At 40.4% G+C, this 72,089-nt stretch overlaps 1 protein-coding gene across 3 annotated transcripts; it reads right to left on the bottom strand.

The window, feature by feature from the left end:
* Positions 1-19,232: 19,232 nt before the first annotated feature.
* LOC131232468 (uncharacterized) lies at positions 19,233-69,635 on the bottom strand. 3 transcript variants are annotated; one of them, XM_058228710.1, is made up of 9 exons: positions 69,437-69,632; positions 68,720-68,775; positions 54,725-54,887; positions 47,025-47,113; positions 41,846-41,978; positions 39,782-39,874; positions 39,499-39,601; positions 33,046-33,351; positions 19,233-19,683 (listed from the first exon to the last, which is right to left on the bottom strand). In XM_058228710.1, the coding sequence occupies exons 1-9, from the start codon at positions 69,590-69,592 to the stop codon at positions 19,373-19,375; spliced, it is 1,410 nt and encodes a 469-aa protein (XP_058084693.1). In that variant the 5' UTR covers positions 69,593-69,632; the 3' UTR covers positions 19,233-19,372. The 3 variants fall into 3 exon arrangements, 2 of the variants coding, with proteins under 2 accessions (XP_058084693.1, XP_058084694.1); XR_009164859.1 differs by lacking the exon at positions 19,233-19,683 and adding an exon at positions 33,410-33,529 and having other exon boundaries at positions 33,286-33,351; positions 69,437-69,635; XM_058228711.1 differs by lacking the exon at positions 33,046-33,351 and having other exon boundaries at positions 69,437-69,633.
* Positions 69,636-72,089: the final 2,454 nt, after the last annotated feature.

The raw sequence follows: 72,089 nt of genomic DNA, 5'->3' as shown, positions 1-72,089 counted from the left end.
AAAATCTAATGAAATTTGGTAGGGATGAACTAGACTTGATGAAGAGCTACTAAAAAAATAATAAAAATAATATACTAATTAAAAGTTCCAGAAAGGAGCGTAGAACTACCCTAGGACCATATTCTATCATAATTAGGGCATAATTTAGTTAAGTACTAAACTAAATACTCAGTAAAATTAGCTTGAACCACTTTAAATATAAATCGCAAGACCCAAAATGAGTAGAACCGTTAATTCTATGTTACCTAGAAACATAGAATCAATCTCTAAACCCAGCTGCTCTCGGGAGCACTTTGAAACTCCGTATCAGACCTGAACCGCGCGTCGAAAGTCCGATAACGGCGAAACTATACGGTTATGACCGCCTCGATGGACTTGACTCCTATCTTGGAAATCAAGTCCTAATAGTAACCCAAAATGCACAACTAGAGCCCGGAGCAAAGTGTGTGAGAAACGCGAATATCTTTAGAAAACGAACTGAAACTTAAGTGAATTGAGTCGTTCACTTGCAGGCCAAATCTAAAGATTCTGACCGTCAGAATCTGACCCAATTACACCCTCGGATCAGGAAAAATTTCTAACACATGTCAATGCACTTGTGGCCCTGATCGAGTATCGGTGACCGTTGAACTGAAACAGTTCCGCCACGGTCGGTCCACAAATCTAATCGGGCCAAAAACTTAACTCGACCTAGATCCAATGCCAGAGAGCTTAAGTCCGACTGCACGTAGAAAAGAGGCCTCTAAATTAGCTCTGTTGGATCGAAACGGACGCATTTTGGCTATAACCTAAGTATACCATGGCCGTGGGGCCATTTGCATCAGTTCTGGGCCTATATAAAGCCCTTAAACCCACCTCTCTCTCTCCCATACGAATTTCTCCAAACCCTAGGAGAGAGAAGAGAGAAATAGAGAGAAAAGAGTGGAGATCGAAGGGAGATCCTTGGAGTTTGCTGCTGTCCTTCTATCCTGTTACTCCACACCTCGATTCACCCTCCCACATCGCTACATTGTCGATTTTAACTCCATTTTTGGATAAGAAATCCTAACCCTAAACTGATATAAATATTCAAATAGAGCAATAGGCGAAATAGCTAACCTATTTCATGAATCAGGTAGTCGTTGTGCCATAAACAAAGACTTAGCTTTTAAACTAAGTTCGATACGAGTCTATCGGCGAAAGGTGCGGACTATAAATGTTTAAATTATGGATTTCAAGGCTTTCAATGTCAGTAATGATTTATGACTGACTTGATTGCTATCTCATATGCTTAGATACGATGTTTCCCGTATATTACACATATATGTAAACTATGTTGATTTTAATGCATTCCAAGTGTTTGTTGAAATGTTTGAATGAGTATGGAATTATGATTTGTGTTTGCCATGATTTATATTTGAGGCTACATAATGGTTGTATGTATGGCAATTCCTATGTGGAAGGATTTGCTACGATATGTGTTTTAACTAATTTATTTCAAGTATGTAATATGTGTAGTCTAAGTGTTTGTTAAAATGCCTGAATGGGAAAATGCTTATTGAAATGTCTTTAATTAGGGTGTTGAGATATGATTCTCAATTCCCTTATCTATAGTTACAATTCCCTTTATATAACCTACCTTACTACTACGTGTTTTTATAGATGAATGTCTATGTATATTAACATGTACTCCAGGTGCTCGTTTAAATGCTTATATGAGATTTATTTTTGAATTTATTGCTACATACTGTTTTGACTAGCACATATGAATGCCTATTGTATTTGAAGTGTGATTGGGGCTACGATGTAGTCCAGGCAATCGGTAATGGTTTACGATGGGTGACTGAATTGATTTAGCCACAATGGATACGTTCGACGAATCCAAGTCGTATGTCGTTTGACGGCAGTGGTTAGGCCACGCGGAATGCTTACGCACTCCATGTCGATCAAGTCAACATACGCTCGTACCAGTTGAGCTCGTCAAGTAACTCGATTGACCCGATGTATGTTCACCATATATGGACGATACTGCTTGAATCTAAGGTACCAAACTCACCAGAGGAAAACTCCTTTAACCTTGGTACCTCGATCCGCTAAGACTCATGAGCCGGACATGATAGTATGGGACACCGTGGTCGAGCTGTTGGCCTACGCTGGGGTGACGAGCCTCCCCGTAGTGACCAGTGAGCAACCCAAACTCGTGAGCCAAATGCGGTGGTATGGGACACTGTATTCGAGCTGTCGGCCTACCCTTGCACAGCTTGGCTATGGTCCCCAGTTGGGTTGGTGACGAGCCTTCGAAAATAGACTGCCAGTTGGTAGGGTATGGGTGGTAGTGACCTCAAGTGTACTCTGAGACTACGTTGAGGCAACGAGTCTTTCCGTAGCAACTAGAGTACAAACTAGGCCTACACTGATCAAGTGACGAGCCCTTTGTAGTGACTTAGAACTACAACATCGTATGAGATTTGCTAGGACTGACGACCCTAGAATGGATCATTGTTTGGGAATTGATATAAGGGAGGTACCTTAGCTTCCCAATCATACTGTATGAAAAGGACTAATAAGAACTTGATAATCACACTCATGCACTGAATTACGTGTGTGTTTGGTGTAGCAGGTCAAGCATTGAAGAAATGTTTCATGCGCGATCGTGAGATGAAGTCGCTGAGGGAGCGCAGGCGAGGGCATGCATTATTATTTCATATCATTCTTGTATTAACAAGAGTACTTAGGACCTGATTGTTGTATTGCGTTATCATTACTGCTTGACTGAATTAATAACATGTTAACCTTTGCTTTATTATTCCATTGAGTTGATCACTCACTCCTATGTTACGGGACGGTGTTTTAAACATCCACCAGATCCTATTTTAGTTTCAGATGGATGAGGCAGAGTAGGACTTTTATGATGATGAGGAGGGTTTCTCCTATATACAGCTATCAGGCGGGTCTATGTAAACCATGTTCTGATCGACGGGGTTACAAGGATGCTGATTAGATGTCATTACAATTGTTGTTTTGTACTTTTGAAACACCATGTATATTCATTTTGTCCATTTTTGGAGTATATATATATATATATATATATATATATATATATATATATATATATATTTAACACAGCAGTCGACGCTGCTGCGTCAGAAGGCAGCCGGCGCTGCCTATATCTATCACAGTCTTCTGCTTGCGAAATTTAACTGTTTCTGGAGTATGATATGCTGATTTGGTATAATCTCATTCATGTTTAATGTACTAATATGGACAACATTCAATCATCATTATCTATGTTGCATAAGTGATGCGTTGGAACTCGGGAGCTAAGCTTTTGCTCGACCCTCGATTTTCAGGGTGTTACAAGATGGTATCAGAGCATGATTTGCATTAAACTGGACCTGGGTTATGGTAACACGATGCACAGTAACGCACTCTGATTTAGGAAGGGGGCGATGAAACTTAGAGACCATATTAGAATTCCAAGTTTCACCGACGGGCAAGACCGAATACAGTAATTTAGTCCATAACGTATCTTCAATCATGTGAATTGACCTAGGTCGTCTCTAGGCCATCATTTGACGGGTTTGAGTCGTTATTTGACGAATTCTAAACCTAAAACGGATCCAAATGGCGTGCGTATGGGTGCGTTGGACCACAAAAATGGACCCTATGAGCCTAAGGACTCAAACTAAGAAATTTAGAGTGGAGTAATGAGATAATTAGGACCTTGGGGATGAGGATTATATAAACCACAATGACCATCAAATGTTGGGACATTTAGAGTTTTGAACTTAGATTTGGTACTCCTAGATTTTGAAAGATCTGACAGTATAGGAAATCTAATAAATTAATAACGTGAATCCTAGAACCTCCTTAGCTGGTATGGTCAGATGTGAATTGCTTGAGCGCAATTACATTCAAGTTCAGGCAACTCAATTTCAATCAGTCAACTTTTGACCCTAAGCGATAAAAAATTTTCTTGTATTAGAAATAATATGACCTCATCTAGCGTATGAGCATAGACTTTGGATTACAATTATTGGATTACAGCTACTCTTAAGTGAAGACTAGACTACTGGTTATACTAAGGAATGTAAAAGACTAATTATGCTAAGGTAATTGAATGATAGACTTAGTTAGTTGGCTTGATTAGGTTGGAGTGAGACCTCATTCTTTCATTGAATCCCCTTGATACTTATATAGGCTTCTTTGGTAACTCTTAGGAAGCTTGTCTGACTTAGAAACTATTCACGCTCAGAGAAAACTTATATATCCCTCGAATTAAATGTTAGGTCAAATCAACACACCCCCTAGAATTGTCTTCTCAAGGACTTGTTACAATCGGGAACACGGAGTAGAGAAACTATATATATAAGCGAAGTATTCGCGGTTTGAATCGAATTCTCAATCCTGGTAGTTACCAATGAACTCAATGCTCTGATCAAGTAGAAGATCGGAATCAACGGGGATTAAGAACTGATACGATAAGTTTTCTGTCCTAGCTAGGCAGAAGGTCTGTGTATCCGGCTCAGACCCACTACACAACTTTCCTTCCTTGTTGGCTCGACCACTTACAACCAAAAGTTTATTATTCGTCTTTGAGAAGTATTAAGAATATATAGCCAATAGAGATTAGGTATCTTGCCACAAACTCATACCTGTCCCTGGAATCAACCACAACACCCATCATTTTAGCTCCTTTTTATAACCATAGGTACCAATGCCATAACACACATCATCGATAGAAAGAAGACCAATGTATTAGGATATCGTATCCCATTTCATGTCGAGGATAAGTTCTAAATTACACCTTGTTCTGACATACGGATCAGGACATAGATTCTTGAGCATTGAGAGTAGAAATAATTTTTAAGGGGGGTAGAACATTATGAGCCCAATCTAGTTAGGTCAGTTAATACAACCATTGGATCAAAGTGGCATAGCAAAAGCGTGGTTGGCCCCTACCCCACTAGCCCAGGATCGAAGAAAATTGATCCAGGTTATATGTAAGGTTAGGTCATTAAATAGGATCTGAATCTTCCTTAGAATGTCAATAATGAAGTCTTTAAAGGAAAACAATTAGGGTTAAAGTGTTAAACCAATTCATATTACAGAACAGGCCTAACAATGGGTACGAATTGAATTACAATAGCCAAGGTCAGTGTATCTACAACTGTGCTCATTGAATACAGACTTAATAGGAGCCTTAGCCAATTTTAGGGCGTAACAATTTTAAGGAGGGTAGACTAAAATGAGCCAGATTAGCATTGATAGTATACACCCTATCATGCATATAAACTTGAAGTCAATAAAATTTAGGCAAATGAAATAATAAAATCCTTACTTATTACCCTTAGCCAATTTCGGGGATAAAATTATTTTTAAGGGAGGTAGATTGTAACACCCCGGATTTTTGCCAACTTGGAGTTAGGCGTCTTTAGGCAATGGGTCGATCCTAACACCTTAATTACTTCTCAAAAACTCAATCCCAAAGTCTTAAATCCCCTTTCAACCCATTTCCTTCAAAATCTCTCATTTTCTTCAAAAATCTCACCTTTCACCACCTTATTCTTTAAATTTTTCTAAGTACTTTCATATTAAACTCAAATCTTAAAGTTTAGGTGATGAAGAACAATACTTAAACTAAAATTTACTATAAATAGTAATTAAATAAATAAAATGGGTTTTTGACCTTTAACATTTTGAAATCTCACGAAATACATAGGTTATTTGGATAGATCAGCTTCTCCTACTCCAAAATCATATATTACACGTTAAATAACTCATTCTGGTTTACAAAGGGGACCCAAAAATACATCAAACAGACTGGGAGGCAAACGATGCAAATCGGGGGGACCCGAGGTGGGCCCCACATGTTTCCGGCACCCCGGGGGGGAAAGTACCTCGCCCCACCAGCGACCCCTCGTCGGAAGGTCTAGAGACCGGCGAGGGCCTCGCCGGCCAGCGGGCTGCAGCGGGTCGGGTGGCCCGTTTTCTGCCTCATTTTCTACACTTTTCGTCCAACTTCGAAAAGTCATATCTCCCTCGTTATAACTCCGATTTAGGTGATTCAAAAGCCAGATTGAAGCTTGATGAGTCTAGTTTCATACTAAAATAAGTGAAAAATATAATAAAAGATTTAAGATAGTTAAATATATGTCATTGGGGCAACTATTTGAAAATTATTAATTTGGACAGCTGCTACTTCTGGAATTTTTAGAATTTTTCTACAATAGGAAATCTAATGAAATTTGGTAGGGATGAACTATAATTGATGAAGAACTACTAAAAAATAATAAAAATAATATACTAATTAAAAGTTTCAGAAAGGAGCGTAGAACTACCCTAGGACCATATTCTGTCATAATTATGGCATAATTTAGTTAAGTACTAAACTGAATACTCAGTAGAATTAGTTTGAACTACTTTAAATATGAACCGCAAGACCTAAAACGATTAGAACCGCTAATGCTATGTTACCTAGAAACTTAGAATCAATCTCTAAACCCAATTGCTCTCGGGAGCACTTTGAAACTCCGTATCAGACATGGACCACGCGTCGGAAGTCCAATGACGGCGAAACTATATGGTTATGACCGCCTTGATGGACTTGAATACCATCTCGAAAATTAAGTCCTAATAGTAACCAGAAATGCACAACTAGAGCCCGGAGCAAAGTGTGTGAGAAACGCGAATATCTTTAGCAAATGAATTAAAACTTAAGTGAATTGAGTTGTTTACTTTCAGGCCAAATCTAAGGATTCTGACTGTCGAAATCTGACCCAATTACACCCTCGGATTAGGAAAAAATTTCAACACATGTCAGTGCACTTGTGGCCCTAATCGAGTACCCGTGACCGTTAAACTGAAATGAGTTCACCACGGTTGGTCCACAAATCCGATCGGGCCGAAAACTTAACTCGACCTAGATCCAATGTCAGAGATCTTAAGTCCGACCGCACGCAGAAAAGGGGCCTCCAGATCAGCTCCGTTGGATCGAAACAGATGCATTTTGGCTATAACCTAAGTATACCATGGCCGTGGGGCCATTTGCATCAGTTCTGGGCCTATATAAAGCCCTTAAACCCACCTCTCTCTCTCTCTCCCATACGAATTTCTCCATACCCTAGGAGAGAGAAGAGAGAAATAGAGAGAGAAAAGAGTGGAGATCGAAGGGAGATCCTTGGAGTTTGCTGCCATCCTTCTATCCTGCTACTCCACGCCTCGATTCACCCTCCCACATCGCTACACCATCGATTTTAACTCCATTTTTGGGTACGAAATCCTAACCATAAACTGATATAGATATCCAAATAGAGCAATAGGTGAAATAGCTAACTTATTTCATGAATCAGGTAGCCGTTGTGCCGTAGACAAAGACTTAGCTTTTAAACTGAGTTCGATACAAGTCTATCGGCGAAAGGTGCGGACTATAAATGTTTAGGTTATGGTTTTTAAGGCTTTCAATGTCAGTAATGATTTATGACTGACTTGATTGCTATCTCATATACTTAGATACGATGTTTCCCGTATATTATACATATATGTAAACTATGTTGATTTTAATGCATTCCAAGTGTTTGTTGAAATGTTTGAATGAGTATGGAATTATGATTTATGTTTGCCATGATTTATGTTTAAGGCTACATGATGGTTGTAGTGTGGCAATTCCTATGTGGAAGGATTTGCTACGATATGTGTTTTAACTAATTTATTTCAAGTATGTAATATGTGTAGTCTAAGTGTTTGTTAAAATGCTTGTTGAAATGTCTTTAATTAGGGTGTTGAGATATGATTCTTAATTCCCTTATCTATAGTTTCAATTCCCTTCATATAACCTATCTTACTAGTACGTGTTTTATGGATGAATGTCTATGTATGTTAACATGTACTCCAGGTGCTCGTTTAAATGCTTATATGAGATTTATTTTTGAATTTGTTGCTACATACTGTTTTGACTAGCACATATGAATGCCTATTGTATTTGAAGTATGATTGGGGCTACGATGTAGTCCAGGCAATCGGTAATGGTTTATGATGGGTGCCTGAATTGATTTAGCCACGATGGATACGTTCGACGAATCCGAGTCGTACGTCGTTTAACGGCAGTGGTTAGGCCACGCGGAATGCTTACGCACTCCATATCGATCAAGTCAACGTACGCTCGTACCAGTTGAGCTCGTTAAGTAACCCGATTGACTCGATGTATGTTCACCATATATGGACACTACTGCTTGAATCTAAGGTACCAAACTCACCAGTGAAAAACTCCTTTAACCTTGGTACCTCGATCCGCTAAGACTCATGAGCTGGACATGGTGGTATGAGACACCATGGTCGAGCTGTCGGCCTATGCTGGGGTGACAAGCCTCCCCGTAGTGACCAGTGAGCAACTCAAACTCGTGAGCCGAATACGGTGGTATGGGACACTGCATTTGAGCTGTCAGCCTACCCTTGCGCAGCCTAGCTGTGGTCCCCAGTCGGGTTGGTGATGAGCCTTCGAAAATAGCTGCCAGTTGGTAGGGTGTGGGTGGTAGTGACCTCGAGTGTACTTTGAGACTGCGTTGAGGCAACGAGTCCTTCCGTAGCAACTAGAGTACAAACTAGGCCTACACTGATCAGGTGACGAACCCTTTGTAGTGACCTAGAACTGCAACATCGTATGAGATTTGCTAAGACTGACGACCCTAGAATCGATTATTGTTTGGGAATTGATATAAGGGAGGTGCCTTAGCTTCCCAATCCTACTGTATGAAAAGGACTAATAAGAACTTGGTAATCACGCTCATGCACCATATTACGTATGCGTTTGGCATAGCAGGTCAAGCACTGAGGAAGTGTTTCATGCGCAATCGTAAGATGAAGTCGCTGAGGGAGCGCAAGCGAGGGCATGCATCATTATTTCATATCATTCTTGCATTAACAAGAGTACTTATGACCTGATTGTTGTATTGCGTTATCATTACTGCTTGACTGAATTAATAACATGTTAACCTTTACTTTATTATTCCACTGAGTTGATCACTCACTCCCACGTTACGAGACGGTGTTTTAAACACCCACCAGTCCCTGTTTTAGTTTCAGATGATGGTGATGCGTATGAGGTGGGGCCGGGCTTTTATGATGATGAGGAGGGTTTCTCCTATATGCAGCTATTAGGCGGGTCTATGTAGACCATGTTCTGATCGACGGGGTTACAGGGATACTGATCAGATGCCATTACACTTATTTTTTTGTACTTTTGGAACACCATGTATATTCATTTTGTCCATTTTTGGAGTATACATGTATATATTTAACCTAGTAACATGTTCACACTCTGGAGACTTACGACAATTTATATATTTTATATATCTATCACAGTCTTCCGCTTGTGAAATTTAACTGTCTCTGGAGTATGATATGCTAATTTGGTATAATCTCATTCGTGTTTAATGCTAATATGGACAACATTCAATCATTATTATCTATGTTGCATAAGTGATGCATTGGAACTCGGGAGCTGAGCTTCTGCTCGACCTCCTATTTTTAGGGTGTTACATGGAGTTTTTGAAAAAATGAGAGAGAGATGAGAGAGAGAGAGAGGTGATGGGTGGAAAGGTGAGTGATGGGTCTAAGATGGGTGATGGGTGATGGATGTGTAATTAGTTGTAAGAGAGTGTTGACTTTGGGGAGGGTGGTTTTACTTGGGGATGGGATGGGTACTTGACATGATGGGATAATTGATGGGATATTTCTCTTGGGTTTTGCAACGCGCGGTGTTTTTTCTCGAACCGAACGTGGACCCACATCTCCTGGCTTGGGTATCGGCTCGGGGCGCGAGACGTGGCATCGGAACCGCGGCGACGACGCGGTCGCTAGGGTACAAGTCTCGGGTGAGTTGACTCTGGAATGCGGGATACGACTCAGGGTCCCGCGCAAACACCGATAACAAATCGCAGGTCGCCAGAATTCTACCGAGAGGACCGCGGAAGCTTATGAAACAGTACGAGCTAGGATACGGGCCTCACACCTAATCTTATTGAACTCTCTTCCATCATCTTACGAGAATATCGTAGACACTACGTGTCAAAGTAGGGAGACCATAGACGTCAAAACTGTCATCTTAGCCCTTCATGTGAAGCAGTTGAGAAAGAAGGATAAAGGCGAGGGTTCTTCTACGAATACATTGGTCACTAGGGGAAGGAATTCTGATCGGAAAGAGGGGAACTCACAATCGAGATAAAAGTCAAATGGTAAAGTCAAGATGAAGCATTGAAATTGTGGCATGACTGGATATATAAAGAAGGATTGTCGGAATACCAAAGCTCAGAAGGGAGATAGATCAGATAATACGCCAAAAAGGCTAACACAATAAAATCCAGTGAGGAAGTTGATGGTGGTGGAGTTCTGACCGCATTCAAATCTGAATATCTCAGCGACGGGTGGGTTTTGGATACAAGGACCTCATACCACATAGTTGTTCAACGAGATTGGTTCACCAATTACAACAAGTGTGATGGTGGACAGGTGTTTTGGGCAAATTCTATTGCATGTAAGGTTGTTGGTGTCTGATCAGTGTGCATTAAGATGTTTGATAGGGTAGAGCATATTCTAACGGATATGGGACACGTTCTTGATCTAAGGAAAAATCTGATATCTCTGGGTACAAGCGAGGTACTTGGATGTAAGTTCATTGGTTTTGATAGGGGTCCTAAAAGTTTCGGAGGGGGCATTCATTGTCATGAAAGCACAACGGAGCAGTAACCTTTATAAGTTGATCGAAAGTACTGTATCAAGTGAAGTTGCAGTATATGTAGTGGAGTCCAAGTTGGCATGTTTGTAGCATGCACGTCTGAGCCGCATGAGCGAGCGCGACATGAAGGCACTTTCTGACAGTATCCTTATTCCCATATTTAAAAGTGTTGATTTGAATGTATTTGAGCATTGCATATATGGTAAGCAATCACAGTTATCTTTTAAGTCGAGAAAACATATAAGTAAGGGTGTGATTGATTATGTGCATTCAGATGTATGGGGGATATCGCTTATGGTTTCTGGTGGAGGATCATCATTCTTTTTCACATTCATTGATGATTATTTTACAAAAGTGTGGGTTTATTTTTTAAAAAATAAATCCGATGTTTTCACCACCTTTAAGGTGTGGAAGGCAATTGTTGAAAAGAAGATAGGGTGAAAGTTGAAATGTTGAGAACAAATAATCGTGGCGAATTCACTTCTAAGGAATTCAATCAGTTTTGTAAAGATGAGGGGATAGTGAGGCACAATACGGTAAGGTACACCAGGACAATGATGTGATAGAACGAATGAATTAGACTCTTTTAGAGAGAACCTTAAGTATGTTAAGTAATGTTGCATTGGCCAATGAACTATGGGCTGAGGCCGTTAATAAGGCATGTTATCTAGTGAATCGGTCACTGTCTACGGCTATAGATTGTAAAATTGCAGAAGAAGTGTGGAGTGGTCATGATGTTGACTACTTAGAACTTCATATATTTGGTTGTGATGCTTACTCTCATATACCGTTATTTAAGAAAGATAAGCTAGACCAAAGGTTGAAAAAACTTACCTTTGTGAGCTATGATGATGGTGTAAAGGGATACAAGTTGGATGACCAGGTCACATGGAACATCATGATTAGCCGTGATGTTAAGTTTGATGAGGATTCATTGTTTCGTAAGGATGAACACGAGGAATAAAACAATTAGTGGTGATTGACTTTGAAATAGAAAAAGGTCAGACACAGGTAGAAGCCAAGCTGCAGGAGGATGCATAAGAGTAGATGGAGCAGTCACCTCTCAGAAGAAAGTTGCCGAGAGATTGTAGATTACCGGCTAGATACGGAGATAACTCGAATATTGCATTCACTCTCATTACGGATGAGGGGGATCTGTTTACCTTACAGGAAGTATTAGACGATACTGATAATGAGAAGTAGATGACGGTCATGCATGACGAGATGAATTTTTTGTACAAGAATGAGACATGGGAGCTGGTGGAGCTTCTATCTAGGTATAAAATGATCGGGTCTAAGTGGATATACAATAAGAAACATGATAGGTAAAAGGCAGGATTAGTTGTGAAAGGATATGCTCAGAAAGAATGTGTCGACTTCAGTGAGATATTCGCATTGGTTGTCAAGCAAGTATTTATCGGATTTGTGTTTGTGATTTCCAACATGGGGAGTTGGAAGAGCAAATTTACATGCAGTAACTAAAGGGGTTCAAAGTACATTAGTCAGAAAATAAGGTTTGCAAGTTAAGGATGTCGTTATATGACCTGAAACCATCACTTAAGTAGTGGTATAAAAGATTTGATACTTTCATTATGGGTCATCGATTTACCAGAAGTGAATATGATCATTGTGTTTATTTCAAGATACTGAATAATAGAGAATTCATTGTACCAATATTATATATTGATGACATTCTCATTGCCAGCCATAGGATGTTAGAGATTAATATATTAAAGACTTAGGGCCTGTTTGGTAACGCTGAAATTTTTTACTTAATGTGGAATTCAGAAAGCACCCGACGTTTAGTAACCAAATTTACTATGTAACCAAAGGGTTTCAAAGTACAGGAGTCAGAAAATAATGTTTGCAAGTTAAGGAGGTCATTGTACGACCTGAAACCATCGCCTAGGCAGTGATATAAAATATTTGATACTTTCATGATGGGTCAGCGATTTACCAGAAGTGAATATGATCATTGTGTTTATTTCAAGACACTGAATAATGGAGAATTCATTGTACTAATATTATATGTTGATGACATACTTATCGCCAGCCATAGGATGTTAGAGATTGATACATTAAAGACTTAGGGCCTGTTTGGTAACGCTGAAATTTTTACTTAACGCAGAATTCGAAAAGCACCCAGTGTTTAGTGTTGTTAGTTTTGCTGATTTTTTTTTTCAACAATGGAAGTCTGGCTTAATGGTGAATCCAGATTGGGCTCCATGGATTCTTAAAATAAATAAATAAATCCAAAATTGCCATGCGCTCTCCTTCGCGTAATACATAACCCAACTTTTAATGTGTGATACTTCTTTGGGCCCACTATGATTTATGTGTTAGATCCATACCACCCATCAACCTTTCTACATTATCCTAGAGCATGATCCCAAAAATATGAGATACATCTAAAGCTCAAGTCAACCACACTATAGAAAGTAGTAGGAATGGAGTGACTACCGTTAAAACCTTCTTATGGTCCATTATGAAGTTTATTTGCCATCTAACCTCTTCATAAGGTCACACAAACCTGGATGAAGGGAAAACACAAAAATCAGCTTGATCAGAGGCTTTTATGGCCCCAAGAAATTACTTATGATAGGCACCTAACTCCTACGATTTCTTGTAACGTGGCCCACTTAAGCCTTACATCTAGCTTGTTTTAGGTCTTATTCCCTAAAATGATGTGGAAAAATGAATTGACGGTGTGGATAAAACATATACATCAAGATACACCCCACAGAGTGCTTTGACAGGACCATCCATCTCTAGCCAGATCCGAGTGGGGTAGTACATGATCCCACCCCGGATTCGGGGGAGTGGATTATGTGAGACCCCGGGTACACCAAGGTGCTGACTATGGGCCCATTGTGATGTATGTGACAACATCCACACCGTACATCTGTATTGAAAGCTCATTTTAGGGCATGATTCAAAAAATGAAATAGTTCGAAATCCCATGGTACAAAATGAAATAGTTCGAAATCCCATATGTACCATGGTACACGGAACAGTGGTGATCCACGATTAAAAAACTTCTTGTAGGCCACAAAAGCCTTGAATCAAGATGATATTTGTGTGGTCTATTCACCTAGATGTTTGTGTCCTTATCAACAAGTTGGATAGCAAATAAACATTTTGATGGAATCCATGAATTTTTAATAGTGAGGATTAAATCATGACTGTTTCCTATGGTGTGGTCCGCATAAAATTTGCGCCAGGTTCATTTTTGGATAATGTCCAAAAATGAACTTTCAAAATGGCTGGATGGTATGGATTTAAGGTACACACATCATTGTGAGCCCCACAGTCAAGGGTCCCAGCCACGTTGGTGGATACGGGATGTCACCTAATCCGCTGTGAGTTTTTTCCTACTGTACGCCTCACCGTTAAGCCAGCAACCTTCCGACGCCCGTCGAAACTCACCGTGCCAAACTGCGCCCAGGTGTGCGGGTGACTTTCACCGGACCAAAATACCCCGCCATTTCTTCCTAAAGCAGATTGGATTGGCTGGTGTGCGAAGACGAGCGCTGACGCTCCTCGAACTCCGAGGTGTGCGAACGGTTCAAAAGAGGTCAAAACTCCGAGTTGTGCGAACGGTTCAAAAGAGGTCAAAGTTACATGGGCCCAACAGTTATGTATTTATTATATACACAACGTTCATCCATATTTCGAGATCATTTCAGAGCGTTATAAATAAATAAATAAATAAATAAATCATATCCAAAGATCAGCTAGACCACACCACAAATAGCAGCGTGAAAATTGATTTTCACCATTAAAAATTCCATAGGGCCCACGATAAAATTTACTTTCCATCCAATCTATTCGTAAGGTCACAAATACCTGGATGAAGAGGAAAAACAAATTTCATATTAATCCAAAATTTCTGTAACCCCTAAAAGGGTTTCAATGGTAGACGTTCAATTCCCCACTGCCTTTTTCGTCTCAAACCTTAATATGAGCTCACCAAATATATAAACGGTTTGGATATAACAAAGACCTCATATGGGACCCACAAAAGCAATGGGGATCCATCAGCAAAAAAAAAAAAAACTGCCAGATTGCCGCCATATAACAGTTTGGCAGTTTTTTTTTTTGCTAGTGTAATCCCCCACCACTTTTGTGGGTCCCATTATGAGGTATGTGTTATATTCAAATCGTCCATCTATTTGGCGAGCTCGTATTAAGGCTTAAGACAAAAAATAAGAGAGATTTAACTATCAAGTGGACCACACTGTAAAAGGCAGTGGGGGATTGAACGTCTACCATTGAAACCCTTTTAGGGGCCACAGAAGTTTTAAATCAATTCCCTTTAATTCGTGGTGAATTTACTTAACTTTGTGGTCAATTCCCTTCAATTTATGGTGAATTTACTTTACTTTGTGGTGAATTTAATTCAATTCATCTACTTCGCAGGTGAATTTAATTCAATTCATCTACTTCGCAGTGAATTTTCTTCACTTCGCGGTCAATTCCACTCACTTCGCGGTGAATTTCAATCACTTTGCCGTCAATTTCATTTACTTTGTGGTAAATTTCTTTCACTTTGCGGTCAATTTCATTCACTTCATGGTGAATTTCATTCACTTCGCGGTCAATTTCCTTCACTTCGCGGCCAATTTCATTTACTTTGTTCACTTCGCGGTCAATTTTCTTCTCTTCGCAGTCAATTCCATTCACTTTATGGTCAATTTCCTTCACTCTGTGGTGAATTTCCTTCACTTCGTGGCCAATTCCATTCACTTCGCAGTAAATTTCCTTCACTTCGCGGTCAATTCCGTTTACTTTGTGGTCAATTTCAATGGCTACAGTTATAATTCGTAGCTTATAACCATAGCCATAAGGAACCCCGGCTTTCAAAAATCACATTTTTGATAAAGCAAGGGCATTTTCAATGGCTACAGTTATAATCTGTAGCCATAGGGAACCGTAGCTTTCAAAAATCACATTTTTGATAAAGCAGGGGCATTTTGGTCCAGTTAATGTGCGTCCGTACAGTAGGGGAGTATTCTTGGAAACTAAGTATGGGAGGGCTTAGTAAGGTGCCTGGCTCATAAGTGAGTTGTACAGTAGGAAAAATCTCAATCCGGTGTAGGGGGTTTAGCGAAATGTTTGTGGCACACCACGCCACCTACCTTCGCCCTTAACGTGGGGCCCACCTTGATGCATATATTCTATATCCACTCTGTCCATCTATTTTTTCAAATTATTCTAGGGCATTATATAAAAAATGAAGCAAATCTAATTATCAAGTGGGCCATACAGTAGGAAATATTGGTGAGTGACCATTAATGGGCCAAGTAAGTTCCAGGCCACGTGAGATTTGGATCAGCCTCATTTTTGGAATCAATCCCTAAAATGATTTGGAAAAATGGATGGACGGTGTGGATAAAACACATACATTATGATGAGGGCCACACAATATTGTCCAATAGGTAGGGGCTACTGATGTCATTGGTATGCAATCCAGATTCACCGAGGTGAGTGAGACCCCTTACCATGAGGCCCACCGTGATGTATGTGACTACATTCATGTTGTCCATCCGTATTGAAAGCTCGTTCTTGGGCATGATCCAAAAAAATGAAGCAGATCCAAATCTCAGATGGACCATAATACAAAAAAAGTGGTAATTTGGCAAATAAACATTCTGCTAGATTCCATGAAGTTTTTAATGGTGGGGATTCAATCATTACTGTTTCACAAGGACAAATGTGTCAAATCAACATATTCCAAACATTTCAGACGTTAGTTAACAAACAATTTGTTTTAGATTTAATATTAGGTTTCCGACTTCAGATTTAGACTTTAGATTCAGATTTCATATTCAAACTTTGGACTTTAGTTTTAACAAACAAGCCCATAGAGTTATCAGGGACATTCAAGATAAAAGATCTGTGAGCTGCAAAGAAATATTTTAGCATACACATACAAAAGATAGAGAGAGGAACAAGCAGTTATCAAAACAGAATACTTTGAGAAGGTATTGGTTAAGTTCAGAATGGACAAAGCGAAACCGATTAGCACACCCCATGCTACTCACTTTAGGCTTTCTTCAGATCAATGTAGGATTACAGATGAAGAAAAGCAGGTTATGTTTCGTGTGTCTTACTCGAGCACAGTTAGCAGTTTGACATATATCATGGTCTCTACGATATCAATATTTCAGATGCAGTGGGTATTGTGAACATATATATGTCAAATTTCGGGAAGCAACATTAGGAGGCAGTGAAATAGCTACTTCATTATCTACGAGGTACAGTGGACTATGTCTTGACATTTCAAAAATCAGAGGGAAAGCTAGTAGGCTATGTGGATTCAGATTATGAAGGAAATGTGTACAATAGGAGGTCGACTTCTGGCTACTTGTTTGTGCTAGTGGGAAGAGCGGTCAGTTAGATGTCAAAGCTTCAGTATCTGTTTGCTCTTTTCACAACCAAATCAAAATGTATGGCTGTGATAGAGACATTCAAGGATGGTGTTTGGTTGAGAGAAATGATAAACGGATTCGGGCTTTAGTATAAGGCCGTGCCGATTAATTATGACAGCAAAAACGCTATCGATTTGGTTAAGAATTCGTTTTACAATTCTAAAACTAAACATATTGATGTCCATCATCATTTTATCCGACAGGTGCGCGATGTTCTCTTAAAAATATCCGCATGAGCATGAATCCAGCGAACATGCTTACTAAGGTGGTTCCCATAAAGAAGTTCTGATTTTCTTCGACTTCTCTGGGTCTGGCAAAAGTTTGATGAAGACAGAGTGTGCATGAAAAGTAAAGGTGATGGTGTAGCTATGATGGAGGCGATTAGAGATGGAGCAATAGTTTATGATGATTGAAGCCATGTAGATTGTTGTCAGATGTCTTCAATCTGTACATGGAATAGGGGTTTGATGGATTGACCACCTTGGTTGATAAATTGAGTAAACTCTGAATTATATAGATTGATCTTTGGACAAAATCAATTGCCAAAATTCAAAAATATTTGTAAACTCTCTGGACACTTCTGAACATGTTCAAGCAATCGAACATGTGGTGCTCGATCGGTTAAGGACTGCTCGATTGATTGATGGTTAGATCAACGGCCCAAATAATTTTGCATAATTACGCGATTAGTTTCCTATTCCGGATGTTATGTTATATACATGGGTGTAATTGCAGGATTAGGGTATTTCAATCGGGGCTTAAATGTTTCTAGTGTTTGGAGATGAGAAAACGAGAGTTTTTTGAATGGTAGTTCTTTTTTTCTTTTCTTTTATTTTTTGTTTTTTGTTTTTACACATGCACTCACACCCCACGCACACCCACGCACTCACACCACATAGTTTTTCACTACAATGGGTATTTGAACCCATGACCATGTGTAAGTTCATCCGTCTCTTGTGTGGTTTTTTTCCCTGCGAGGATTTTTCCACATAAAAATCGTGTTCTCTATGATACTTATTTACGTTTATTTCTCTCTTGTTTGATTCGAATCGGGATTTTCTTCCATAATCCCTAACAATTGGTTCAAATTTTCAATTAGGGTTTTTGGCATATTGGTTATGTAGGTAACCTTTTGTATAAGAATCAAGTACACTGTACACACCCCTTGTTCAAGTCACGGTCGAGCAAATTATCAGAAGGCCAACCTGGACCAGAGTGAAATTCAGCACAAGTTGGAAAGGGCTAAGGGCTATCTGGATGTAGGCCAGAGGGACACCCGACACAAGGTCAAAAACGACTACGTGGACATAGGCCGGAGTGAAACTGCCGCAAGGTGGAAAGTGTTACCTAGATAGGCCAGAGTGCCACCATAGTGGCAGCTTCAGTCCTGGAGCTTTCAACCTATTGGTTTGGGCCACAATGCATCAAACCTAAAAACATCCTTCCTCTACCTATACAGCAGCAAACGAAAAACAAGCCACGATTAACAAAAAATCCCCTACGATAGATGCGCCCTTGTGCCTTTTGTTTTAGTTAATACAATAGTAAAAGGGGATCTGTTCACAGGGTCCAACTCCTCCATGAGATGTGTCACCTCAAGAAATCCCCATATCCCAAAAATTAGCCTGATTTAAAACTTTGATGGGCCACAGAACATGAAGTATATTGAGAAAGAACGCCCACTGTTGATTAGCGTGGAGCCCACCATGGAGTTTATTTATAATCAAGACCATTACGACCCTTCATTGGGATGAAGGGTCAAACCAAAATTCACGCTGTTTCGAGTCTCAGGTGGGCGCTAGTGAAAGTCAAGTGTAGGCATCCCATCCCAGACCGTTCCCTTTTCTCTGGCCCACTTTAGTTTTGGATTAGGTCGATTTTATTTTATTTTTTAAAATTAAATCCTAGGGGTTGTCTGAGGTGACGCATTGAATAGATGGGTTTGATGGCGTGAATACCTCATGTGGGCCCCGCATCTGCCCAGTACCACTGGATCACGCCCCATAGTAAAATGTTGCACTGTTGCATTACTAAAGTAGAAAAAGCATCATGTCAGTTCTCTTCTTTTACAAACACCTGGCCACTATTAATCAAACAACAACAGTATCCAATTAGGTTTGGTCCATATGAGACATCAAGGTGTGTCCATCAAATCATAGTCTGTCAGCCATTGTTTCTGTTTGGACATGTCCTAATGTTATGTCCTTTTACCGAGCATAAGCTGCAGGAGTTAAGTCCTACCTTTATAACTTTGAAGCACCTTGTTTGGAGTTGAACTGCTACTTTTCAAGCTGGTTCCTTGAGGGCATGTCCTACGATTGTGCCCAATGTCCCCGCATACCCTACAATGCTGGTGGTGCCTTTGGTCCCGCCTTCTACTCTGTGGTTCACCTAACCTTGACTTGGGACATGTTCGTCGGTTGTGACCCTTTATCCCGCATAAGCGACACTTGTGCCTGCCTCCCAAGCTCTCCTCTAGTGCTGGACAACGGTTTCTTCTGTGTCCTTCCTCTCCACAGTTACTGCAGTAAAATTTTATTCCTGTAATGGAAAGAGGAAATCAATCGGGTATCTAGTGGATGGAAAGCAATACAAGAAAGTAGCACCTCATGGTTATAACTAGAAACTGGTGCAATATCTAGTATTGTTTGTAGATATGTGCTGAATAAATGGAAATTGTCATTTTAAAAAAAAGCTGGGACATGGTACTTGTTCCATGGATCTGCTAACAATGTGTTTGCCGCAACTCATCCGTTGTGCATGTATAATGTATCATACACATGCATACCAATCCAGACCATCCAAATTGTGGCCCCGTTGTGGAGGGAGCATAGATGAAAACCACAATGATCACCATCTGATTTTGCCATTGAATTTGGACGCTGATCGGTTCCTTTCAACTGCTCATTTGATGTTTGCCAGTGGATGGAGCTATGATTTGGACAGTCTGGATTAACGTGCGTGTGCAAAGTGCAAGGTGGATGAATTATCGCAACTGAGTTGTGGCAAATGCATGTGATAGTGTAGCTCTTATGTCTGAAGGAGCCTTTCGTATTCTAGGAGTAATGGAGAGTGCTAAACATCATCACATGACCTCATGGTGCAAAGGTATTTTTGGTATCGTTCAAGTTTGATCCAAGATTAGATCAAACGGAGGGTTGTCATTGAAAGTAGGTTTAGAGTTTGGTTTAATTATGTCTTGATTGAGGTTCTAGGAAGTTTATGTTTTTCTTATATCATATTCTCAGACCTGCAAACCTCATAGAGATAACTGAAGAGTTATCAACTGAATCTTTCAACTTCTATTTCCATTTGGTTTCTGTTGGTTCTCTTGGAATTTTTTATTATATCATTATCTTCATTGGAGCAAGATTTTCTTAGAGCTTCAACCTATAAATAGAACAAGAATTCCTTTTGTTCCATTATGAAATTTTGATGCCAGTAATCAATAAACCTTCCCTCAGGGTCATAGATTCCTCTTACATGCTAATGGTCCTAAACTCTCAGGGCCATGCATTTTTTGAAGGTAATGAGCCACGCATTTAACTAAAGCACAGGAAGAAGTCATGCAATGGGAATTACATCATTGGCATATTCCATCAATCACACTTTTCTGATCGAAGGAAGAAGTCATTCATTAAATCAACAAGATGCTGCGTCTTTGACAACTTCACATGTTTTCTTAGAGATTCACCTCATCCATCATGTTTGCCCCCTTTTTACCTCATTCATGAGGCATATTAGGCTCCTCACATCTTTGGTCAGCAATCTTCATACAAATGCTTTTCACACTCGGAATCTTAGTTGCACGAAGTGAGAGCAGGAATCGATTTGGGTGGGGCTGGGAAGCAATTGTTTTTAAAAATTCAGGACGGAGCACATAGGAGCATTTTATTCAGAATAGTTTTAAAGAACTTAAAATCTATATCTATATTTTCTCAAAGCAGCATCATCATATCCTTATGCCAAATCCTATTTCTACAATCTTTCCTATTAAGGAACTATCCTAGACAACCGTTGTAGGCTTTTTTCTCATCCTCCTTTCAAGCTCTTCAACCTCAATCAATGTTCCTCAAAGGGACCAATCCTAGTTTTTCTAGCACATGAAAGAATAATCATTATCTACTCCCCATTGTTTTATCCCTTACTAGGGCTATTCAGTTGCAGGATGCTCCTAACTAGGTACCACACCCACTTCGAATTCTCACTTTGGCTTCCTACCTATTTATACTTGTTTACGTTTTGAAAGAGATGCTTCCTCACTCCTGCACCTTGATTTGTTGCCGCTTCGCTTCACGCTTCGTGCAACCATAGGCTACTCCTATGCTACTACAAATGACCTCATTCTTGCTTCTATCCTTCCTAGCCTTCCCACACATTGATGCAAGACAATTAACTACTTGCTCTAAAAGCTCGAACTAATAGAGCATGGTGAATTAATCCCTTTATCTCATAGCCCAGACCCCACATCTCATGGGTTAGGACCTCGGCCGAACCCCCCTTGTGGGCCACAAATCACATGGGTACCGCTTCACATGAGCCGCCCACCCCAAGTGTGCCCTTGCATCCCATAGGCAACCCCACTCGAGCCTGGTGTGAAAATGTCCTTGCATTAATCACCCCCGGTGAGGAGTCTTGAACATGAGACCTCTCGCTCTGATACCAATTTGATGCGGGACAATTAACCACTTGCTCTAAAAGCTCGAACTGATAGAGCATGGCGAATTAATCCCCCACATCCATTAGATCCTAGTTTCTTTTTATTTAATGATCTTGAGTTACGATGTTGGTAGCTTAGGCTAGGATTATGCATGATTTTCTTTTGATTTTCATGATATTTGTGATGATTATAGTGATGTTTGTGTTTTTTTTGTTAAATATATTAATTCGGCTATTTGATCTCACATGTTACTTAGTTCATGCATCGGTCCTGCATCACACATCCATCTCATTTCTCAACATCCTCATCTTTGCAATGCTCATTCTTTGCTCATGTGGCTTCCTCATTGCCCAACTCTAGTCCATATAGCATAGTTGGTCAACTAATAGTCTTATAAAAAAAAATCTCCCTTATGTTTCATCGGCATAACATGATTAAAACAATACTCCCAGAGGTATATCTCTACTTCATCCAACCAGTGTTCGTAGTATCGGTATCAATGCATGTATTGCACCCTTGGGATATTGAAACTATTCATGGATGTAGAGGTGGGCCGTGACTTGGGGAGGTACAAAAGATATTTTGGCAAATTCTTCCATTTAAATATCACTTGGTCAAACATATCTTATGCTGTGAGTTTGGTGAGACAATTTATGAGTTTTCTGAGGGTACCTAATATGGATGCAGTTGTTCAGATTATGTGGTATCTTAAAAGAGCACTAGGTCAGGTTATTCTATACAGGAGGAACAATCCTTTTTAGATTATATGGTGCTCTGATGCAAACTGGGCAGATTCTTTAGCAGATAGGCGGTCTACCATTGGGTATTGCACGTTTGTGGAAGGAAATCTAGTCATGTGGAATAATAAGTAGTGTTGTGGCTCAATCAAGTGCTGAAATAGAATATAGAGCAATGGATCATACTAATTGTGAGTTAATATAAATCAAGAAACTATTGCAAGAAATAGGGTTTGCAGTGAATCTACCTATGCAGTTCCTTTTCTTTTCTTTTTTTAGCAAGGCAACATCCCACATTACAAAGAGTTCAGTCTATCGTGAGAGAACAAACATACTGAAGTCGATTGTCACTTCATACGCGAGTTCTTTAGTAGTGAAATCTCTACACCATATATCCGGTATCAAGAGTAACTTGCTGATGTATTCACCAAGGCCCTTAGTCATAGTTAGTCTTCAAGCATATACTCCAAGATTTGCATCATCAACATCTATGCTCCAACTTAAGGGAGTGTTAATAGATGTGGAGGTCTATGGCCCGCCTAGCTTTGTTTTTAGTCATTCTCTTAAGTTATAGTTGTTTAAGAGGGTTTTCAATTTGGTTTTATTATTATGGGCATTTTTCTCAATTTTCTTTTTATTAATGAATATAAGGGGAATGGGTGTGGACGTCCAACCTTAACTCTCTTTCTTCTCATGTATCAACAATATGAAAAGTGGTAGTGCAATATTTTGCAATATATTCATGTATCGACAATATATCAAGCGATACATGGAATATTTTCGTCAATACGGGGGAAATTTTACAATCCCCCTTACATTTCCTATTGGGGCTATGCAATATTGATAGTGTTGGCCGATACTATCAATACTACAAACACTGCATCTAACCAACTGAAACTCTATCGAAACATCTTCATCAATCTTTCCATCCTCTTGAATTATGGAGCCAAGTAATGAAATCATCAATTTCGAGGGATCTTGATGCAGGACATGAAATTAAATAGGAAATGCAAGAAATCAAGTTTGTGATTATACCAATTTTAAACAGTCACAAAATTCCACATCCTACATACTATTAAACATTCAAAAAGGAGAATCAGTGGGGGTCCAAGCCTACACAACTTTAGGGCTGGATCAAATAAAATTATAACCCAAACAAGCCCAAAGGAGTGTAAGAATCATCCATTCTTGCAAAGGATTGTTCCTAACTCAAGAGATTCACTAAGTTTCAATTTGGGGGAAAATATAAGGTTTGAAAATTGGGGATAATTCGGATTTGGTACTCTTTAGGGTTAGGTTAAAAAAAAAAAAAAAAAGCCAAAAGATAAGGAAATAAAGGAAAAAGAGAACCTGGGATGAGCCACGCACGCCGGACGGCAAATGGGCCTGGACGCATGTGCGTGACAGATTGTCCGCACGTGTGTGGGGCCCACAAAGTCGGAAACCGACTTCTAGGCTGGGATCAGACAGGGATGGGCTGCCTCCATACCAAGTTTCATGTCGATCCGTCACAAGATGTGTGCATAGTACTCCGCCAAAGTTTCAGCCCCTCAGATGGGCGGGAATTTGAAAATCTGTTTGTGCATTGCTGCAGGAGAAAACTTGGATACGAAAGTGGGTGAATCTGGAGGTAGAAGGAGTGTAGAGGGTGATGGATGTGGTGCGTAAGAAGGTGGAGATGATTTGGAGTGGATGTGGCTTCGCACCATGGTAGTTAGGCCTTTGAGGAAGGGTGGGCTTCACACCCAATTCGATTCTTCAACCCAAAAAGAGAGAGAGGAAGAAACACAGGAATTTTTATTCATAAAATATCATTGCAATACCTACATGGGATGGCTATACTTATAAGAAAACCCTAAATCCAAAAAAAGACAAAATTACACTTGCACCATGTGCGCGCACTAATACCAAAGCTAAAGCAAATAAAATAACTAATCTAAGCAATCAAAGCCGTTTATGATGTTTCTAATAACAAAAATAGTCAAAACTCAAAATCCTAGATCATCTAAAGTAGTGGGCCATGATCATGAGATCCGATGGAAGAATCTAAGTGATGATCGGGTCTACTCCAATGCTCCATAACGCAGCCCACTAATTATGAGGCCCTTCAAAGATATCGTCGTCGATCCAAATCGAAAGTGGGGCTCACCTCCTCCTCGAATACGTGGGTAGAGGGGGCGTGTGCATGATGTCCCCATCAACTCTCCCCGGCTGCAAAGGTTTCGCCACTGGCAAAACAAAGCTCCTGAACCGCTCCAAGATGTCTGAATCAAGTCTCTGAAGCTCCTCCTCAGTGAGCCACGTACTGTCTGAAGTTGGGCGTGACTTCCACTTAATAAGGAACTTTTGAAAACCGCCGTCCAACGTCGATGCAATTTGATGCTCTAGAATATCCTCTATCTCCTCTCTGGATGCGAGAAGCGTCGGTATATGAGGTAGATGCTGAGAAGATGGGTCCGGAAGAGGCCATGGGTCAAGGGAAAGATCTGGGGAACTGGGATGGTTAGGTGAAAGGCTGGACAATGTATCAGTGGTCCCCTGAAATGAAACTAGATCCTCCACATTGAATGTGGAACTAATTCCCATGGAAGGTGGAAGATCTACAACATGCGCATTGAGACCGTTTTGTTTTATAATTTTGAATGGTCCAGCGCTACACGCGTGTAATTTCCGAACGGTTCCCTGAAGATACCGCTCTGGCTTGATGTGGACCATCATAGACTCCCCTACATTGAATTCCTTGAATCGTTTATGTTGGTCTACAGAAAATTTGTATTGTTCATTACTAGTATTGATCTTTTGCCTAATTTCTTGATGCAATGAATGAATATGATGTGCAAAGGACTTTGCAGACTCTGATGGCCCATGAGACGGCGACATAAGGACAAGATCAATAGGCTTTCTAGGTTTATAACCAGTAATGACTTCAAAAGGACTTAAACCTGTGGATCTATTGACAGAACTATTAAATGCAAACTCGGCGATAGGTAGTGTAGTGTCCCATATCCTGGTGTGCTCCCCCACTAAACACCTGAGCAAATTTCCTAGCCTCCTATTGACCACCTCAATTTGACCATCAGTCAGAGGGTGGTAGGCAGAAGAAAATTGGTGCTTAGTACTCATCATATGCCATAGCATCTTCCAAAAATAACTCATGAACCGTACGTCACAGCCAAACACTATGGTTTTGGATAACCCATGAAGTTTGACGACCTCACTAAAGAACAATCTGGCAACATAGGATGCGTCAGAGGTCTTCGAACAAGAGATGAAGTGGTCCATTTTAGAAAAACGGTCCATGACAACAAATATGGAATCATGTTTTCGAATGGTCTTGAGGAGCCCAAGCATGAAGTCCATACTGATGTCCTGCCAAGGGGCGAATGGAACTAGCAAAGGTGTGTATAACCCCGTATTCTGCTTCCTCTGTTGTGCCAGTTGACAAGTACGACACTGCCCTATAATTTTGGCCAATCTCGCTTGAGACTTGGCCAATAGAATCTATCCTCTACTAGGGTAATGGTCTTGTCTCGACCAAAATGACCTGCGACCCATCCTGAATGTAACTCCTAGACAAGAAAATCACGGAGGGAGGTGCGAGGTATGCACAAACGGTTACTCCTAAACAAATACCCATCTAATATCGAATACTCACTGCTAGCTCCTGACGGACTCTTTAACAACGATGCGTATACAACTTCAAAATCTGGGCACTCAAAATAATCCTCTCTGATATGCTCGAGCGCCGTGACTTTGACACTCATGGAATTGAGTAATGCAACTTGACGACTCAACGCGTCAGGAGGCTTATTCTCTACACCGGTCTTGTGCTTAAGCACAAAAGTGTACTCTTAAAGGAACTGGACCCACCTGGCATACCTAGGGTTTAGTTTCTTCTGAGAGTTCAAATATCTCAAGGCCTCATGATCTGAGAACAAGACGAATTCTTGCGGCAATAGATAGTGACGCCAGTGGCGCAATGACTGCAATACTGCATAGAATTCTGTCATAGGTGGAGTATTTTTATTTTGCCTCATTCAGTTTCTCACTAAAAAAGGCGACAGGGTACCCTTTCTGACTAAGTACTCCTCCTATATCAACTCCTGACGTGTCGCATGCGACCTTAAAAGCTTTCGTAAAATTCAGAAGTCGCGTGACTAGAGCCTCAGTCATCGTAGCCTTTATCTCGTTGAAAGCCTTCGAGGTTGCCTTCGTCCATTAAAACTCTCATTTTTTTAATGCAATCCATGATGGGAGCCATAATGGAACTAAAGTCTCAAATGAACCGCCTATAGAAGGTGGCCAAGCTGTGAAAGCTGCGCACCTCGTGAATATTGCAGGGTTCAGGCTAATTGATAATGGTCTTGACTTTCTCGGGATTTGCCGACACACCCTCAGCTGACACAATAAAACCCAAGAAGATAACACTGCTAGACATAAACGCACAGTTCTTTAGGTTAGCGTACAATTTTTCGGCTCTAAGGATCCCACAAACCTACCTCAAATGGTTGAGGTGTTGTTCCTTGGTCATGTTATAAATCAGGATATCATTAAAGTAGATGACTAGGAACTTCCCCATGAAGGGCCTCAACACTTGGGTCATCACACGCATGAAGGTACTTGGGGCATTAGTCAGCCCAAAGGGCATGACTAGCCACTTGTATAGCCCATCCTTCGTCTTAAAGGCTGTCTTCCACTCGTCACTAGGGCATATGCGGATTTGGTGATAACCACTTTTGAGGTCACTTTCGAGAAGATAGTAGCATTGGCTATCATGTCCAACATGTCATCAAGATGCGGTATGGAAAACCGATACTTGATTGTCATTTTGTTGATGGCCCTACTATCAACACACATCCTCCATGTGCCATCCTTCTTAGGTGTAAGAAGGGCGGCACGGCACACGGACCAGCTAAATCCTCTGGTGCACTCTCCCTAGCCACAATGGCGTACACCATCGAGTCCGACTCAATCTCTCGCTCAAAGTATTTGGAATTTAGAATATAGACAGGCTTAGACTTGGACTTCGATTCCTTCAATTCCTTCGAGCTGCTCGGACCACTGTGTGGTGGACTCCTTTCCAATCCTGTTCTTGGGTGGAAGAGGATTTAGCTTGACTTTTTTGCCCTCAAACCAGAATGTACACACATTCAAATGACCAAATATGGTAACATCCTTGTCATAGAGCCAAGGCCTACCCAAAATGATGTGGCCAACATCCATGGGAACAACATCACACCAGAGTGTCTTTATATGATCCAAATTGAATAGGAATAAGATAATGATGCGAAACTGGAATGAAAGTCGCATCAACCCAAGACACGTTATAGGGTTGAGGATGAGCTTCAAGCTTTAAACCCAAAAGGCTCACAGTTCTAGTTGATGCCAAATTGGCACAACTACGACCATCCAGGATCATCTTGCAACTCTTATCACCACATTTTGCGTAGGTATGGAAGATCGTGTTGCGGCGCCAATCGTTGGTATTCTTTGCTTGTGCAAAGGCGCAACGAACAACTGCAAGTGTTGCAGTCTCTTGCACTCCCTCTTCCTCATCACTACGGATCTCCGCTAACTCATATTCTTCCTCCTCACCATCATTTTCTAAGGGCACTACTTCTACTTGCCCATCAATAAAGAACACCTTAGTGCCCTTTTTTGTGCCACGTTGGTGGGCAAAGTGACTAAACCCCTGACATCTAAAACACCTAGTCACATCACCTCTACGCGAGCTAAACCCAACAACTCCTTTAGCCTTATCATCCTTAGGCCTAAACTGAGAACTATTGGAAGGCTTGTATTGATATCCAGTGCCAGACTTAGCCCCAAAAGGGTTGGCCTTAGCGCCACAATCACGAGACTCAAACTGCCTTCCCACAGATGCCTTGAGGTATTGCTCGACATCCAACACCACTTGATATATATGTTCAAGAGTGTCTATGTCTTTGGCGAGCAACTCTCTCCTAATGTCAGAACGGAGGCCCATCTTAAATCGAGCAAGATTGAACACGGGATCCTCTTCAACCTCACATCGGGTCAAGTACTCTTCGAACTTCTCAATGTATTCAGCCACACTGATGGAACCCTGTTGAAGAGATTGCCAATCTTCAACCAGCATCAAGTGATAAGAGAAAGGGAGGTACTTCTCTTTTAGAATTTCTTTTATTTCTCCCCAATGGACTATTAGGGGTTCCCTCAACCTTTCCTTCTTTCGTTCCACGGTAGTCCAAAACCTCTTTGCTTGGCCCACAAGCTTCATCTTAGTAAATCGGACTCGGCGAGCATCCGACATATCGTTCCATTAAAAATAGTGGTTCATATCCGCCAACTAATCTAAAAAATCTTTAGAATCTGAGTGACCATTAAACGTAGGAGCGTCTAGCCTAACTCCCTTGAGGAGTTGCGCATTTGGGTCATAACGATCACGACGCCCCTCGCGGGGTGGGTGCACAGGTGCGCGCCCACGACCATTTCCTTGGCCACTCCCATTCCCTTTTCTATCCTCCTGACTACCTGCATGAGATTGGGTATCTTCACCAATGTTGGTGTTTGCTCAGGTGGAGGTTTCAACTTGATGTACATGTGCATCTAATTGGTGCAAACGATTATTAACCTGTTGCGAAGATGCTTTGATGCCTGCATCCATAGTGTCGAACTTTTGGGTTATTCTCCTCAGAGACTTGGTAAGTTGCTCGGTGTTCATGACGGGGTGCAGACCAAAGCCGTGTCCAGTACATGTGGGCATGCACTACGCAACTCAAGGGGTCCTAAGATGCAACTATATGCGCCTAGACTCCACTATAAGCACCCTAATGACCTTAGATGAACCTATAGGACACTATATGTATGAAATTACGCAACTCTACAAAAATCCAACAATATGGCTGTCAAAATAAATGAACAATAGAAAATTCAGCAATGTGAATTGCTAACTTTTTGATAACAGGAATTTCAGCAACCTATATCATGAATTGTGAACCTCTAAATAGCCCCAACTGAATGGGCGCGGTGCATAAAAAAAAATAAAAATAAAAATAAAAATAAAAATAAAAAGAACTAACCCCTAATCATGCATTGTATTCCCCAATGAGAACCTTGTGCTCTGATACCAAATTTGATGCAGGACATGAAATAATATGGAATGCAAGAAATCAAGCTTGTGATTAGACCAATTTTAAACAGTTACAAAATTCCACATCCTACATACCATCAAACATTCAAAAAGGGGAATCTATGAGGGTCCAAGCCTACACAACTTTAGGGCAAGATCAAATAAAATTATAAGCCAAATAGGCCCAAAAGAGTGTAAGAATTATCCATTCTTGCAAAGGATTGTTCTCAACTCAAGAGATTCACTGAGTTTTAATTTGGGGGAAAATCTAGGGTTTGAAAAATGGAGATAATTGGGATTTGAGACTCTTTAGGGTTAGGGATTTGGATTATGCGGTTTTTTTTAGCCAAAAGAAAGGGAAATAGAGGAAAAAGAGAACCTGGGATGAGCCACGCACGCTAGATGGCAGATGGGCCTGGACGCACGTGCGTGACAGATCGTTTGGACGCGTGTGGGGCCCACAAAGTCGGAAACTAACTTCTAGGCTTGGATCGGCTAAGGATGGGCTGCTTCCATACCAAGTTTCGTGTCGATCCATCGCAAGGCATGTGCGTAGTACTCCGGCGAAGTTTCAACCCTTCAAATGGGCCAGAATTTGAAAATCTGTTTGTGCACTGCTGTAGGAGAAAACTTGGATACGAAAGTGGGTGAATCTGAAGGTGGAAGGGGTGTAGAGGGTAATGGATGTGGTGCGTAAGAAGGTGAAGATGATTTGGAGCGGATGTGGCTTCGCACCAGGATAGTTAGCCCTTCGAGGAAGGGAGAGCTTCGCACCCAATTCGATTCTTCAACCCAGAAAGAGAGAGTGAGAGAGAGAGAGAGAGAGAGAGAGAGAAACACATGAATTTTTATTCATAAAATATCATTGCAATACCTACATGGGATGGTTATACTTATAAGAAAACCCTAAACCCAAAAAAGACAAAATTACCCTTGCGCCATGTGCGTGCACTAATACCAAAGCTAAAGAAAATAAAATAACAAATCTAAGCAATCAAAGCCATTTATGATGTTTTTAATAACAAACATAGTCAAAACTCAAAATCCCATATCATCTAAAGTAGTGGGTCACGATCATGAGATCCGATGGAGGAATCTAAGTGATGATTGGGTCCACTCCAATGCTCCATAACGCAACCCCCTAATTATGAAGCCCTCCAAAGATGTCGTCATCGATCCAAATTGAAAGTAGGGCTCGCCTCCTTCTCGAATACGTGCGTAGAGGGGGTATGTGCATGATGTCCCCATCAGATCTCCTGAAGATTGGTGTTAACAAAACCTTGCCTTTGTTTATACTTTTTTTTTTTTAAAGGTAACACTACCAAGTATTGAACCCTGGATCACTCACACACACTACATTGTCTCTACCAACTCATCTAACGAGTGGGAGACGCCTTTGTTGCTACTATTAAATTTGCATTCCAAATACTGTCTCAGTTTGCTAATTTTAAACCTTTAGTATCTAGACCCTTCTTTCTCCAATTAACCATTTGCCTCATGTCAGGTCTCACCGACCCACACCATATCATTGAAAAACAATATAAACCAAGGAGCCTTTTCTGGAGCACTAAGCAGGTAATTCAATAATGACAAGTACAAAAAAGATAAGAGCTTAGTGTTAACCCCTTATGTAGATCCACCGCCACCGCCAGGGGAACTCATTTGTTTCATCATAAGCCATTAACACTATTGTAGAAGTACACTTTAAGCCATTGACAACTCCATCAATGGATCTTCTTCAAATTAAGCTCTCGACTTTTCATCCTTCTGGCATTATCGAGTTGCCCCAAAGGTTGCAACTTTCGTCTGGCTTCTAGCCAGAGGAAGAGTGCTAACTGTAGATAATTTGCAAAAGCATGGAATGACCCTTCCTAACATCCGCCTCCTATGCAATCGAGATGTAGAGTCCATTTCTCACCCTTTCCTTCCCTGTCACTACACCGTAGAGATTCGGGCTTCCATCTCCAGCAGGTTCTCCGTTCCTTGGTTGATGTTAGGCACCATCTGTCAATTCCTCCATGTCTAGCATACCCCAATCTTTGAAAAAGGCTTTACCTCATTATGGCGATTGGCATGCCTGACCACTCTTTGGGGTATCTGGAGTGAGAGGAATATGCGATGCTTTCAAAATGTTTCCTCTTCCTCAGCCACTGCTGCTCAACACATCTTTAGGAAGCTAAAGGAATGGTCTATTTGTTTGTCGCTCTTGGGTTAGTTGTTTGTGTTCTGAGGTCTTCGGCTTAAGCATATTTTAGTCTTGAGTTGTATAACTGTTTCCTTGTCTTTTCTTTCTTTCTTTCTTTTCTAGTTTTCTCTTTTTGCCCTGTTGTGGGCTCTGTTCTTGTTTTTATGTTTTTTTTTAATGTTTTTTTCCCTTTGGCTTTAATATATTTCTCATTCTTCAATTTTATTTTATTTAAAAAAAAAAAAAAAAAACCCTTCACATTTCTTTTTGTAGGTAAAGTCTCATGAAAACATTTGGGTCATCAAACTAAAAAACAACTTCCCTTTAACTATTTATCGTCAAGCAAAAATAGAAGCCACCATTGAACCCACCTTCATGATGGACACATCCTTTCATTTTATGCTTTTTCTAACCCAATACTAAATGTTGGTACTATTACATTCCTAAGGAGAAAAAAGGGTCTCTCTATCAAATATGGCTGTATAAATTGTTTTTTTTTGGTGTGCGCGCGCGCGCATATGGACCCTTCCCTTGCATATAGAATCCCTCCATTTACATATTTATATATATAAAAAAAAAAAAAAAAAATCCTCCCTTTACCACATATGTGCAAACTATACCCTTAAGTTACTTTTTTATGACAAAAAAAGTAATGTTATTAACCAAATTTTAAAAATACAATTTTACCCCTATGCATAAAGTGGGAAGTCATCAGGTGGTGCCTACATTAGATATCCAGACCATGCATCCAGTCTTCTTCTCCTTCTCGAGATAGAAAGCAACAAACATATTGAGAGAGAACTTGAGAGATTTTGGGAAGAGCTAGAAAGCGAGATTTTGGAGAGAGAATCTAGTGATTTTGGAGGGGAAGATCAAGATATTTTTTGATTTTGGGTGTCAGGTAGGGTAAAATATGTTGTTTAAAGTGGGGACAAAATATTCTTTTTATTTTATTATTTTATTTTTTAAAAACTTTAAACTAACTTGGGTTAATTAAAAAATGACGGAAGAGACATTTTATATAGTGTCAAAACATACAGGGGATTATTTACAAATACATGAAAAGGAGGGGGTTAATCACATAATAGCAAACATGACACAGACGTTAAGCTACTACTAAAGTAAAAATACATTCCAATTAGCATAGTTCTACATGAGATCTCATGGTATGTTCCTCTTCCCAAGCATAAGCTGCATGAGGAAATCCTACCTTTAGTAGTAAGAATCTTGTTTGGAATTGAACTGCCTCCTTTCATGCCAGCAGTCCCTCGAGGACATGTCCTACGATTATGCCCACCTTGACCACATACCGTACAATGGTGATGGTGCTTTGGTTCTACCCTTCTCCTCTGTGGTTCACCTGACCTTGACTTGCGACATGTTCGTCGGTTGTGACCTCTTTCCCCGCATAGGCAGCACTTGAACTTGTGCTTTCCTCCCAAATTATCCCTGACTGCTGGACAGTAATATCTTCTGTGTCCTTCCTCTCCACAGTTACTGCAGTAAAATTTCACTCCTGTAATAGAAAGAGGACATTGATCTAGTGTATAGGAAGTAATACAAGAAAGTGATACCTTATAGTTGTAACTGGCAACCAGCGCCAGACCCCAGTATAGTTTGGACTATGGAAAGGGCTGAAGAATGGAATTTTTCATTTTAAAAAACCTAGATATAGTGCCTTTGTTTCTCGGGATCTGCTGCAGTGTGTTTGCGACAAGTCACTAGGTTGTTGCAACTCATCTGCTGTACAAGTATCATATACATGCATAACACTCCATAACATATGAACCGTGGTCCCTTTGTGGATGGAGCGGAGACGAAAATCAAAATTATCACCATCTGATTATGCCATTGAATTTGGATCAATGATTATTTCCTCCTAACTGCCATTTGATGCCCACCAGTGGATGGTCTGGATTGTCTGGTCATTGCAATTTTGGGCCGCACTCAATCCACAACGGGGCCTATGTTTTGGATGGTGTGAATTTGTGCGTGTGGAAAGTGTAAGGTGTCTGATTTTCAAGCTTATCAGCCGAACCCTTCAAAATATCTTTATGCCCATTGTGTTTTTTTTTTTTTTTTTTTTTGAACGCTGATAAATTTTATTGATAGAGGCTGCAGCCTCAAAAAAATACAAAGACCGAAAACTAAATAAAAAGAAAAATTACAGCTTGACCCAATTATCCGGAAACTGATCAATGACCTTTAATGCAAACACCCATTACATAATATGAGATTTCACCTTTTGAAACACCTCCATAACATTCCTTTTCCAATTTCTAAAGCAGCAACCATTCCTTTCTAACCAAAGGAACCAAATACCCACTAGTAGACTTATGCACCAAACATATTTCTCAGCCCTTCCATTTCCCCCACCAGGCCACACACCAAAGAATCAATCAATAGAACTAGGTACCACCCATTCCACTCCGAACAATTGAAAAAACCATCCCAAAAACTTTTTGCAAATGAGCAATGAAGAAAAAAGAGATGATCTACTGATTCCATATCTTGATAACACATCACACAAACATTCGGAAGGAACATTTTTCTTTTTTGAAGATTATCAACTGTTAACACCTTCTTTCTTCCCACCAACCAAGCAAATGCCGCAACCTTTGGAGGAGCGCCATAGTGCCAAATGAAATCTGTAGAGCTGAACTCTTCATTGATATCAATTCCACTTAAAACCTTATAAAGAGACTTCACTGAAAATTTTCCTGATTTATCGTGTAACCATTTCATCAAATCCTTTTTTTGAGACTCGCGGATGCACTTTGGATAACAACTCAAGCAACCCAATAAGATCTTCTATCTCTTCATCCTCTAAACTCCTACACGATGGAGTCAAATGAGTTGCTCCCAATGAATGGAAAAGCATTTAGCCACAAACAAACCATCCTCCAAAGTGATCCCCGCTAATCATGGAAAATTTTCGTTCAACTTTTGCTCCCCCACCCAAATGTTCTCCCCAAACCTAATGATTTTCCCATCCCCCAAATAGAATCCTATCCCTTTCCAAACTCTACTCTTCACCGACGCTACTGCTCTCCAAAGATATGATGACCTATACAATGAAGACAACCTTATCCACCTACCCCTTTCATTAACTCCATGTTTCCTACCTATCACTTCTCTCCAAATAGAGCTCTCTTCCATTCCTAATCTCCAAACCTATTTCTCTAAGAAAGTCAAATTCATAATCTCCAAACTCCTTAACTCGGCTCCCCATTGATCTCAAGGCTTGCAAACTTCCTCCCATTTCATAAAATGAAATTTGTGTTTTTCTTCCGCCCCCTAACATAGGAAATCCCACCTAAGCTTTTCTAATCTATTCAGCACAGATTTCCGGCATTTGAATAGCGATATATAGTAGACTAGAAGATTAGACATTGCTGCCTTAATCAGAGTTAACCCCTTCCCAAAGATAAGTATCTACAATTCCATCGAGACAATTTGTTTTCGAATCTCTCCACCACTTTATCCCATAAGTGTTTCGCAGGTCTTCCAATACATAGAGGAAGGACAATGTACATACTAGGAAAAGATCCCTCCCTACATCCGAAAGTACTTGCAAAAACTCCCACTTCCTCCTTGAAAATGCCCACCCCCAATAATTCGCTTTTACTGATATTCACCTTCAAACCCGATACCACTTCAAAGCATACTATAATCAAACGAAGATTGTTCACTTTTAAAACATCTGCTTCACAAAATAATAATGTATCATCAGTAAATTGTAAATGCGTAACTTGAAATTCTGAGTTATCCACCCCATATCCTTTCATCAAGTTAACCTCAGCTCCTCTTTCTATCATTCTACTAAGGGCTTCCATTACCACTATGAACATATATGGGGAGATATGATCCTCGTGCCTTAATCCACTTGAAGCTAAAAAGAAACCATTGGGATAACCATTAAGAAAGATTGAAAATTTGGCAGAAGTAACACATTCCGAGATCTAAGACCACCACTTTTGACCACAACCCATCCTACCCAATATGCAGTCCAAAAAGTCCCAATGCGTGATCATAACATTTTCAATATCCAACTTATGTACAATTCCTTTCATTCCCTGCCTATTGTATGAGTTAATGCATTCGTGAGCCACCAATGCAGAATTCACAATTTGTCTTCCTTCCACAAAAGCCCCTTACAATGAAAATATAACTTCCACGATGACTGCGTGAAATCTAGACGCCAACACTTAAGCCAATATCTTGTATGGGCCACCTAATAGACTCATGGGTCTAAAATCTTGAATACTTTCGGTACCTTCTTTTTTAGGAATAACCGTGATGAATGTGGCCTCGAGCTTAAAAGCCGTGCTTCCTTTTTCGTAGAATTCACTAATGAAACCAATCACATCTTTCTTGACAAACTCCCATTACTTCTGATAAATCGTTATTGGAAATCCATCTAGCTTGAGAGCTTTAACACTCCCCAAATCTGAGATTGCTTTCACAATTTCTTCCTTTGAAATAGGATTTTCCAATGATGCTGCTACTTCTGGTGAGATAGAGTAAAATAAAGATCATCTAATAAGGGCCACTTCCACTCGTCTCTTGACAAAAGATCCTTATAGAATTTAACTATAGCATCACACACTTTTGTTTTACCTTCAACTCATTCCCCTTCATCATTAATGACTTGATTTTGTTAACTTTTGCACAAGCACTCGCCATAAAATGAATGAATTTCATATTTTTATCTCCTTTCAACCATAGGACTTGTGATCACTGTCTCCATTAGTGAATTCACAATGTGTTGATCTATTCCCTACAGCTTGGTTTCTTGAAATGTTTCTACCTGAACTTTATATCTCTTACATATGTCCTTGACCTATGCTTGCTTTTGCGGACACCCCAAACCCCTCATGTTCTAGCTTAAAATCTTCATTGAGGACTTGCTAAACCCATATTGCCCTCTTCTGCGTTGGCTACAAACCCCTCTGCCTCAGTGTCGTCTCTAGATCGTAAGTGTACCATATATTTGCTTCTAATTTGGATTTGCCTTTGTGTTTCTTGAGGATTTAGCTGCCCCTTGCCTCCACAAATTTGAAAAGAGCTATATAGTCCTCTGGCTTGTCTTCAAACGTAACCCTCACCAGTCGTGTGATCTCCATTATGACCACCCTAATAAGCTTCATCCCTTGTGCCATAGAAACCTTCTTGTTTTGTAGTTGCGTGAGGGAAATATCATCAAATACCTCATTTGCAAACTGTGGCAAGTTCCCTATCTTATTAACCAGCTGATGATCAATTGCTAGCGGGACAACGACTTGTGTTGCTGATAGCTCTAACGATCCTCCCAATAGAGCTTCATTTCCTTCATTAATAGAGTTTGCTTTCGTCTCAACCAAAGTTTTGGATCAGGGTAAAAGTTAGGCCCCGGGGGTTTCATGGAGTGTTGCATCATGTTGAGCATTCAGATTTTGGCTCATATCATGGGAGATGAGTTCTCAAAAAGTTCTTACGATATCTCGTGAGAACTAGTGAACAGGTGATCATTCCTCTCTCTCTCTCTCTCTCTCTCTCTCTCTCTCTCTCTCTCTCTCTCTCTCTCTCTCTCTCTCTCTCTCTCTATATATATATATATATATATATATATATCACGGTCCGAAGTCTGTTTTGGTCAAGTTAAATAGGCTTAGAGAGACTTTTTGTGGAATAGGACCTCCAATGGCCACAAGTTCCGTCTTCTCAATTGGTTTGAGGTATGCAAGCCTTTCTTAGACGGAGGTGCTGACATCTGGGACTTGGCTGTGATGAACTTAATCCTTCTTGGTAAATGGATCTAGAGTTTTGGCTTGAAGGTCAATAGCTAATGGCGAGAGATCATCACCAGCCATGGTATTCAAAATCGGTTACGTAACAGCCATAACGGTCATAACCGTTACGCGTTACGGGGTCGAAACGGCCGTTACAGAAAAATGGGCCGTAACGGCCCATAATGGCCCCGTAACAGTCCAGTAACAACGATTTTCAAAAAATAAAAAACCGGCCATAACGGCCCGTATCATAACGGTAACGGTGGTAGGGTTACAGCCACCGTTACCGTTTTGGAACACCTTGTCACCAGCAAGTGTGGGACTGGGGATGGTGGTTGGTTTTCCAAACCCTCTTCCCTTTGCAGAGCCTCTAGAGTGTGGAAGGCCATTGCTAATTTGAAGTCCCACATGCAGGAAGGGCTTTCATTTGCCCTTGGTAATGGCCCTTGCATCCATTTCTAGATGGACCGTTGGATCTCAGATAGGCGTCTCCTCTCTTTTCCTTAGCTTGACTTGAGTCGCTTCGAACTAGTCCATTTCTGTAGTCAATTGTTTCTCTGATGTGGGGTCTTGGATTTGGTGCCCTTCTTGCAGGAGAAATTTGTTGGGTTTGGAGTTAAAGGAACTTCTTTAGACTTCTAGAGATTTTGGGGGGAGTTCAACACTCCTCGGAAGTCAAAAACTCAATGATGTGGTCCTTGAATAGCTCAGGCAAGTTCTCGGTCCGCTCATTGTTTAAGCCTCTTAGTGGCTTCACTTTTATCGGTAGGCACAACTATCCTTCCTTTGCTTTGTCTTATATTGCTCCCCCAAAAGTAGTTCCATTTGTTTGGCTTCTCCCTAGGGGGAGAATTCTTATCATGGACAATTTGTAAAAAAAGTGGGGGTTCTGCCCAATATATGTTTACTCTGTTCAGAAAGTGCGGAATCTACCACCTCTCCGTCCATTGCCCCTTTGCTCACGGGGTGTGGTCTTGCATTCTGGCCTTTTTCCACACCTAATGGGTCATGCCTTTATTGTTGAAGATTTGTTCTATGCTTGGCATGGTGGAGGCGTTGGAAAGGATCACAAAGCAATCTGGCAATTAGTTATCATGTTTGTTCTTTGGGCCATTTGGAGAAAGAGGAATAGTCCCTGCTTCTAGAATTCCTCTTCTATATCTCGAGTGGTGGCCTTGATCTCAAGGGACTTTGTGGAGTGGCCGTTATGTCTTTCAATTTCTGATTGCTATATTCTTTCTTCAAATTTTTGGTTGTAGTAGGTTGGGCTCGTTTATCTGCCCTAGCATTTTGCTTTGTATAGTTTTTAATTAGGAGGTTTTGTTTTCATTTTCCCATGCTTGATTATGGTTTTGCTTGTTTCTCTTTTTGCCCTTGGCGTTTTCTTTAATAAATTTTGTTAATCCAAAAAAATAAGGCTTTTCACAAAAATCGATTTCATTTCCAGGGCTTTCCATGTTTCCAAAAAGGTTTAAAATCGGTGTATTGTGCATCGTATCATTCACACCAAAATGGCTATTGTCCCGTATCACTCAGATCGCGCTGGTGCAGCTGTACTGTTCATGGATGATATTGGTACGTGTTGGGTGATACATATTGGTTTCAGATGTTACTTTATTGGTGTTCCCAAAAACCAAATTATTAAAATTGCACAATGGTGCTCTTTTGTGTTTTATCTAAAAGAAAGAGCTATTTCATACCATTACCACAAAAACCACACAAGTACTGTTTCTTTCTTTATTTTTATTTTTTTGGAAATTGTGCTAAAGTGGAGAAACCCCAAAAACAATGCATATTTTCCTTGTTGTCCAGTCCGAAGGTAGCCTAAACTGTTATGAAAAATTGAAGGAATTAAATCATCAATGGCGTGACAATAAAATAGATTCACTGACCTATCATGGACATGCTCCTCTTGATGCGATTCTCTGGATGACGGAAAAAAGTTTTCATAGTTTCAGATGCTTTCTTCCTGGCTGCAGCAGTCCCTTTTGCTTTCTGTAACAGATAATAATTATAACTCTCTTTTCATATAGCGCTTAAAGTGTTAACATACATGTAAACATCATCTATGGGACCAGGGAACTATATGCTTGGCCTTTTTGTCATGAAGTACAATATTAAAATCAGAAAGAAAACTCCAATTTGCCAGATGTAATGATGTTCGTTAGTACAGACCTTTATTGCAGCTACTCTTTGAGCATGAAGTGTAGGATCACGATGGAGAATCTTCATGCGTTTACTAAACAGTCCTGTTTTGGCATTGAGACTCTGCAAGCATTCAACTAAACAAAAAAGGTTACATTTATGAACCCCTTCTTATGATATATCAACTCTTATATTATCTTCCTACAATTAACTAAAACAAACTAAAAATTATATGACACTCACTGAATAACAAAGATGTTCTAGAACAGTTTGGATGTTGAAGTAATGTCTCAACGGAAGAAATACAACCAAGACAATCCATCATAGTTGAGGGTTGTGAATGAGCTGGGCCCAGGCCAAGCATAATCAAAATCCTGAATAGGGCAGCCGACAGGTCCAGCCTGACCAGTTCAGAATCTGAGCTGAACCCAAATCCAGGCCTGGCCCATGGACAGCCCTACGTGGTTTTCTTGAATTGCATCCAATAAATATTGTGAGAAAATTGCTGAGGACACACATGCTTGCATGCAAGTAACACACACATGCAAACAAGCATAGAACACTTCTTCGAGAAATGGAACCCCAACGAATTGGAAATAGCAGAGAAGAAGTTGCTAACTAGAATTTAGTATCCTCACTGTTACACAGAAAGGCTTACCTGGTAGAAATAGTATTTAATGTTCAATGATGTGCTCTCAAAGGATAAAGCTCTGTTAAGGAATGCTTATGATTATGGCTTAATTCACTGATAATGAGTCAACTGCCCCACCTAGATATCCAGAATGCAAGGATGTTTACAAGCAAAACAAACTTCTTCTTTTCTTTTTCTTTTTTTTCTTCTTCTTCTTCTTCTTCTTTTTTTTTTTTTTTTTTTTTGAATGGTAAACGAAACAAAACAAACTTTTTTCTTCCACCTTTTTCCAAAATGCTTACATATTCTCGTAGTTTATTTCTTCCCATTCCCAGATGTTTTAATACAAAATTCTCTTTCGAAGCACAAAGACGCCATTTTACTACAAGAGTGTAGTAACAATATTGAGGATCTAGAAACTTGGGACTTCTGGAAAGGGTGAGGCGGAGGAGTTCAGACTCAACAATACCCTTCCTTCATTGTCACTCGTTACACAAGTTCAAACATGTAGTAAGCCTTAGTTGTGCCAGTAGTCATAGATATATTGGTGGAAACCTGTCAATATAAAAAGTATTCAAATAAGCAGATGAATCATTCAGTCACGTGGCATGGCTGGAACCCATTGCCAAAATACATCCGTTCATATTTGTTCTTGAATTGTTTTTGGGTGGTCCTGATCTTGTAGAAGTTTGTATCGGCTAATCTCAATCTGACCCACAATATTAGTAAATATTATGTGCATTTCTGTATGGGTCTGGTGATGGACATGATCTTCCACTGGATGCATTCCAGAATGAATGCTGTAAAAAACTGATAATCATAAATAAGAGAAATAATTTTCTTGAAGGATCAACACCAAAAATTTCCTTGAGTTCTTTGATGAGAGGGAGGGAGGGAGGGAGAGACGAAACCTTTGGCTGCCCCGTTAACTCAAGTACATGGATAAAAGATACCAAATGAAAGAAATGTTGCCAATTCCATAAAAAAGTAAAAGAGAAACTCCAAGTTCCTTGTTTGAGAGAGAAGCACATTTGGTTGCATTAGCAAAGATATTATTATCATAGAGTTAATCATATCATTAGGTCCAAGTTATGGGTGGTGGCTTGGGTACATGCTGAAGTCTGATTCCGAGTCATTAACAGAGTAAACCAACACTTAATACAAACTGGAATGGTCTGCAATCCTTCAAATTCATTGAGTATATCTCCATTATCTCAAAACTAAATATGAGATTTCCATCCTTGGGGAATTGGTATGTTAGTAGTGTGGAAACCTAGAGCATTTTAGCATTCTTGCAACCCCTCAAATTTTATCCCATTTTATACATAGTTATGAAAAAATCATCTTATTTTCATGTCTGTAGATTCGGTTTGCAAATATTGAGAACACGTTTTTGCCTCACACTAAGCTTGAGAAGTGTAAAAAGTTGAGCAATCTAGCTAAATGGGTTAAAGAAAACTAACTCTCAGTGATCGGCTGATCTTCAAACTAACTTCTGGAGATGGTGATTGATATACACGCTTCGACTTTCTTGTAACATCGAACTTTATATCTAGCTTGTCGACTTCATCATCTTCCTTGACTTTAAGGGGTGAGCTGCAAACACAATTAACAATGAAGATCGGTATAGTTTTAACCCTATATACCATTTCCAGCAACTTTATGGTAATATCCAATGTCTCTAAACTATAAAGTACAACACATGGAAGGCCACTCATCAAATTGTTATATGACATCTTACCATTCTATATAATGCATCAACAAAAGAAGAAGATAAGCATGATACACAGCTGTTTGAATTACTAGTCTTTTCACTTTTGTGTTTTACTGAACATGTTCATTGCAAAAATAACGGAGTTATTCAAAAGGGAAAGATTTTGGATTCACACACGCGCGCGCACACACTGATGCGGACATCAATGGTGCACCCTTTAGATTGTACCAGAGCAGGAGGCGTCGCCGACAGAGTATCGGAGCGGAGGAGTCGATGTAGATGGACGCTGGGTCTATTGGACCCATTTTCTGACGCGCTACAAGTGTAGGAGTGGCATGACCGCACCCTAACCATAGATCCATGGGTCGGATTTCATATCCTACTAAACGGGTGTTTTACTTTTAGGCGTTTTTGTTCTTTTTTCTTGTTTCAGGGGCTTCATTGCAATTTCTTTAATTTTTCGTCTTTTTTTTTTGTTATTTTTCTTGTTTTCAGGGGCTTTAGTGCACTTTTACTTTTTTCATAGCTTATATATACATTGTGAGAACCCTATTTTCATTATTATTGAATGAATAAAAATTCGTCTCTTTCCTTCCTCTTTATTCAAGAGATTAGGGTTTCAGGATTGGCTCTTGGGTGTTGAGGATTTCACCCCGATTTCAGGTTTCCTCCTTTCTAGATCTTCGAGGTGCAGAAAATGGTAAGAATCATCATCTTTCTTTTCTTTTCTTTTGACGACAAAAAGGGCATGTACTTTCTTCATCTCGAACCCTTTATTCTTCACCCATTTTTGTTCCTCTCTGGATATCCCCTTTCTAATTTGAACGGAAAAGAGGTATGGTTAGTCAGTAGAATCAGATCCAAACTTGACCGCGGACTTACTTATGCTAGATCTAGGATATCCTCATATCCCTAGGTCCTCCTTTTCACTGTTTACGTGATCTTATGCTAAGGGGCATGATCTTGACGAAATAACCTCATCTTTGTGTTGAGATTTACCTAATCCCTTTGATTAGAAATGGTTAGTTAATTGATGTATTTATTTGAACATTTTTTAACCTGATTATACATGCATCTAGGGTTAAGTCATCACATGTCCCTGCATCACACACACACACACAGGGGTTCCCAGGTGAGCAGCAGCGTGTGTGTGTGAGCAGTAGTAAAATCTTTTTCCGTTCATCTTCTGAGATACATCACTAGACTTTCCATAACAAATGTGTGGCCATCCCATAATCGAAACATAATTGCAGCATTATCGAAATTCAACCACTCTTGAATGGCCAAATTTAAGAATAATTGCAGAATGAACACATAATTGTAGCATATACAAACTTCTGAGTGACTTTTATAGGAAATCGATAAATGATTGAGATTTCACTTACCCAAATGTTGTACTGTTGCAAAAGCTATACACAGTTTTCCGCTGAATTTACATTTCAAGAAAGAATCCTAAATACATACTACTAAATTTTGAAACTGAATAGAATTAGAAACAGCTATCCGGTATCGTCATTAGGTCCTCTTTAAACAATTGGATTGACGGGGACATCACGGGCACGCGCATGCCCCCCACCCTACGCACATACACAAGGAGGAGGAAGGCCCCACTATCGATCTGGATCAACGACGACCTCTATGAAGGACCTCTTAGTTAGGGGGTTGTGCTATGGAGCATTAGAGTGGACCTGATCATCACAAAGATTCCACCATTGGATCTCATGATCATGGCCCACTACCTTAGATGATATAGGATTTTGAGTTTTGGTTATTATCATTATTAGGAACATCATGAACGGTTTTGATCGCGTTGATTAGTTGTTATTTTTGTTACTTCGTCTCCAAGTAATAGTGTACGGACATGGCGCAGCTTTTGGGGTTTAGGTTTTTCTTAGAAATAGGCAACCCCATGTATGTTTTTTCATTGAAGTTTATGAATAAAATTCTGCGTTTTTTTTTTTCTATATCTCTGAGTTGAAGGATCTAATTGGATGCGAAACCCTCCCTACCTCGAAGGGCTAACTACTGTAGTGTGAAGCCACAACCATCCCAAATCGTCTCCACCCCTACATCCCACATGCCTCATCTCCCACGGCCATCCCATCTTCAAATTTATCATTTTTTGGCACTCAAGTTCTCTTATACAGCAAGTTTCCAGATTCTGGCCCACCAAGGGGCTAAAACTTCGGCGGAGCACCACGCATTCACCGTACATTGGATTGGCGTGATATTTGGCGTAAGGGAGAACCACCCCTGGCCGATCAACCCCAAGCTGCCCTTTTTTGGATTCGTGGGCCCCACACACGTGCGTCTGGACCCGACCGTTGTCCACACGAGTGGACTATCTCTGGTTTGTCTCTCTCCTTTATTTCACTCCTCTCTCACCTTAAATCCCTAACCCTAACCCTAGATAATCCCAAATTTCAAGTTTTTCCAACTTTCTCAAACCCTAGACTTTGCCCGAATTGAAACATGGTGAATCTCTTGAATTAGGGAATAATCCTTTGCAAGAGTGGATGAATCTTATACTCCTTTGGGCATTATTTGGTTTATAATTTTATTTGATCCAGCACTAAACATGTGTAGGCTTGGACCCCCGTAGATTCCCCTTGTTGAATGTTTGATCGTATGTGGGACGCGGAATTTTGTGATTGTTTAAAATTGGTATGATCTAAAGCTTGAAATCTTGCATGTCATATTTAATTTCATGTCCTGCATCATGGATTTTGTAATTTTGGAAGTGGGTCCATTGCAAGCTTTGACATTATAAATGTAGCCAATGTCATTTTTTGAGCCTTTTAAAAATAATAATAAAATATTTCTAGAGTTACAAAATATTAACTTTGATTCATTGTTGAGACAAAGGCATTAAAATGTCCCAGAAATATCTTATTAACAATTTACGCTGATTTTCATCTTTCAATGGCATTATTTTTTTATGCTATTTCCTATGCACCTGGTCATGTCTGTTTGCTTTCAATTGAAATTCCTTTTTTCAATAGCTAGTAGTATTCTGTGGCTTTCATTTGTTCTTCATGCATGTTTGATGGGTGTTGGATATTCAACTATGTTAATATGGGCACCAACACCTTCATATATGTATTGCCCATTGAGAATTCTAGCACTACCCTGAATACCGGTTTAGAAGTTGATGGCCAGGTTTCTGTTATCAGATCATTAAAATGGACACCGTTGAGCAATCTTGGTTGTCAGATTCCCACAACTTACACATGAATATGGCTTTAGAAAGCTGAGGGGCACAGGTAAATCCATCAACTTTAGTTAAAATCTTCATATGATACAGATCACTCGCAAATACCAGGACTAGTGGCTTGGCCAGTGAGAGATGAACTTAAGTGCTTCTCAGGAAGTTTGTTAGGAAGCACAACCAAATCTCAAGTAAATTAACAAGTTGAAGGGCACAACCATATCTTTGCAGCATGAGCCGACCCAGATTGTTTGCAAGAGTTTGTCGCCTGTGAGTCTGGCCCAGTCTGCAATAGCAGTCAGGATGCTTGCAGTAGTAGGAATACAAAACTTCTGACATGTCCTGTAGATTGAATACATTATTTTTTCAATTATAAATCCCACGTCCCGAACCCTGAGTAATTGCATGAACAGATTCTGCAGATCCTAGAGTAGTTGAAAATCAACTACCACATTATAAGGCTACATAAGTCTACAGAGAAGTCACATTAAAGCCACAGGCCCACAGCTTTCTCCACAATGGTTGGAGGAACCAAATTAAGAATACCTGACCCACGATGTTTGCCTACCAATCTCAATGTCTTGGAAATTTCCAAGGCACTGCCATCCGTGCATCAATTGACTACTGAAATGGCAACTTTAATTGATCCTTTTCGTATCAAAAGAAAAGATTTATTTGCTAGGAGCATGCCAGTGCATTGACTTTGATCCTTGTTGGCACAGCATGTCTTCTAAGAAATGCTCACGAACTAGGCTCCAAATACCCATATATGCTTAGTCTACTGGTGTCAACACAATATGCTGCTGGTATAAAATACCCTATATTCTAAAATGCTTAGTCTACTGGTGTCAGCACAATATGCTGCTGGTATAAAATACCCTATATTCTAAAATACTTGTAGGGTATTACTTAAATGTACCCTGGCATGCAAGGTCAGTAGTTGTTGAAACTCCATGCAGTTTTCTTTTTCTTTTTCTTTTTCTTTTTTCCTTTTTTTTTTTCTTTTTTGTCTTTGAGAAGCAACACAAAATTTATTGCAAGGAGCGAAGATTAGGAACCATAAAGAATCTTACTATGCAGATTAAACTTGATAGTTCCATAAGATTTAGTAATATTAAAATCTTTAAAATGTTTAGTTTGATAAACTAAAATTATAAGAAAAGTTGCAAATCTTTCTAACAGAAGTCATTAACTCAATATGAGTTAGCATGTTGTGGATGGGAAGCCCAGACCATATCCGCCACTTGGATTTCAGAAATGTGAAGTCATATACCACCCCCATGTCAAATATACTTTCGTGCAAATATGATTGCAGATACAAATATTGTTTTGTATACATTAAATGTGTCATGTTCATGATGATGAAAAGGATAATAAGACTTCGGGCTCAGCAAACATGGCACTGCAACTGTCATAGTGTGTGCATCTGAAAAAATAACAGAAAGATAAAGCATAACTATTCTAGAAAAGAACCTCAGTTACACATCTAATCGCTGAATGCTCAATAATTACATTCACAAGTTTCTGTATTTATCTGCTTTATTCTAGAAACCAATTTAAAAGGTCACCTGAATGCCCAATGACTCTGCTACCAAATATTGGCTACAACAAAGGCCATGATGGCATGACCAATAATGATACTGTGGTGCCAAAAACAAAATAGAAGACAACGGTCTGAAAATGGAAAACCAATAAAGGAATTGAAACGGTTGAGATTTACCTAGAACGAGCTTTTTCCCATGGCCGTTCATCGATTGACTCTTCCCATATCACGCAGTCCCCCAAGCATTGTTTGCAAGTCCTTAGACCCTGTCAGCATTCAGACAAAACTACAGTTTTGCTACTTGTAGAAGTAGTGGCACCTTTGAAGAAAGCTTGTTTTGCAGTCAAATATATGAAATGCTCTGAGGTATAAATGACGATTAATGTTTGACCGGTAAAGAAGAAGCCAATTCCTAATAACGCAACATAAAGTGCTCCAACAAACTGTAACTAGTCTGACTAATTCTGATGCAGGACATGAAAGTTTAAATATGATATGCGAGATTTCAGGCTTTAGATCATACTAGTTCAGAAACAATCACACAAAATTCCACATCCCACATAACATCAAGCACTCAACAAGGGAAATCTATGCAGGTCCAGGCCTACACATGCTAGGGCTGGATCAATTAAAATTATAGACCAAACAATGCTCCAACGAGAGTAAATTCATCCACACATGCACAGAAATATTTCCCCAATCCAAGGGATTCACAGGTTCAATTCGGGGAACCCTAGGGTTAAAGAAAAGGGATAGAAATCAGGGATTTAGGACAATCTAGGGTTAGGGTTAGGGAAATCAGGTGAGAGAAGAGTGAAAGAAACGAGAGAGAGAACCTGTAACCAGCCCGCACGTGTGGACAGCAGGTTGGGCCTGACGCACGTGCGCTGATGGCTAGCCGCACGTATGTGGGGCCCACGAACCTAAAAATTGCCCTCTTGGGTCTGGTCAGCTAGGGCTGAGCTTCAAAACTTCCAAGTTTCAAGTCGATCCAATGTATGGTCTGGGCGTAGTGCTCCACCGAAGTTTCAGCCCTCCTGCAGGGCCAAATTCCGAAATTTTGCTGAAGAGAGGAAAATTACTGCAATAAAGGACAGATTTGTAGCGTAGATGATTGTGGGAGATGAGAAGGGTGGATGGTAGAAGATGAGAACGAATCGGGATAGATGTGGCTTCGCACCACGGTAGTTAGCCCTTCAAAGAAGGGAGGGCTTTGCACCCAATTAGGTTTTCATAACTCGGAAAGGAGCAGGAAAATGCAGCAATTTTATTAATCTTCATTGAGAAAAAAAGCCTACAAGGGGTGCTTATTTATAAGAAAACCCTATACCCCTAAAACTCGCGCCATGTGCGCAATCTATTATTTGGCGATGAAGTAAACATAAATAATAATTAATCAAAGTAATCAAAACTGTCCATGATATTCTAAATAACATGAATAAGCAAAACATAAAATATGATACTAATCAGAGTAGTGGGCCACGATCATGAGAACCCATAATGGGCTTTATTTGACCATCGGGCCCACTCCAACAAACCAAAAGTCAGTCTTCTAACTAAGGGGCCCTCCCTGGATGTCGTCATCGATCCAGATCGACGGTGAGGCCTTCCTCCTCCTTGCGTACGTGCGTAGGGGGAGGATGTCCCCATCAAATTCAGTAATAATAAGTTTTCTCACAAGACATGCATATTTATCTAATCTGTGGTGCAAACTGATAACCTTTTCATTGGCACATCCACATTTGTTTCATTCTCTAGTACATTCTCTACATGTTAATAGTTAGGGTTCATTAATTGTGGCATGATTCTTGTACATTGGACTCGACCCTTAAGCAAGTCCGAGATTTGGATCTCCCTCTGGCTGGAGGAGAATCTAGCCAGCATTATCTCGGTGAGCTCGATGTTCAAAGGGGAGCTGGCGAAGTCCATCAAAAGGTGGGTTGAATCTTTGTTGTTTAGGTGGGAAGACATGTGGATCTAGATTCAAGAGTTGCCGCTGGAACTATGACTTGTGAACGTGAGGAGCTGCCGGAGAGGATTCCTATAGCTGTCAGTTAAGTAAGGGTGGAGATAAACACCATCAAAGAAAGTGTGGAGAGTCAGATATGGGGTGAAGAGGGATAGTAATGGAGGTGGCTAGGTGGAGGGGATCATTGCTCGGAGGAGAAGGGAGCACCGGCAGCAGGAGGGGATTTGTGCCTTACTGGGAGATTTAAGCAGGTAATGGGGAAGAGCTTCTCATTGGTTCATGCTTCAGGAGTCGTGTCTTGGGAGGCTGAAGCAGTGATACCGATGCATTTGTGGAGTCGGGTGGCTCGGGGTCTAAAGGCAGCGGAAGCTTTCATACTCTCATGACATGTGGTCAAATCCCCCTAACGAGTGTTAGCAATGCTTAGGCATTCATGCAAGTGGAGACACGTGAGGATCTTTTTATGTTAGAGGTTGTTGCATGTGAGTGAGTTTTCTCCTCCACGTGTGAAGCCATACCCCCTTATATCACAACGATAGGGTTGCTTTTCTCCCCTGAGTTGAGAGAGGTGGCTATGGTGAGAAAGGTGAAGGTTGGAATGGGTCTGGACTGTCAATTTCTTCACTTCGGAATCCTTGTGGTGACTCCATCTTGAATATCAACAAGGGAGGTGGCCATCTGCAGTGGAATTGCTAGGCCGAAGTCTATCATTCGAAGATGATTACAAGGAGCAGTTGTTGGTGGCTATTCCTGATGGTGATGGTTCTATCACTAGTCTCCACAATGTGATGCTATTCCCGGGGGAAGTGTTGTGAGAAGAAGACAACTCTAAAGCACTCGACATTTCACCTCTGCAGGCGGCAATTGAAATAGGTGAAGATCAGGGCCTCATCTCTAATTCCTTTGTTGAAGCTATTGTGCTAACTGAAGCGACAACCAAAAGGCATACCTCGACAGCTTAAGGAATGCAATGGGACAAAGAGGCCATAGGCCATGTTGGGAGATTAATCGAAGTCACCTTCGGCGAGTGTGAGGAGGATGGTATAGCTCTTTTCCAGTTGGTAGAAGAAAGGGGCCAACAAAAAGCTAAATTGGCCCCAAAGGGGGAAGGTTCTGAAATCACCACAAGGGAGCAAGGAGTTGGCTTGTTTAGGCGTGATTCTATGTTTGAAGAAGGAATTAGCTCCACGAGTGTGAAGACGGGCAGGGGTGCAAAGAGAGTGAAAAAATGAAGATGGTTTCTTGGAATATAAGAGGATTGGGCTGTATTCAGAAAAAGAGCTCAGGTCAAGGAATTTTGGAAGCAGTATAAGGTTTAGGTGCTGGCTGTCCAAAAGACTAAGCTTCAGGTTATGGATCAGAAGATTATTGACATGGTGTTTGGAGATGGGGGGTTGGGCATCCATGCATTAGTCTTAGCGGGGGGTACACTTATCATCCAAGGTAGCAAGGTTTGAAAGCATGTAGGGAGTTGGGGTGGCAGTTTCTCCATTTTTGTGCATCTGAAGGAAGTCTCTTCAAATTTTTCCAACGTTTTCACGTCTGTCTATGGCCCAAATGAGGCATCGTACTATGTTGTTGTGGAAAGAGACTCTTAGATGCAATTGGCAGGAGTTGTGATGTATCTAGGGTGACTTCAATGTGGTGTGGTTCTTGTTCGACAAGTCCAAGGGTGGCAAAATTACCCACTGCGTGAAAGAATTCTCGAAGTGAGTTGTTAGGAATGAATTGGCAGACCTCCCAATGGGAGCTGTAAAATACACATGGTTAAATGGTCAAAAGTGCGTTAATGTCCAGGCTTGACAAAGGGGCTTGTCGCATCTTGACCATTCGGTATCATGGGTGGAAAAGTTTCCCTTGGTCTCTCAAAGGGGCTTTCCGCATCCTATTTCTGATCACTTCCAGTGCTCTTAGAGGTGGTAGAAGACAACTAGGGTCTGCGCCCTTTCCACTTTGAGCTCCTCTGGTTGGAGGTGGAAGGGTTTCATGGGCTGGTCAAAGAGTGGTGAAAGTCCTTTGAGGTCAAAGGTTTCATTGGATTCAAGATATTTCAGAAACTTAGATTGCTTAAAGGGAAAATCAATGAATGAAAGAGGTCTATGTTAAGGAAAAGGGAAGCAGATATGGACTCCATTTTACAAGGTATCTAATCTCTAGATGTCAAGGAAGAGGATGGGGAGTTGTTGAAAGAAAAGACGACTACGGAGGCACTATCATTTGGAATACAGGAATAGGGTGAAAGAAGAAGAGATTAAGTGGAGGCAGTGGTTGAGAGCAACCTGGCTGAAAGAGAGAAATCGGAACACTAACTTCTTCCATGCCATAGCAAGCACAAGAGCTAGAGATGGCACAGAATTTTCAACTTATCAGTGGATGGGTAAAGGGTGGAAGAGAAAGAAAAGGTTTACAAGGCAGAGGTAAGCTTGTATGGGGAGTTACTGTGAGGGGAGGATTGGGTTCGGCCATGTCTAGATAATTTGGAGTTCAATTGTATGTCCAAAGCTGATGCAAGCTCCTTGGAAAATTCGATTACAAAGGGTATGGAAAAAGTTGTGGTGGATGCATTAGGGAGTGATAAAGCTCCAGGTCCAGATGGCTTTCCCATGGCCTTTTATAAAAAGTTTTGTGAGGAAGTTAAGGGAGATGTGATAAACTTCATTGTTGAGTCCCTCCAAAGCAGTTGGTTTAACGTCAGAGTTGGAGAGCTCCCACATAGCCATCATTCCAAAGAAAGAGGGGGCTAAAAGCGTCAAGGATTTTAGGCCAATTAATCTTATTGGGAGCCCATATAAGATTCTAGTGAAGATTTCGGCTTCCAGGTTCCGCGCAGTCCTCTAGAATATTATTTCCAATACCCGGAGTGCCTTTGTTTTAGGGCGTCAAATATTGGACATAGCGCTTATTACTCATAAGTGCGTGGATTCGCATCACAGATCCAAGAAGAAGGGCTTAGTCTGTAAACTGGACATAAAAGGCTTACGACCATGTGGACTAGGGCTCCTAGATTACACGCTCGATCGGATGGGGTGTGGACTATGTGGTAGAAAGTGGAGAGGGTGGATTCAAGAATGTGCGAGGTAGGCTAAATTTTGTGTTCAACTCAACAACTACTTCAAATTTACGAAGGGCCTTTGCAAGGGGGATCCATTATCCCCCTTCCTATTTGTTGTCGTTGCCAAAGCTTTAAGTAGAATGTTGGCGAATGGAGAGAAGGTTGATCTCATTAAGGGGTTTATAGTGGGGAATTCAAAGTCTATAGATTTCGCACCTTCTATTTGCCTTTCGTGCTTTGAAGCAGTCTCTATCCTATAAATTAATATTTAAAAGTGAAATGTTGGGGATCTGCATGCAAAGAGAGAAAGTGGAAACATTAGCGGGCATGTTTGGTTGGAGTCTTGGGTCATTTCCGACCACCTGTCTTGGGCATTTGCTTTGTATGAGGAAGCCAACGAAGCATCTTTGGGACCGGGTTAGAGACAATGGAAAAGAATCCATCTACGTGAAATATTAGCCACTTATCGCTCGATGGGAGATTTATCCTACCCGCCATGCCAAGCATGCCCCTATATTTCATGTCCTTATTCAGATGTTCAAAGTCAGTGTTGAATCAGTTGGAAAAGCTAATGTAAGACTTCTCATGGCAAGGTGCTGCAGATTCTCAAAAGTTCCATCTCCTAAAGTGGGAACAAGTCTGCTTGTCATATAGGGAAGGGGGTGCGAGTATTAGAATTCTTGGCCCGATGAATCAAGCCTTATTGGGGAAATGGCTTTGGAGGTTTGGTACGGAGGAAGGCAACTTTTGGAGATCGGTGATTGCTAGTAAGTATGGAGTTAAGGAATGGTGGTGGTGGGCCCAGGAGTCATCTCTCTACAAGGCATTAAGTTTGTGTAAAGAGAAAGCATATTCAAGGAGGGGATGTCATTCTTTGTTGGGAATCAGAAAAGAGTCTAGTTATGGGAAAATGTTTGGGTAGGAGATTTTCCGCTTCGAGCTGAATTCCCAAGGTTGATAAGCATAGCTTCGCAAGAAAACTTAACAATTGCTAAATGCCTTTTTGTGGCGGGCAGGAAAGGGTTCGGGCTCCTCCATGTAGGAGGAATTTGACAGTTGAGGAGCTGGATGAGTTCATTTGTGCCCTTCAACGCCTGCATGGAGTCATCCCTCAGGCCGAGTAGAAGGGTCCTATTAAGTGGAGGAAAGATAAGATGGTTAGATTCTATGTCTGGTCCTTCTATGGTATGCTTGTTCAAGCCTGCCAGGTTCAAGCTCAAGCAGTTCGGTTCAAGTTTGGCATTATAGAGCTCCCCCTAAGGTTACGGCTTTCACTTGGTTGGCAGTGAACAAAGTCCTAATAATCGATAATCTCCAAAAGCAATAGATGTTAATTCCCAAAGCGTGTTCTATGTGCCTTTGTGATGCATAATGGGTAAATCACTTGTTTATCCATTGTTCGTTCACAAGGGAGGTGTGGGTGAGATTCTTCGATTTATTCCATGTTCATTAGGTGATGCCGGGGTCCATTGATGGGTAACACATTATGGAGGTTAGCTCTTATAGCTGGGTTATGGGCCATTTGAGGGGAAAGAAATAGTTGGTGCTTCAGGGATGAAAGTGGTATAGTGCCAAAGGTTTTCTTAGGGGTAAAATTGGATATGTTGGATTGGGCATCGGCCTTAAGGGTTCCGACCGACTCTTTCTTCTCCTCCCTAGGTGGGGTGTTGTAGTTTCCCTATTTTTTAAGCTTTTACTACCTTTGGGTGCCAGTCTAATAAAATTTCTCCTTACCTTTCAAAAAAAAAAAAAAAAGAAGAAACTATTTCTACATAACAAGCTTCTAGCACCATTTAATATCAAAAGAAGATGAATATGGAGTTGGAATTCTACCCCATTCCATCCTTGCATAATGGTTTTGAGAATTGTGTAGAAATATTGTATGAGAGTAGTATGCAAGGGAAATTGTATAGACATTTAAATAAGTTTAGAAGAATGTACAAGAAACCTAGAAGAGTGTAAAAGAATCTAGAGAAGAGTAGAGTATGGAAGCATTTGAATATTCTAGAAGAATATTAAAGCAAAAAGAATTCTCTAGTAGTTCCTAGAATAATCTTGCAGATTTATGGAGAAGTATTAAGAGTTTTATATCAATTAAAAAGGAGGTGTGTGTGTGTGTGTGTGTGTGTGTGTGTGTGTATTAGAATGCACGCAAAGCATTGGATGATTGCAACATGGCACAATCTATGATACCCAAGCGCTTTAGAATAGCTTAAGTGTTTGTATCATATGATGTCCAACACTTCGATTTTATGTGCAAATTATGTACTAACGTCATACCCATACCATACCCATGTTGTATCCTCATTGTATTTGGATACCAGAGGACACAATAACAAACCATTCATGTAAGGTTATGTGCTTATAAGGATCAGCCCCTTTTTGGAGAAAACCTCCAAAACAATCCAACAACCTCTTCGAAGTCTTAAATGTCATATCTTCTCTTGATGTGTAATAAAGAGTTACTTCCCCATCACCTTTTTGTTGCGTCTCTTGCATCCAATGTCACTCTGACAAGGGTTGACCTGGGGCTGGGGTAGCATTGAAGGGCTATAAATTTACACATAGGTCCAAGACAAGGTTTCTGTGAGCCCATCAAATTCCACTATGGTAAAATGACAGGAAAATGAAGTTATGGGTTTTATTGGAAGATAACAGTCCAAGTGTTAGCTTGTGAGCACATAATTCATCGCAATTTACAATGCACAAGTGATTCAATAAGATAGAGGACAATAGCATCCTGCATACTTCAATCAACAAGTATTAGCAAACATGCACACAGTTTAGAACTTCATTTCTGGCATCCACAACTGCATTGGATTTGACAACACAAGAAATTGGTGACAATATGCACACCTTTCCATTACACTGTGAACAATCCAATCTAGATCTTTCAATTCCACACTCTGTACAAGGGGTGTATCCCCTACCTCTGCAGCTAGGGCAAGGTAACTCTCTGATATATTGGCCGTTTGGACCAAACCAGGACCTTGGTTTGGGTGCACCGGAAACAACATTCCTGCAAAACAAATTGAAAGTCATTGAGGATAGAAAGGCAATGAAAACTAAAAGAAGTATTATAGATGCATCTAGGACACCGTCTACAAAATCATCTCATCGGAAAAAATAATAAATAAATAAATAAATAAATGAAAAAGATATTTGCTAGCATGTAAAAGACCAAGATTCAGCATTGAGTTAGAAGTTGTGGAAAAAAAAAAAAAAAAGTAGCGAAAGGTTGCAAAATGGAACTCTATTTTAACTTTTAATAATGTGTTTCTTCATTGAAATACATTGAAAAGATAAAGGAATATCCATGCATGTAACTTGGTCATGCAAAAATACTCAAAAACCTCAAATTATTTATTGCGCATTGGAGTATTTCATACAAATAAAATTTATTGATAAACAGTGTTGTGCCTAAATCAGTGGATTTCATGAACAGAGTTAATAAATTCACAAGAGTGGGTCCAGTAAATGGGCTTCAACGGGTATTGGGCCTAGCAAAGCCTTACCTACTTTTAATTATTTTGCGTGAGGAAAGTTTAGTAAGCTCTGCTCATGTGGTCCTCTGTCATGTGCCAGAAAATCAAGATCCTGAGTCAGTCCAGTAAATGGGCTTCTACAGGTATTGGGCCTAGCAAAGCCTTACCTACTTTTAATTATTTTGCGTGAGGAAAGTTTGGTAAGCTCTGCTCATGTGGTCCCCTGTCATGTGCCAGAAAATCAAGATCCTTCTCTTTTATCTCAGCAGCAATACCCAGTTACGACGGAAGGAGAGCAAGGAGTTCGTCTGTCTCAAAGACAGCATTGAAGCAAGGTGTAGTGATGGGGATGGAAGACTAATCCCTCCTTTGGGGTCGGGCTCTGCGAATGGTCCGAGCAGGGAGGAAGGTGAATCTTAGGACTGTTTTACTACAGATTATGACTTTTGATCCTGTGCCAAAGAATGAGAAGGGTGATGACCTACAGCCAATGTTTTCCTTATCGTTATCGTGCAATGTATTGCACCCTTGGGATAGTGATACATAATCACATGGGATATATCGGTTGTATCGCGTAATGTGTCGGTGTTGTTTGGAAACATGGGAAACATTGGGAAATTGGTCAATTTTTTTGACGAACCTTCAGGGATTGTTAAAAAAGACATTAATATACACTTAGAAATCAAAACATTATATATATATATATATATATATATATATATATATATATATATATATATATATATAAAGAAAAATAAAAAAAATAAAAAACAAGTGCACATAATAGGTTTCCTTTGTACAGGGTCCTAATCTATCTATTGTCTAGATGAACTGATGCAAGTATATTCAAAGTTTATTCATATAATTTATAAATGTAAGAAAATATGTATGAAAACACACGCAATACATTTAAAAGCAAAAGAAGTAGAAAACTACAAATATACCTATGAATAATGAATGTGGCTATTGCTCAGACCCACATAGAGCTACGGCAGTGGCTCAAAATCATCATCTCCATCTCGACGGGGCTGGACATAGTACTACTGCTCCACAAACCAACGATATTATGCTCAGGTCATGGTACAATGATACCAGTGAAGAGTCTCTCTAACATACCACTAGTACTAATCCTCTCCAATTTGAGAAATTTTTGAAAATTTCCAAATTTTCTGCAACCGGCCCATCTTCCTTCAAATCACAAAATTAGAGTGTATGTGATGATGATTTCATCAAACACTCCTGAATGCTTTGAAACGGAGGCCAATTGACTGCTAATCAAAATGAAATTTCAAATATTTCACATTTTCAATTAAAAAAAAAAAATTTCCGAAAAATCTCCTAATTACCAAGAATTGCTAGATTAGGTTACATGTTTGTTTTTGTATTTGGACACAAAGATCGCTACCGATTTGCAAGAAATTGGGGAATTTCAATTTTTCTTTTTCTGCAACTCGGCCCCATCTCCCCCAAATCTCGAAATCGAAGCCCAAATCTATGATTTTTCATGCAAAACATAAAGAGTCATGAATTTGTAACCATTTGACATTGATTTAACATAATTTATAGCAAAATAAAAAAAATTAAAAATTAAAAGTATTGAAAAAAGAAAATGCTCATCAGATTGAACAAGTGGGATATATCAGTACTACTTGTGCATTTTGTATCATACAAGTGTGATACAAGATATATTGGCCGATATCGTCGATACTGAAAACATTTCCTACAACTTGCAGATTTAGAGGTTGAACATATCATGGTTGAACAAATGGGCTAAAGATATTTTGGAAATAGTGGGGGTCTGGTTGGAGGGATTGGTGGAATCCATTAAGAAAAAGAAATGGGTTAGAGATGTGGTTTGCCATGTAGGAAGGCTTTTGGGGGTGGTGTTCAAAAATCGAGAAGAAGATTGCATTGCTCTATTTAAAATGGTGGTAGAGAGGGGTATCAAAGTTTCAACGAAAGGGGTCCCCTCGTTCGACTCCCAGAGATCCCTTGTCGGCAATATAGAACTCCTTAAGCTAGGGGCTAACCCGGATGGCCTCCAGGAAGCCATTCCCATGAGTACGAGAAAAGGAAGAGGGACTGATGGGGACATCTCGCGCACACGCACGCCCCCATTACGCACGTATGCAAGGAGGGCCCCACCTTCGATTTGGATCGATGACAACATCCATGGAGGGCCTTAGAGGACTGTGTTTTAGTTCCTTAGGGTAGACCCAATCATCATGTGGATCCCATCATTGGATCTCATGATCGTAGTCCACTACCCTAGGTGACCTAGGACTTTGAGTTTTGCTTATTGCCGTTATTAGGAACATCATGAATGGTTTAGATTGCATTGATTAGTTGTTATTTTTTATTACTTCGTCTTTAAGTAATAGTATGCGCACATGGCACGGCTTTTGGGGTATAGGTTTTTCTTATAAATAGACAACCCCTTGTAGGATTTTTTCCCATTAAAGATGATTAGTAAAATTTTGTGTTTTTCTGCTTCTCTAATTCTCTGAGTTGTGGAAACCTAATTGGGTGAGAAACCCTCCCTTCTTCGAAGGGCTAACTACCGTGGTGCGAAGCCACACCTATCCCAAATCGCCCCCATCTCCTACCCTCCATATTCCTCATCTCCTCTAGCCATCCCCTCATCAAATCCACCCACGTTTGCAGCTAATCTTTCCCCTGCATTAGATTTTCAGAATTTGGCCCTGCAGGAGGGCTGAAACTTCGGCGGAGCACCGTGTTCAAACCGATCATCCATTTGGCCTGAAATTTGGAGGGAAGGTGGCCCATCCCTAGCCGACCAGGCCCTAGCTGGCCGATTCCAAATTCGTGGACCCCACACACTTGCGGGCCACCATCTATGCACATGCGTCAAGCTGGTTTGTTGTCCACACATGTAGGCCGATCGTAGGTTCCCTCTCGTCTCTATTTCACTCCTCTTTCGCCTTGTTTCCACAACCATAACCCTAGATTGTCTTAAATCTTAATTTTTATGCCATTTTCTTCGACCCTAGGGTTCCCCGAATTGAAACCTGCGAATCCCTTGGGTTGGGGAAATATTTATGTGCATGTGTGGATGAATTTACTCACCTTTGAGCATTGTTTGGTCTATAACTTTAATTGATCTAGCCCTAGCATATGTAGGCCTAGACCCGCATAGATTCCCCTTGATTGAGTGCTTGACTTTATGTGGGATGTGGAATTTTGAGTGATTGTTTTGAACTAGTATGATTTAAAGCCTAGAATCTCGCATATCATGTTTAAAATTTCATGTCCTGCATCAAATTTGGTATCATAGCTTAGGTTTTTCTTAGGGGATTGCATTGCATGTTTAGGGTTTAGTCTACTCGCGTTTATTTTGCATTAAATTTCACCGTATAGGGATGTTTAAGACCCATCATTCACAACATAGACTGCTGCATTTTCTATTGCCAGAAATTCCCCAACTTTCATTGCTGAATTTTCTATTAACAAACTATTTGGACAGTTATGTTGCTGGAATTTTAGGAGCGTTGCGTAGTTTCCCTCATATAGAGTCCTATAGGAGCATTTAGTCTCATTTAAACGCATATGGTTGCATTAGAGGACCTTTGAGTTGAGTGGGTAGTTGTATGCCCACACGTACTGGTCACGGTTTTGGGTTGCACCTTGCACCAAACATGGAGCAATTACAAGAGTCAATGGACAACATAACCCGGCAGTTTGAGTCTTTGGGTAGGCGCTTGGAACAACGTATTGACCAACGTTGGGATGCACCCGTGCACCCACCCCGCGAGGGGCATCATGATCATTATGACCCAGATGCACAACTCCTCAAGAGAGTTAGAGTAGAGGCCCCTATGTTTAATGGTCACTTAGGCCCTAAAGCTTTTCTAGATTGGTTGACGAATGTGGACCACTATTTTGAGTAGTATGACATGTCGGATGCTCGTCGAGTCCGATTTGCCAAAATGAAGCTTGTGGGCCAAGCAAAGAGGTTTTAAGCTACTGTGGAGCGAAAGAAAGAGAGGTTGAGGGAACCCCCAATAGTCCATTGGGGAGAAATGAAAGAAACTCTTAAGGAAAAATATTTCCCTTTCTCTTATCACTTGAGGTTGGTTGAGGAATCGAAGTCTAAGCCTCTCCATATTCTAAATACCAAAGACTTTGAGCGAGAGACTGAGTCGGACTCGATGATGTACACCCTTGTGGCTAGGGAAAGTGCACCAGAGGCTAATGCAGAGTTACCCACTGAGACCGTTCCGGTAGTGGATGAGTTTCGTGATGTCTTTCCCAATGATCAACCGGATGAGCTTCCCCCTATGAGGGATATACAACACGTCATTGATTTAGTCCCTGGGGCAACTCTACCAAACCTGTCTGAGGTGGTCAATAAGAGTTTGAGAAATTTGCTCAGATGTTTAGTGAGGGAGCACACCAAGACATGGGACACTACACTACTTATCGCCAAGTTTGCATTTAATAGTTTTATCAATAGATCCACAGGTTTAAGTCCTTTTGAAGTCGTTACTGGTTATAAACCTAGGAAGCCTATTGATCTTGTCCCTATGTCCCTGTCCCATAGGCCATCAGAGTCTGCAGAGTCCTTTGCACATCACATTCATTCATTGCATCAAGAAACTAGGCGAAAGATCAATACTAGTAATGAACATCACAAAATTTCTGCTGACCAACATAAACGATTCAAGGAATTCAATGTAGGAGACTGTGATGATCTGCATCAAGCAGAGCGGTACCCACGGGGAGCCATTCGTAAATTACACGCACGTAACATTAGACCATTCAAAATTATAAAACGAAACGGTCTCAATGCGTATGTGATATATTTTTCACTTTCCATGGGAATTAGTTCCACATGCAATGTGGAGGATCTATTTGCATTTCAGAGGACCACTGATACATTGTCCAGCTTGTCACCTAACCATCCTGATTCCCCAGACCTTTCCCGTGATCCATGGCCCCCTCCCGACCCATCTTCCCAGCCTCTACCTCTCATACCTACCCTTCTCACACCCAGAGAGGAGATAGAAGATATTCTAGACCATTAGATAATATCGACGTCAGATAGCGGATTTCAAAAGTTCCTGGTCAAGTGGAAGTCACACCCAGCTTCAGACAGTACGTGGCTCACTGTACTGTCTGAAGCGGATAGAGGATATTCTAGACCATCAGATAATATCAACGTCAGACGGCGGATTTCAAAAGTTCCTGGTCAAGTGGAAGTCACACCCAACTTCAGCCAGTACGTGGCTCACTGAGGAGCTTCAGAGACTTGATCCTGACATCTTGGAACGGTTCAGGAGTTTTGTTTCGCCAGTGGCAAAATCTTCGCAGCCCGGGAGAGTTGATGGGGACATCTCGCGCACACACACGCCCCCCTTACGCACGTACGCAAGGAGGGCCCCGCCTTCGATCTGGATGGATGACAACATCCATGAAGGGCCTCCTAATTAGAGGACTGTGTTTTAGTTCCTTGGGATGGACCCAATCATCATGTGGATCCCATCATTTGATCTCATGATCGTAGCCCAGTACCCTAGGTGACCTAAGACTTTGAGTTTTTCTTATTACCGTTATTAGGAACACCATGAACGATTTAGATTGCATTGATTAGTTGTTATTTTTTATTACTTCGTCTTTAAGTAATAATATACGCACGTGGCGCGGCTTTTGGGATATAGGTTTTTCTTATAAATAAGCAACGCCTTATAGGGTTTTTTTCATTGAAGATGATTAATAAAATTCTGCGTTTTCCGGCTTCTCTAATTCTCTGAGTTGTGGAAACTTATTTGGGTGCGAAATCCTCTCTTTTTCGAAGGGCTAACTACCGTGGTGCGAAGCCACACCCATCCCAAATCGCCCCCATCTCCTACCCTCCATATTCCTCAACTCCTCCAGCCATCCCCTCATCAAATCCACCCACGTTTGCAGCTAATCTTTCCCCTACAGCAGATTTCTAAAATCTAGCCCTGCAAAAGGGCTGAACTTCAGCGGAGCACCTTGTTCAAACCAATCATCCGTTTGGCCTGAAATTTGGAGGGAAGGTGGCCCATCCCTAGCCGACCAGGCCCTAGCTGGCCGATTCTAGATTCATGGCCCCACACACTTGTGGGCCGCCATCTACGCATGTGCATCAGGTTGGTTTGCTGTCCACACGTGTGGGCTGATCGCAGGTTCCCTCTCGTCTCTATCCTCTTTCAGCTTGTTTCCATAACCCTAACCCTAGATTGTCTTAAATCCCAATTTTTATACCCTTTTCTTCAACCCTAGGGTTCCCCGTGAATCCCTTGGGTTGGAAAAATATTTATGTGCATGTGTGGATGAATTTACTCTCTTTTGAGCATTGTTTGGTCTATAACTTTAATTGATCCAGCCTTAGCATGTGTAGGCCTGGACCCGCATAGATTCTCCTTGATTGAGTGCTTGACTTTATGTGGGATGTGGAACTTTGTGTGATTGTTTTGAACTAGTATGATTTAAAGCCCGGAATTTCGCATATCATGTTTAAAATTCCATGTCCTGCATCAGGGATGAGTAAAGTTCATTAATAATAATCCTCTCTTGAAATGTGAGAAGGTTGGGTTGCTCCTAGACGCTATATCAGGCCAAGGAGATTTGCGCTCGTTCCAAGGCTAGGTTGATTATTCTTCAGGAATCCAAGCTTTAGTCTGTCGACAAAGGTTTGATTAATTCCATTTGGAGCAGAAGAGGTAAGGATTGGTTGTCTTTGGATGTCATTGGTTTGGCAGGAGGTCTCCTGGTTCTTTAGGATACCTCCTACTGGGCCAATGAAGATAGTTGGTTGGGTTCCATACTTCGTAAACCTAGTGTTTCGAGAAGTTGCCTCTAGGTTTTGTTGGGTGTTTTCTGGAGTTTATAGCCCATCTAAACCATCTTTTTTGCCGTAGTTATGAGATGAATTATTTTCAGTTAAAGATAAATGGTCCCTCCCTTGGTGCATGGGAGGTGGTTTTAGTGGTAAGATTTTCTTAACTAAAGTTGAATGGGAATAGGGCATCCTCGTCTATGAAAGGCTCCTCCATGTAGGTGAGCAAACACGAGTTGTTGGACCTTCCAATGAGGGTTGTTAAATTCACTTGATCGAATGGGAGATCTTCCCCTACCATGTCCTTATTGGATAGATTTTTGGTATACAATGAGTGGATCCAACAGTTCCTGTGTGTCCGCGATAGTGGTTTACCAGAGCCAATCTCAAATCATTGCCCTATTATGTTAGAATCTGATGAGATCAACTGGGGCCCAAAGCTGTTTAGGTTCAAGCTAGCCTGGCTCAAGGTAGAGGGCTTCTTAGCTTTGGTCTCTGAGTGGTGGTCCTCCTTTTAGATTGAAGGTCTTCCTCATTCTAGGCTCTTTAAAGAGCGTTAGATGCTGAAATTAAAGCTTAAAACCTGGCACAAGGAGATCTTTGGCCTGAGAGGCCCAGATAGCCTCCCTCCTTAGTGAAATCCAAGCCTTAGATGTTAAAGAGGAAGGAAATGCTTTCTCTAAGGAGGATTTGCTTCAAGATTTTAGTTGTTTGCGGAGTATTGTGCTAGATTGAAGGAGGAGATAAAATGGTGTTAGCGATCCCGGGCTATTTAGTTAAAAGATGGGGAACTTAATACTAAATTTTTTCATGGTATTGCTAGTGCCAGGGCATGTTCGAATTCTATCTCCTCCCTGGTCATAAATAAGAATGATATTTGTAATTCAGTAGTTAAATTTTGTTCTAAATTATTATCATCAGAGAATGTCCCTCGTCCTCGCCCTGATGATTTGGTTTTTAATTGTATTGACCAAGAAGAAGCGGCTTCTTTGGAGAAGCCCATTCTTATGGGTGAATTAAAAAGCTACAATCTTCAATCTTGGGAGAGATAAATCTTCAAGCCCTAACGGACTTCATATGGCGTTCTTTCAATCCTTTTGGGATCTTGGTAAGGCTAATCATTTGAGTTTTGTGGAAGACTTCGTTATTTTTAACAAATTACCTTTTGAAATGGGCAACACCCTCATAGCTCTTATACTGAAATTGGAAGGTGTTGTCTATTTAAAGGAATTACAACCCAATAGCCTTGTGGGAAATCCTTACAAAATTCTAGCTAAGATCCTAAGTCATAGATTACGTCTTGTGATTCTAAAGATCATTTCCCCTTTTCAAAGTGCTTTTGTTCAAGGGAGATAGATCATTGCCAATATTTTGCAAGCTCATGAATGTCAGCACTCATGTACCAGGGTGGGCAAAATTCTTTGCAGGTTGGACCTAGAAAAAGCTTACGACCATGTTGAGCAGTCTTTTTTTTTTTTGGATTACATGCTTTGGAGAAGGGTTTTGGGGAAAAATGAAGGGCTTGGATCTTCTCATGTGTTTCCTCTACCCGTTATTCTATATTAATTAGTTGCTCACCCTTTGGTTCTTCAAGGCCTCTCAAGGTCTCCACCAAGTCGATCCTTTATCTCCTTTTCTTTTCATCATTATTTCTAAAGCCTTGAGTTGTATGATTGCCTAGGAGCCAGGAGGTGGGACTTTTTCGAGGATTTGAGGTGGAAAACTACCCCCTAACAAATTTGTCATCTCCGATTGTTGATGATCAGTGTTTTAAATAGCGTTAGCGTGTTGTGTAGCGTTCGGCTCTCTGTATAGTGCAGCATAAATAGTGTTGTGTGTAGCGTAAGCTACATGATACTTCTATTTTTAAATTTAAAAATTGGATAAATATGACAAATAGTAAGAAAAAAAAATGCAAAAAATATAAAAATGCATAAAAGATGATTATTTTTTCAAGTATAAGCATATTCAAACAAATTATTAATTATCATTTATTAAAAGCCAATCCATATATAAAGTCATAAACCAAATCAAATAATAATCACATAAACAACCTTCTAAGCAAAGCACTTTAATTATTGTCTAATTAAAACCACAAGTCACAGCTCACAAGTATGAAAAGAAATAAAAATCCCACAGGTTAAGAGTATTAAGTACAATATAGATGTCATCTATACCAAAAAGGTTTTCCAAAACCCTTTTTTACTTTTAAGTTTAGTTTTAAAAAAAAAATTAGTGTGTGAGTTTCACACCAACTTTAACGAAGGATCAATAACATTTTAAGTGAAAGTAAACAAATAAAGGTTTGGTTTTAACTTGACATTTTAAGGGATTTTTTTTATTTTTTTTTATAATGTGAGTTTCACACCATTTTTAACAAACTAAAAATAAAAATAAAAATAAAAAAAAACATTGTAGCGTACGCTACACGTTATGTAGCTATAGTGTACACTATTTAGGTATTTACGATATTTAGTTATGTTACGTAGCGCACGGCAACGCTATGCTATGAGCGCTATTGGAAATACTGCTGATTATACATTACTCTTCTGTAAAGTAGAAGAATCCATGGTAGACCTTCTCAGCATGACCATATGCTAGTTTCAGGTAGTTTTTGGGTTGAATGTGAACTTTCTAAGAGCAAACTTTTTGGTTTAAATATTCCCTCTGAGCTTTTAGTCAGGTTGGCTGGGTCTCTTGGTTGTGGTGTGGGGTCCCTACCCGCTTCGTATCTAGGCCTTCCTCCAACTGTGGGTAAACCAGCATTGCATGTGTGGGATAAGATTATAGAGAGAATGAAAAGAAAACTAACCCCCTTGGAAGAGTCAGTTCATTTCTCTAGGGGAGTAGAATTTCTTTGATTAAGGTTGCTTCCCTTTCCAATCTTCTGATCTATTTTTCGTCTTTGTTCCATTGTCCTATGTTGATTCTTCTCCATATTGACCAACTCCGCATGGATTTTCTATGTTGGGGAGGTGCTACCTCGAGGAAGTTTCCGTTGTTGAACTGGAAGGAAGTTTGCTCCCCCTATTATGAAAGGGGAGTCAGAATTAAGAATTTGGAATTAGTCAATGACTCCCTATTGGGAAAATGGACTTGGAGGTTTGGTTTAGAGGAGGAGAGTCTCTAGAAAAGGGTGGCTTTTGCCAAAAATGGGTTGGATGGATGGATTCCCATGGCTGGTGGACTAAACCCTCTTCTCTATACCAGGTTTCCAGTCTTTAGAAAGGAATTTCTAAGGTTGCCCCCATAGTATTTGATAGGACAACTTTTGTGCTAGGAGAGGGACCAAGAATCAGATTTTGATTAGATCCATGGTGTGGTAATTCCCCCATTTCCAGAGATTTTTCTGCTCTGGCCGCTGTGAGCTCGATGCCGGACATCGCAGTGGCTGATTATTTTATTGGAGAGAGCGAAAATGGTGTTTGGATTCCTCCTTTTAGAAGGAACCTGTCAAATTCCAGAGTCCAAGAATTCACATCTCTTTTACTTCGAATGCAAGGCTTCTTCCCTTTTTTGAGTTCGAAAGATTGGAGGGTCTAGACCTGCAAGTTTGGGCTCCTATTCAATGTGGTCCTTCTACAGCTCAATTTACTACCCACGTCACATCCATTAATAGATACGATAGCCCAATACATTGATTTAAAACCATGTTAATTAATGAACTTATGAGTTTTATGTTTCAAATTTCCCTTTTCTATGGACTTCAACATTTTGGAAATGGTGAACATTTTTGAAATTAGCTCAATTGTGAGCAACGTTGTCAAATGGCATAAGCGATCACATGTGTGACCCAAGGAGGCTATGTGCATATGTGATTGCATAATCACATATACGATCGCACAACCTAATGAGGGGGCATTTTCACACCGGGCTCGAGTGGGGTCGCCTGTGGGATGCAGGGGCACACTCGGGGTGGGCGGGGCCCACAAGGGAGATCTCGTGTTCGAGACTCCTCACCGGGGGTGATTAATGCACATTTCACACTGGGCTCGAGTGGGGTAGCATATGGGATGTGGGGACACACTCGGCGTGGGCAGCCTGTGTGAGGCGGTACCCATGTGATTTGGGGCCCACGAGAGGGGTTCGGCCGAGGTCCTAACCCATGAGATGTGGGGCCTAGGCTATGAGATAAAGGGATTAATTTGTCATACTCTAATAGTTCGAGCTTTTAGAGCAATTGGTTAATTGTCATGCATCACAACCCCTAAAACTTTTTTATCTGAAAAATTATGTAAAAATACCACGAGTGTAGAGAATTGTTTATATATTTATATATATATATATATATATATATATATATATATATATATATATATATAGTTTTATTACCAATTTCATTAAAATTTTGTTATATTTATTACGTCTAACAAGTCAACAAATAAGTACTCAAATGAACACATATATTAAAAAATGTTGAAAAACAAAACAAAATAGAAATTTTATTGATGCGATTTTGAACAAAATAAGAGAGTTAAGAGAGAATGAGAATATTAGAGAGAGAGAGAGAGATAGTGAGAGAGAGATTAGGAGAGTTGAGAGAGAATGAGAGTGTTAGAGTGAGAGAGTTAAGAGAGAATGAGAGAATCAGAGTATTAGAGTGGTAGAGAGAGTAAGAGAGTAATAGAGTAATAAAGGAAAATGGGGGGGAAGAAATGTAAGTCCCAACAGTCAGATTTGCCATCACATGTTTGTGGCTTATGCGGTCACAAACTTCTTTTTTGCGACTGCATAATGCCCAACAATACAAAAACCGCATATGCACAATCAGTGTAGTCATATGTGATCACAATCAATGTAGTCATATGTGATCGCATGTGCCATTTGGAGACCATAGACCGTGTATGCCACTATGGCATTCTATACACTTTAAGTAGAAATTGTTGTTACTTGCTAGGGGCCTTGAGCCCCTTCAAGAGTATGCATTATGGAGCATGGGGGTGTGTGCCCTATGCAATTCTTCACAAGCGCATGCACATGCCAAGCCATGCTAGGCTCGGGCTCAAGTGTGGGTGTGTGCATGTATGAAATCTTCTTCTTTTTGAGAGAGAGAGAGAGAGAGAGAGAGAGAGAGAGAGAGATACTGAAATTTGTTAAGAGGCCCGGCAAAAAGCGGGGAAAGAATACAAGGACACTTTACTTTTGAAATTAATATCTTTTACCGTTTCTCCGCACGTGTGGGGGAGTGTTAAAGTCCCTTGATATACATTGATACACCGTCCTCTAAAGGATTGAGCTTTTAGAGAAAGTGGTGATTTGACACTTTCCATTACAATGTGTTTTAAAAATCCTTTTCAGTTTCTCTTGTTTGAATTTCGAAATTAAAGTTTAAACCATTTTTATTTTTTCTCTATTTATGCAGCACATATAGATGTTGCAAGCAGAGAGAAAAAAATGTATTCTTTTCTCTACTTCTTCTTTTCATCTCCTACAGACAGGTCTTTTGCTCCATTGAATTGACTTGCTAGTGCAAGCAAGGTTAATTTTGCTTTTGGTCCTGCTATTAACTGGAGCACCTTTGAGGGGCAAAAACTGTCCTAAGCTATAACCACGATCTTTTGCGGAAAAGTACCTTGAGAGACAGTTTCAGCCCAGCTTCGAAATCTGAGAGTTCCGAATGAGTATTGTGTTGAACCCCCATTGTAGCCTTTTATTCAACAGAACTATATGAGAAAATTACGGCCCTCTTTGATAGACGCCTAAAAGTGAGTTGATCTCATTTCAGTTAACAGTAATACATAATGAGTTCATGTTAACAGTGATATGTATTAGAGATCAAGATCCCTAATACACATTTACTGTTAGCTAAAATGAGATCAACTCAGTTTTAGACATCTACGAAACAAGTAAATTGGACTGCAAGCATTTTTGTTTAATCAAAGAGGAAATGGAAAAAAAAAAAAGGAAGATATTTCCCGGCATTGACAACGAATGAGCCCTTAGCCCTTACATCGCAGTTAAATCTCTTTTACATCCAACTTGAATGCAAGTTGCCATCAGTATCAATGCTAAGGGAGTTTATCAGGAATCAAGCAACGCTCAAGATGATAGCTCATATAGTATCCTCAGGTTTCTAGTTTGTAGAAGTGAACCCCACACCTCAGTGATCCAATCCATTGATATTATGGGTCCAGCTGTGGAAAGACCATCTGCCAAAAGCCTCCCAGATGGGAAAATCCTGACCCTTTGAATTGATGGCAAGAACATAGTCGATTGAGAAAGAAAATACAGCTATGTTCCGAGCTCAACCCGAAAAATGACAAAATATTCGATGGCTAGGATCTTCCAATCTGGGGAAGTTTTGATGTATGGCACATCACATTAACAATTTCGATCAATGAACCATGGGACCCCCTTGTACAAACTGAAAACCTGACTGTCTTTTATGAATTCCCAGCCCAGCATTGTGCAATACCTTTATCTAATTTGGTTATATCTATTTTGTCAGACTAATAATTGCAATTCAATTAGATAATGAGCAAAAACACCCACAATATAAAGTATAAACCAAAACAAGAAAGATCGATGGATCAAAGGAAAAACCTCGGCTGTAAGTCTACATCGAGCCCAAAGAGGTCCTCAGCAGGATCAAAATCAGGCTGTCAAAAGAAAATAAAATTCGAATAACATCAATGAAAATGGGGTAAGTGCACTTGCTCACTCGCCTCACACATGGAAACAATGTACGCGTGTGTGATATCGGAGCTGTTCATCATAGAGTAGATGCCAGATGTACAACTTAAGGCCAATAGATCAGTTCAACCGCATGCATACAGAACAAATGAACACTTAGAGGAACTGACGAACGGTCTAGATTGACAACATGTGGCCCACCTGACAATCATATCGATCTGATTCCTAGACAAGGTGTCTAAACATCTGGGATCACCTGATGAACGGATCCAATATGACACACGTATGGCGAATTTCCACGTGTGAGGTGAATGCACTTCCTCCAGCAAGTGCAATTGGCATTGCTCGTGAAACACGGAAATGTAGTGAGAATTCTGCCGGAATTCGACAGCATGATTTTTTATTTTTTTTATTTTCAATAATTCTTATAAAACTGGAATACGGCACTTTCCTGATTGATTTTCATACAACCATTTTCCGTAGTGGGAAGTGGAAAGGTACCAGAATGTACTTTTTCGATTCGAAAAGAAGTGGAAAATGGTTGTGTAGAAATAAAAAAGGTGGGTGTAAATATCAATTCCATATTCATTGTAAGAAATGAGAAGGAAAGAAGGGGACGAGCTTTGCCTGGCTCTGTTTTCGAAGGGAAGCTGAGTCTTCGTTCATGGAAGAAGATGAAGCGATCCGGACCGTCCGATTTGAATGGAAAAGAATCCAGAAATTTCCACTTCTCCGTCTCCATTGAGGAACCAAGCATCGAAAAGACGAACAGACTGAGAACATTTGGAGAGACTGAGAGCATTTGGCGAGAGAGAGAGGGAGACTTTAAAGCGGGTGGAGTTCGCTTTGGCTCTGTCGCGACTGAGATTTTAGGGTGTGTCGCTACCCACTGAAGACCAAATGCTCAGATGTTCGAATAATTTGAACCGTCCATATTCTCATTGCAACCATCAATTAGCTATTTTCCTATAATCACATTTCATTGGAGATCCTAACCTTTTATTCTTATAGTGAATGCAAGCCGTTGGAAATTTTCTTTTCGTTGTTCTAAATTTATCAAGATACCATGATGGACACAATCATCTGATCAGAAAATTTTTATTTTGTGGTTTGTATAGTATAGAGTCACGAAATGGACGGTTCTGATCATTGAATTACTCAGCACGTGAGACGCAGTTTGTGGCGATACACACTGCAATATAAGTCGCGACGGAGGAAAAACAAGCTCAGGTTTGGGCCGGGTAGACTCTTTGGCTAGTTTACCACCGTTTTGAAAATGGAGGTGTCTAATATCCTCACATGTGGCACTCATGTATTGATATCAAGTCCATTCAAATCGTGGTTCATATTGTGTATTAATCATATCGCTAAAAATTATACTGATCGATAAATACTAAGAATCCAATTGATGGTTATTTAATGGACGGTTAAAATAAAATAGTGAGTGGTCCATATTGGAAGTTAAGAATCAGATGATTACTGTTATATTATCAGTGAATTTTTGGATTATGTTCCATCACAGCTGGGTCAGAGGTTTGGACGGTCTGGATTGCCGTAATACTAGTCCATGTGAGCGTTTGAAGAGTCACCACCATTTTTTTAAAGGTGCTAAACAAACGTAAGGGCGTACGCCGCACGTGTCAAAATAACGAGTGTGGGGGACACTGAAGCCGTATAGCATACTGAACAGACGGTGTAGATGGTTTGGCCAAGGCCAAAGACAAAAGGCCATAGGATGTCGTACTGTCAGGTGTGCCGCGCGTTTGCATTTTTTTTTTTTTTTACTTAGAATTTTTTGGATGAAGTAAGGAGGTTTGCTCCAGTACATCCCGACGTATTGCAACAGGATACGTCGGGACTTTAGCATTTAAATCCGGGTTATCTTGCAATGATCCAGACCGTTTAATATAATAATCTCACCCTCTACAGGAATGATGATAAAATTAACGACCCATATTGAATATTGGACGATCTAAACCCTCGATTTTCGGCCTACAGAATTATGATAAAGGAAACGACCCATGTTCGAAAGAAGGTTGTCTAAGGAATAAGTGATTTCAACAATCCAATATAATGGATTTTTCCATGGTCCTAATATAAGGTGAGGCCCATCATATAAATGGTTTGGATCATTGCAACGTTTATTCATATGTACTGAGTAAAAACCAAGATGCACAGGACGATACGACCCTCTCTTGTGGTCGGGAGAGGGACAGAAAGGCGCCGTTTTCGGTTGTTCTCGATAATCGACATTTGCAAAGGCTCCTCGAGCGAGTAAAGATGAAGTGGTCATTCGCGGCATCGTGACAACATTCTCCATGTTTGTACGATAGATCGGGGTAATTCATCTTGTGGGGGCCACTGAGAACATATCCTGGCCTAATAATCAAGATGACCCATTTCTCAAGTGGACGAAGCGTGTACATTGAATACAGACCGTTCATCGTCTGTTTCAGCTAATCATTTTCTTCCTATTGGTTGCGCCCTTGATGAATTTACTGAACTTATTTTTCGACCAAAATAAGTTCGCGGTGGGACCCAACAATTCTCATAAGTGTGACGCATCAGAGCGCGCGTGTTGCTGGTGCGAATCTCCGTGCTACAGTCCTTTCTGGAACGGGTCTGACAAGCATGGCCCATGGTTCAATGATTGAGCCATTCCACCCTTGATGGAGCACTTCCTGAAAATCCACCGTTGGATGATCCTTGTTTTAAAATCTCCTGGGACGGAAGAAGCTAATGAATGTACGCTTCTCTTCAATAACCATCCTTTTAGAAGCTGGAAACCGAAAGGTTAGGATTATTCTACTGATAAGATTTTGGAAGAGTGGTCCATCGGTCATGACCAACGTCCCCGATCACGTAATCATAGAGCCCACTTCTGCAAAATGAAAAATTCATTGCATGCTGTGTTGGATATGGCCCCGTAGATCTACTTATTGGGTAGAGGTGTTAACAAGTCGAACAGAGTCGAGCTCGACTTGGATCGGCCACTGGCTGACTCCGGCTCGAACTTGGCTCGGCTTGGTCGTCAAGCCTGACTGGTCAGCTCAATTTGATTCGGTGAACAGCTCGGGCCACTTCGAGCCAAGATCAAGCTTTTGCGACTTTTTCACAAACGCATGAAGTGCACTTTCAATTTCTCACCATATGTAAAACAGCAATAGTTTTATCAAATCCCTTGCACGCAATGTCAAAATCAAGAAAAAAGAAAGGGTATTTGTTTCATATACATACCTTTCTTGCCATCAGCCGACACTTCATTGAGTCATTTCATCAA

The sequence above is a fragment of the Magnolia sinica genome, chromosome 18, assembly GCF_029962835.1.
Source record: "Magnolia sinica isolate HGM2019 chromosome 18, MsV1, whole genome shotgun sequence".
Taxonomy (NCBI): Eukaryota; Viridiplantae; Streptophyta; class Magnoliopsida; order Magnoliales; family Magnoliaceae; genus Magnolia; species Magnolia sinica.
This window is presented reverse-complemented; position numbering and strand designations above follow the sequence as displayed.

What these genes read in the sequence shown, in the direction of transcription:
- LOC131232468 (XM_058228710.1), bottom strand. Translation starts at nt 69,592, where the DNA reads ATGTTCTCAGTCTGTTCGTCTTTTCGATGCTTGGTTCCTCAATGGAGA. An exon ending in TGGGAAAAAGCTCGTTCTAG is followed by an intron (nt 41,979 to 47,024) that starts GTAAATCTCAAC and finishes TTGTGTTTGCAG; the next exon opens with CTCACCCCTTAAAGTCAAGG. An exon ending in GAGGAGCATGTCCATGATAG is followed by an intron (nt 33,352 to 39,498) that starts GTCAGTGAATCT and finishes TTTCTATTACAG; the next exon opens with GAGTGAAATTTTACTGCAGT.